Genomic DNA, 72,089 nt, shown 5'->3' with positions numbered 1-72,089 from the left:
GCACTTATTATTTTCCTTAAAGATACAAAGGTCTGTGTGAGTGCTGATGAACTGCATTGGAAAATCGAACCTTCGCAGATCCTTTTAGGATCAGTTCTTAGTACTTTTATTGCTAGCGGATCATATGCTGTGGCGGAGAGAAAGGCAGATGCCATTTTAAGATCTAAAGCAAATCCATCTGGCTCATATGAGGCACTGTGCCCACACCCAAACCAAGGACATGCAAGTTAGGTTACACTTTGGTGAGAACCTGCATTGTTTCCTGTCAGGTGATCAGTGAGAGATACGCACTCAGAACATCACAAAATGGTGGCCCAAAGGATAAAATGTAAAAGGGCAATATTTACTAATATGTATATGCCAATTTGAGCTCACATTCTGGTGGGGACCCTGTTACAAAGTCACCTATACAAAACATGCTTTATGTAGCAGGAGAGAGAAACAAGGAGCCGACAGTTTCCCTTTATCAAACAGCAATCATTATAATCCCGCAGTAATCATTATTTCTTCATGAGAAATTCTCTCTCATGGTGCGTGCCCTTCTCCAGCCTAACAGGGACTAGGACAGGAGGAGAATGTCAGATACAAAAAAAAAAAATATCCAGCAAAATGTTCTAAAATCTCTTCTTATTTTTAATGACTTGTTTTGCTGCACTCTGCCAGCTGTCACTTGTAGGCACGGGGCGCCACACGGATGTCTTATACAATGCCAATCACACACACAACTGATTCTATGCACTCAGCACTTTATCTGCTCTGCTGCCTCTTTTCTTTTCTGATTTTAAAGGCGACCAGTAGTCACTTTTGCACCAAATACTTCAAAAGAAAAGCTGGGATTTAAAGGGGACCTTCTCCAAAAACTCCTTTTTTGAATATAACAACATTAAACAAGTCATTTAAACCTGTTATACATATTTTCAGTGGTTGTTTTTTGGAAAGGTAACAGTCATTTAAAGCCATATCTGTGAATCCCCTTCTGTTCTCTGGTCCTGACTTCTGAAACAATGAAGCAGAAGTCATTTCTCCTTCAGGTCTGCCTCAGAAGTTGGGACCAAGAGCGCAGAGAACATAAAACCAACCAGTGCTTTCAGTAGCAATGACATTTATAAATAACTTTAGTATAGTTTTGTATAGTAGACAGTGGCTGGACAGGGACCTGAGAGTTAGATGAGGGCTAGAGAGAAGTCCCCTCATTGGTCCAAGGGATTCCCTGGATTGACATTACAGGGTCTTGTAGTTGTGCAATAAAGCAGAGTAGTGGCTGTGCATCTAGGGGTAATTTATGAAGACCCGGCCTAGACAAAAGTGATAGAGCATTAATTCATGCACATTTGTCCCCGTCAGTGCTCATTCAATAAACTGGCCAGGGTTGCCAGGTTGGCAATTTTCCAGCCAAATTGGGCTACTAATTTAAAGCCTAGACAGGTAGAGAAAGTACAAACTAGCCAAGGTATGGATTTGGGATACTTTCTGGGCGTTTGGCTGGTTTGTACTTTGGAAACCAGCCAAAGTATTTTCTTGCCCTAACTTTTGGCTCCCAATGCATGTTTGGTAATGTAGTAGTTTGTTTAACAATTTGCCAACTGCCATGTTTAATGTGGTTGACTGTTGACCTGTTTTACCAATAGTTATGAAAATTGTATATGTATTAGCATACCTCCCAACATTTTGGAAGTAAAAAGAGGGACAAAAATTTTTTTTCCGCATGTAGCGCAGCAATTTTTGACCACACCCCTTTCTGTGGCCACACCCCCTAATTACCATGTTTGTTTTACAAAATTTGGCAGGTTATGAAAGTTTGAAAATATTTCTCCTTATCTAAACTGTGTTTTTGTGTCTCTAAATTGTTACAAAGTATCTTATTTGCACCTGTTAGCTGTTCTGGGATCTCTGCTAAAAGCCAATTAAGTGAGAAACTTTGTTTCTTTTTCTGGCTGTTCAGTGCGGAGAAAAGAGGGACTTTCCAGTACAAATGAGGGACTGCGGGTTGAGCTGTCAAAAGAGGGACTGTACCTCTGAAAAAGGGACAGTTGGGAGGTATGTATTAGGGCCTTGTGAGACCCCTATACCTCTTGGGTTACCCTCTGTAGTGACACCCTGGTGACGGGTGAATCTGTTCCATTTTGCTTCATGGAAAAATTTGCAAAATAGTGAAAATTTAAAAAAGATATATTTTCACATATGTTCATTGATTTTTTTAGACTTTTTTCACTGCATATATTGTGCCATTTTTGGGCTACTTTTGAAGTGCCTCTTGGCTAGATTTGGGCTAGATTTGTAGATGACTTTGGCTGGTTTTGAAAATTAGACCTGGCAGCCCTGAAACTGACTTGCTTTCTTCTTTATACCCCTTTAGGTCTATGAATAGCTGTAACTGTACCATCATTGACTGTGTATGTAGATGGGTTTAAGCTAAAGGCAGTGTGAAAACATTTATCCTGGTAGATATACTTTACACTGCAAATAAAGGTATAAAATAAATAGCTCCACTATGGTCTTGTAAACAAATGTACTTACTGATTATGGGTTGTGCCCGAGTCACAATATATAAAGTAACTTTCACAGAACCATGACTGAGAATTAAAGCAAGCAAACTGAAGCCCAATATCCCCATCTAGTGCTGGACTGAAATATTACATTCCTGTTAAGTAAAGTACACTCATTTAGAATGTTCTATCAATGCTCACGTATTAGAATTAGCTTACTGGTGTCTATAAAACCATGTTCCCAGGGCAAGGGAATCTTAAGAGTCTCTTCTATCTAGAGAAGCCCCTAGCTCAGTGTTACCTCTCACAGAAATGAGACACACGGAGAGTGGACTGTTTGCTGGTCAGGGAAATATAAAGAGATGTAAAGAGAAGCAGTCTCCCGAACAAAGAATTTCTCCCAGAGGCTCCTATGCAATGCTGAGTGGACATTCCTTAAAGGGATCCTGTCATTGGAAAACAGTTAATAGTGTTGCTCCAGCAGAATTCTGCACTGAAATCCATTTCTCAAAAGAGCAAACAGATTTTTTTTATATTCAATTTTGAATTGGGGCTAGACATTTTGTCAATTTCCCAGCTGCCCCTGGTCATGTGACTTGTGCCTGCACTTTAGGAGAGAAATGCTTTCTGGCAGGCTGCTGTTTTTCCTTCTCAATGTAACTGAATGTGTCTCAGTGAGACATGGGTTTTTACTATTGAGTGTTGTTCTTAGATCTACCAGGGAGCTGTTATCTTGTGTTAGGGAGCTGCTATCTGGTTACCTTCCGATTGTTCTTTTGTTTGGCTGCTGGGGGGGGGAAAGGGAGGGGGGTGATATCACTCCAACTTGCAGTACAGCAGTAAAGAGTGATTGAAGTTTATCAGAGCACAAGTCACATGACTTAGGGCAGCTGGGAAATTGACAATATGTCTAGCCCCATGTCAGATTTCAAAATTGAATATAAAAAAAATCTGTTTGCTCTTTTGAGAAATGGATTTCAGCGCAGAATTCTGCTGGAGCAGCACTATTAACTGATTCATTTTGAAAAAAAAATTTTTCCCATGACAGTATCCCTTTAATATTCTTATAAAGAAAAAAGCAAGCCATGCCATCAATAATAAAGAAAATGTTTGTTTTTTTAGGAATAACCTGTAGCAACCGCTGAGATCATTTTACTAGACCAGAAAAAGGAAGTAATTTTTAATTTAATTTTTAAAAAATGTGACTTTGATTACAATGGAGTCTATGGGAGACAAATCTGTTATTCTGGATAAATGGTTTCCGGATAATGGATCCCATACAGATCCGGACTGAGAATTTAAATAGGCCCTGGCATTTCAGGTACACAGAGGCCCAATCAGCCCACATAGAGGCCCAAACAGCTCCCACCAGCCCACTAAATACTGATTTTCTATGGGACCTTGTAACAGCCCCTCTGGCATTCGCCAGAACCCGCAGATTGCCAGTCTGGGCCTGATCCCATACCTGTATTATTATTATACTACTGTAGCTCTGGTGACAGACAAGAGGTCAGTATATGAGATGACCCATGACATATATTCAGAAAATGTTTAGAAACCAACAGGACTATTGATCACTGTCCAGCCATGTAACAACACTCCGACCCTCACCCTTTAGATTGTAAGCTTTTTGTGAGTAGGGCCTTCTGATCCCATTTTATTCCCCATTTACTCTGTAACAAGACCAATGTTGCTGGGAAGTAACTGTTTATAAGCCATGGGCTCGACTGAGACAAATATACCACACAAAGAAAAATCTAATTCGGGAAATATTCAGATTATCAGTGGTAAAACAGCATGCTGCTCAGTACAGAAGAAAAAATACTTTTAGGGAACCCTGAACCTTCATGATCCATTTTTTACATACATATACTGTGCATCAGACAGGAACACCACTGATCCCCCAAAGCCTTCAGCAGCCACTGGGTCTGTATGATTAACTAACCTAACAGAGGCCGTGCCAGAATGTGGTATATTTCTACATGGCTGAGCTACCTTTGCTAAAGTGTCTATTTGTCCCATATTTGCATCTAAACTCTGGTTGCTATAGAATCCCCCTATAGCAGTCAACTCGTATAATGTGTAGCACCATTGTGGACTGAAAGACTCGAGATGCTCTGTAGAGTAGACTTGTGGCATTGGCAACACATCAAGATGATGGTTATTTGTAAATGGTGAACAAAGTGCTATTTCCTCTGGAGTAGGGTTGCCACCTCGCCCCAATAAAACTGAACACATATGGAGGACACAGCCTGTATGGCTAATTTAACAATTCATTGAGATGCTTGATGCATGGCTGTACATAAATCAGTTCAGTCTGCAGCATGCATCTAAATGACTTGCTAATCAGCCATACAGGCTGTGGATTCCATATTTGTTTGGTTTTAAAGGGGAGAGTTGGCAGCCCTACTACTACCCTACTACTGGAGATTCTGTTCTGTCTATTGCCTGAACATCAGTATAACTGAAAGCGCTTCAAAGCACTTCATATGCATAAAATCAGCTGTGCTACCTATGTATATATGTACTGTATGTATGGCATGTATATCTATATATTACACTACTTGCACAGAACAGAACATTTTTACAATTGGCCACAAGCAGAACCACAACTAAAACCACACAGAAAGCCATGTGACCAACATGAAGATCATAACCTGATAAACTTCTCAACCTAAAGGAATTGTTCAGCCAGATATTGGGTTGGAGGGGCTGAGTTAGCAGCTTTTATTGGGCTAGTCAGGTCCAGATTCAGGTGCCCGTAAGTCAGAGAGTCCGTCGCACCCAACCCTTCACTTGCGAACAGGGGCATGCTCAGGTTTCGATGGAGCACTGGGAATTAGGCTTCCAGGGGCTTTAATGAGCAATAGAATCTCCCGCAGGTCCCCAGTGCTTCCAAAAAAAATTAGAATACGGCTGGGCTGCATGCCATGCCTAAAATCTTGCCACCCTAGTCCTGAGCCTTTGTGGCCTTTCTACAAGTCCAGGACTGGGGCTAATGAACGGCCAGCTTTAGCTTTGTTCAATAACCCCTTAAAGGAACAGTAACACCAAAAAATATCATGTAGTGTTGCTCTGCACTGTTAAAACTGATCTGTTTGCTTCAGAAACACTACTATAATTCATATAAACAAGCTGCTGTGGAGCAATGGTGGAAATTGAAAAACGGCTATATGGCACAGGTTAACTAATGGATAACAGATAACACCATTAGACAGACAGAGCTTATTTGCTATCTGCTGTGTAAATTGAGCCTTTTCTCCTTTGAATGGCTGCCCCCATTGCTACACAACAGCTGATTTATATAAACAATAGTAGTGTTTCTTAAGCAAACACATCAGTTTTACCAGGGCAACACTGCATTATATTTTCTTTACTTTTACATTTTATTTTTTGACGTTACTGTTCCTTTAAGCACCAATACTGCTCTGACTATGCATTTAACCTCCCTGATTTATGCACATATTACATTGCACCAATCTAAGCGAATTTAGTGATTTCTGGAAGCATGAGGGATTTATATTTGGCACCCATAACAATAATAATTATCTTTATATATATAATTCTACCCATACTGATCATTCGCCTATATAAACCAACACCACTACTCTGCAGAAAATATATTTCTTGCTTCTGTTTTTTTTACCACAAGAGGGTGCTTGAGACTACTCGGTTCCTATTCTATTCCTGTTCTGTACTGATTCCCATTAATTGTAGAATAGAAACAATATGTGTGTCTCTCGGAGTCTCGTAGCAAGGAAAACTGAGGATGTCTGTGTACAGTATGTAGTGCAAGGCCGTGTCACTATAAATAAAATGATTCTAAATAGTATTCATTTCCCTGTCTGCCTTTCTTTATTCCATCAGCTGGATATAAATCAAGTCTCTCTTATTAAATAGTAATGATAAATATTATAATGGGGACATAAGAGGATATATTGGGGTTCTGCCAGAAGTATAGGTACAAATATAATTTATAGTTGCTGTAAATAACTATGCTGAAGGATTCTGGGAGTTGTAGTTCAGCAACAAATGGAGAGGGTTTCCTTTCCTATCAATGCCTGACATGCTTTGTTACATAGCTATAAATACAGACAAATAGTATGGATTTGTTCATACCCTATTGAGCTCTGTGCTGTAGGCTGGCAGGTTCTTTAGTTTGCTGTATAGAGATGGATGCCATGCTGGCTGGCCTTTGTCAAAGCTTTGGGTTTCTCCTGGGTCTTTCACATGACAACACAAGAGTTTGCTATTTTGGTCGCTTGGCGTGATACAGCAGTGCACTAGTCTGGGGTTTCTAAAATGCAGGATGAATATTCAGTAGTTCTGGGTGGAGGCATGAAGCATAAACAATGCAATGCACTAGAACGAACTAAATGCAAGTAAAACTCCAGCGCTGCATAGAAGAAATGCTAACTGCTGTGCCACCCAGCCTTTTCAAGGTACAATCAGGTGCCAACACTTACACTGCACCTCCTTGTTCCATACCCTCACTATGCAGTGCCCACCTACAAGCTAGTTGGTTGTGTTTACTTTAAACCCCTAGCATGCACACTAGTGTTTTGTTTCAATTAAAGGCTGAATAAAACTAATTTCTGTAAAGGCTCCCGCACCCAGTGTCAGTGTTTCCTCCTCTTATCCAAGTTTCTGTTCCTATGTTTTACCCACACAAATCAATGAAAGATCTGAGGCTTGATGCTGCTTGGCATTCCTTCACAAGGCAAAACGCGTTCAGAAAGTGGGCTAGTAGGCACGCCAAACCAATGGTTCCCCTATAGCAGAACCGCATATGCACTGTGTATATTGCCTAATTGATCTTTAATTGGAATTTGTATGCACAAAAATATAATCTTCCATTGATTCTGAAAGAAGCAGATTAACTGTGACATTGGAGGAAAAGAATGACAGTCGTTAGTAGTAATAGCTTCTTAATTATCTCTGATTTGAAATCACATGATCATAACCAGAGTAGGGCTTGTATTTTCTCTGGCTACTCCTGAGTCCACCGGCAGCTGCTGGCTTTTTTGTCCTTATTGTCCCCGAGCTGCCAGCTTGAAACGGGGCTGTAAACTGTTATATATAAGGTTTCTGATGTGTATGATGTAAAGAAAGCACTTTTTGTCTGTCCCTTTTTTATCTCTGCTCCGCTGCTTCTGACTCTTGAAACAAGGAAGCAGAATTCAGAGGATTAATAGACAATATTAAGAAGCATGCAAGATGTTGCAGGAACTGGAGTCTTGACTGGAGGAGCTTGTCACAATGACTTATACAATGTCATCATTTTCTTCAAAATACAAACCCCGAAATGATCAGCTATAATATTTTGTCCTTATATGGCTAGCCTCCTAGCTGTCATCTAAAGACTGGCCAGATTCATCTCATAGGGCTCCATGCATGGATCATTGTGACTGCTGCTAAGTTTATTATTAGTTGAAGATGCACCATAGGCTTTTGGTTACCCATCACCCTTCCCTTTTTTGTACTCAATATAGTACAATAAAGTATATATATTTCCTGCCAACATGCGCTTATTCTGCAGGTTTCAGGTATGGAATTGTTCATTCAGGTATGGGTGGGTTTTAGTCTGGGCAACTACAAGAGGTCCTCTGCACTCAACCCATTATCAATATATTTAAGACAGAGACATTTTGTGCATACTGCTACTGAAAAATGCCTTACCCTTTAAACAAAACAGGGATTGTTTGTCCATATATTGCAATATATTTAAGCTGGCCAACTACGTCAAAGTCATCCCATATCTGGCCAGTCCTACGCTTAATTTTCATCTGATTCATTAAGAATTCAATTGCTTAATTATACATTTTACAAAGGGACTAAGTTTTACCTGCAACTTACTAGCTGCTTTCAAAGTAAACCCCCATACTTGGCTGCCCTTTTATTAGACACCAGTGGGATCACCTGACTATAGTTGGGAAGGGTGGGAGCTACAACATGGAGCTGGTCACTGCTCCTGTATAACTATAACAAACAAGGGAAAGTTGTGCTCACCACTATTTTTTAAAACCATTAGGCGGGGGTGCAATGAGGGTGTGACCACAAAATACATATAGTCAACTACAAGAGTCCTCTGCACTCAACCCATTATCAATATATTTAAGACAGAGACATTTTGTGCATACTGCTACTAAAAAATGCCTTACCCTTTAAACAACACAGGGATTGTTTGTCCATATATTGCAATATATTTAAGCTGGCCAACTACGTCAAAGTCATCCCACATCTGGCCAGTCCTACACTTAATTTTCATCTGATTCATTAAGAATTCAATTTCTTAATTATACATTTTACAAAGGGACTAAGTTTTACCTGCAACTTACTAGCTGCTTTCAAAGTAAAACTCCCAAACTTGGCTGCCCTTTTATTAGACACCAGTGGGATCACCTGACTATAGCTGGGAAGGGTGGGAGCTACAACATGGAGCTGGTCACTGCTCCTGTATAACTATAACAAACAAGGGAAAGTTGTGCTCACCACTATTTTTTAAAACCATTGCCATCACAGGTCAATGGCACTGATGTCATTGGGCAGTGCCAAGTAGGTGCCATATGGTGCTACCTTACAGCTTGACAGCCTCACTGTTAAAGTCATCCACACTCAATGATGTTACTTCTGGGTTTATGATGATACCACTTTTTTTTGGTGGCCATTGAGTGGCATGTTGAATCATTTCACTAGTCCTAGTGGGTAAAAATGCCTGATGCAGGTCTGGATGCAGGGTTTTTTTCTTTGAAAACGGTTGAATTCTCCTTTAAGGACCAGAGGCTGCACTGCATACTCAATGTGTGACCTTATCAGGTCCTACCTTTCTTCCCTTGAGTTAATGTCCTTTTTCTTGCAAGACAGAACTTTATGTGCTTTAGTGGCCACAGAATGAGACAACGTATCGACAAAAACATCTTGTTCAAAAATTATCCAGAAATAAGGATGAGCTAAGCCACCAAGACAGAGTAATATAATAAAACAACAGCAGTATAAATAGTGGTTATCGGGACCCAAAAATTCCAAAATTTGAGCTGCTTTCCAAACATATATTAAAGGGATACTGACAGGCACCAACACTGTTTCTTTTCTAATCACCATATTTTCTTGTAGGGCGACAGTCTCCTAAAAAAACGTTACATGGTCATTGGGTTGTTCGGCTCCTGTAGGAACCCCAGTCCATAAGCTCCTTATTGATATGTAGTCATTGTGGCCTCAAATTTCAGGACGGGACTATATTTCCGTATATATAGATATTAAACAAATAGTCCCACTACCTAAAATTGTTTTAAATGAGGCATTTAGGTGATTGCTTTCTTGAAATGCGACCAATTATACATGCATCATTCAAGACCTGCCATATGATAAAAGTGCCAAATATGCAGGCAATGAGTTGCTGAACAGTTCATCTTATCCCCAACAACACTGCATGGGCAGCCACAACATAACAGAGCAAAAAAGACTTGTCTAATGGCCTCTATCGTGTCTTTCATTTAATGGGGCATTGTATTACTACTGGTATTAAATGCTGTGATAAGTGATTGTCATGGGTAATTTTACACAGTAAATAGCAATGCAGAAAATATTCAGAACCCAAAAACTGCAAAAATGTAATGCATCATAATGTGTGAGTCCAGCAGAGGGCACTAGCTTGTAGAACATGTTCTGGAAATACTTACTGGCTCTAAGGTCTCTTTCCACAATTCCCAAACCTTATTCACATCCGGCATATTATTTACTCCCTCTGTCCAATTATGTTAGCTGTACCTGGGACGTGGGAAACCATGACTGGGCCAACGAAATACTGCTAAAATAGATGAGTATTTTAAACAAATATTTAGCTGCATATTTAATGCTTTATACCAGGGGTCCCCAACCTTTTTTTACCCGTGAGCCACATTCAAATGTAAAAAGAGTTGGAGAGCAACACAAGCATAAAATAATCCCTTGGGATGCCAAATAAGGGCTGTGATTGGCTATTTGGTTGCCCCTATATGGACTGGCAGCCTACAAGAGGCTCTACTTGGTACTATACTTAGTTTTTATGCAATTAAAACTTGCTTCCAAGCCTGGAATTCAAAAATAAGCATCTGCTTTGAGGACACAGAGAGCAACATTCAAGGGGTTGGAGAGCAACATGTTGCTCGCGAGCTACTGGTTGGGGATCACTGCTTTATACTAATCCTCGTTCTGTTGTCTTACAGTTAAATTATAGTACAGGAATCCATTACCCAAACACCTGTTATCCAGAAAGCTCTGAATTACTGGAAGGCCGTTTCCCATAGACTCCATTTTATCCAAATAATCTATAATTTTTAAAAACAAATTCCTGTTTCTCTGTTATAATAGAACAGTACCGCGTACTAGAGCCAAACTAAGATATAATTAATCCTTATTTGGAGGCAAAACAATCCTTTTCGGTTATTTAATGTTTTAATGATTTTTAGTAGACTTAAAGGGGAAGGAAACCTAGTCGGCGCAAACCCCCCACCCCCCCTCCCGTTTGTTGCCCACCCTCCCTCCTCCCCCCTGGCCTACCCGTCCCGCTGGGCAAATGCCCCTAACTTGTTACTTACCCTTCTGCGCAGGTCCAGTCCAGGGAGTTCACAGACGACATCTTCTTCCACGCGATCTTCTTCCTGCTGTGAACGGCGTTTTGGCGCATGCGCAGTAGGATCATGTCGCCGGTACGGATCTACTGCGCATGCGCCAATAGTCACGCGCATGCGCAGTAGATCGTACCGGCGAAATGATCCTACTGCGCATGCGCCGTTCAAAGCAGGAAGAAGATTGCGTGGGAGAAGATGTCGTCTGTGAACTCCCTGGACTGGACCTGCGCAGAAGGGTAAGTAACAAGTTAGGGGCATTTGCCCAGCGGGACGGGTAGGCCAGGGGGGAGGAGGGAGGGTGGGCAACAAACGGGAGGGGGGGTGGGGGGTTTGCGCCGACTAGGTTTCCTTCCCCTTTAAGGTATGAAGATCCGGCTGAAACTCAAAGATGTGTGAAAGTGTGATTAGTCCCAATCGTGCCGTGATTTTCATTTGGGCAGATGTTTATCTTTCAATGTACATGACTGGAAGTGTGAATTGTTGTGAAGCAGCCAACTAAAATATAATTAATCCTTATTGGAAGCAAAACCAGCCTAATGAGTTTATTTAATGTTTACATGATTTTTAGTAAAAGATCCAAATTTCATAAAGATCTGTTATCTGAAAACCCCCAGGTCACGAGCATTCTGGATAACAAGTCTCATATCTGTATTGAGAAAAAGATGTCCCTGGCTTTATTGAGAAGAACAGCCTTGGGTTTGCTGGCTGTAACCACCCAATTTCTGCCCCCACCCCTTAGCACCCTACACAGCCATGTCTGTTGTCTACTCCTAATTCCAGCACGGTTTAACCATGTATGTATCTGTGTGTAACCAGTTACTGCCAGGGCAGTTGTGTGTTCTGCATGGAAAGTGGTGGGAGATGTGTATAAAGAACCCTGGCAAGAACAGACTAGTACAGAAGTCAAGCTGGCAGGGTGACATCAAGGAAAGAATAATGAGGACGATATAATGAGCAGGATATTAGCTAACACTATATAGATTTTCATATACAATTATTTGAATATATTTATAAAAATAAATAAAAGTGCATGTTGCTCAGCCAGTAACATTCAGGATAGTGTAAGGGACCGAAGGCTCAGACAGGAATAGTGGACCAAGGAGGAAACACAGTCCAACAGAGTTCGAGGTATCCAAGGGGTGAAGAGAAAAGTGAAGTCAAGTCCAGGCAATTAGGTTGGTTCAGGCAGCAAGGGTTCAATACACGGTAAACAGGCAAGTGTCAATATCAGGATCAATAGAATATTCACAAAAGCGCACCCAGGAACTCATGAAGTGGAACCAATAATTGGGCAAAGTTTGCAGTCTGCAGGCTCCTTAAATAGGCCTCCTTTGGCGCCAAAATGGGCGTGATGGCGTCCTGACTGAATTTGTGAAAAGCATTCAAGTCAATCTGGGTTACTTTTTTTTAGTGGCAACAATTTTTTCTCACTCCAAATACATGAAAGCCAATGGGCATTTTTTCTTGTGGCGACTTTTTTGTCTCTGTGAAATATTTTGCTGAGAATTTTTACAGCAGTTTTGCAGAAAAAAAAAATCCCAAATTTGGGCAAAGTGTGTAATTTCGCCACGAATCCATGAAAAAATTCACTCATTATTAATAATGAGTACCTCTGAGTAGTGATGGGTGAATCTGACCCATTTTACTTGGCCAAAAATTCACCGAAACAAAACGGGAGAAATTCGCCCAATAACTGATAGAAATATTTCGAAATTAATAATCACGTTATATCAAAGGGGAACCTTAATAATAAGCTATTCTCCCAGATGGTACTTTACTTACTATTTTAAGGAAAATATGGAAGAAATCTGCTGCTTACACTATAAATAAATGACATTTCAACTTCCTGATTCTTTCCATAGGGAGATATTTATAATGTTGTGTGAGTCAGATCTGCTGTACCCTGGCCTATTTCCCGATGCCTCCTCTTTAATCACTACTTGTTTCTTTATACGATATAGAATGATTTTTTCATTGGTATTATTATTTACTATGACAAATGTTGCAGTCTCTGTTTAGTTCTTCTTCCATGTTCTCATTTCACAGTTATATCAAGGTACAATTCTACTTACAGGCATCACTACAGGTACACGACCTATTATACAGAATGCTCTGGACCTGGGGTATTCAGGATAAGGGGTCTTTCTGTAATTTGGATCTCCATACTTGTAGGGGCACATTTACTATGGGTCGAATAACAAGGGTTAATTAACCCTCGATATTCGATCATCGAAGTAAAATCCTTCGACTTCGAATATCGAAGTCGAAGGATTTACCGCATTTACTTCGATTTACTCGGTAGGTTTTAGGTGGCGAAGAAGGGGGTCGAAGTTTTTTTTAAAGAGACAGTACTTCGACTATCGAATGGTCGAATAGTCGAACGTTTTTTAGTTCGAATCGTTCGATTCGAGGTCAAAGTCGTAGTTGAAGGTCGAAGCAGCCAATTCGATGGTCGAAGTGGCTAAAAAAACTTCGAAATTCGAAGTATTTTTCATTCTAATCCTTCACTCGGACTAAGTAAATGTCTACATCTGCTAAAATAACATTGAAACATGAATTACACCCAACGGGACTGTTTTACCTTCAATAAGGATTAATTATATCTTAGCTAAAGGGGTGGTTCACCGTGAATATAACTTTTAATATGTTGTAGAATGGACAATTTTAAGCAATTAAGCAATTGATTTTCATTATTTATTTTTTATAATTTTTGAATTATTGGCCTTCTTCTTCTTGCCAGCTTTCAAATGGGGGTCACTGACCCCATCTAAAAAACAAATGCTCTGTAAGGCTACAAACGTATTGTTATTTCTACTTTTTATTACTCATCTTACTATTCGGCTCCTCTCCTGTTCATATTCCAGTCTCTTATTCAAATCAATGCATGGTTGCTAGGGTAACTTTAATCCTAGCAACCAGAGCGCTGAAACTGCAAAATGCAGAGCTGCTGGATAAAATAAATAATTAAAAATTCTGCAAGCGTTAATCTGACACGACACGACTGTCGGATGCAGACACTGCACGCTTCGTCTGCATCCGACAGTCGTGTTCCAGACGTGTTCCTGTTGGATCAATGCTGTGACTTAATCCGACTAGTGATGGGAGAATTTGCGGCGTTTCGCTTCGCTGAAAGATTTGCGAAATTCGCAAAACGGCGAAAAATTCGCAAAACGGCGCCGACGTCTCGTTTTTGACGCCGGCATCGGTTTTTTTCGGAAATTTTTTTTTGACGCCGGCGAATTCGCGCCTGGCGAATAAATTCGCCCATCACTAAATCCGACATTTCTATCTATCACAAGCGATTTGTCGCAGTGCGTTGAATCGCGCTGAAAACGTCCATGTAGTCCTATCCATATCCTATCCATTCTCAGCAACTTTTCAGTTGGTCTTCATTATTTATTTTTTTAATAGTATTTTTTAATTATTTGGCTTCTTCATCGTCTGACTCTTTCCAGCTTTCTAATAGGCGTCACTTACCCCTTCTAAAAACAAATAATCTGTAAGGCTGCAAATGTATGGTTATTGTTACTTTTTATTTCTCTTCATGCTCTCTCCTATTCATATTCAAGTCTTTTATGGTTCAAAAGATTGCTGAAATTGCAAACTGGAGAGCTGTTGAATAAAAAGCTAAATAACTCAAAAACCAAAAATAAGACATAATGAAAACCAATTGCAAATGGTCTCAGAATATCAATCTCTACATCATACTATTTATATACTAAAAAATTTAGTGGTGAGAACAACTTAACTTAATAACATTAAGGGGGTTATTTTTAAAATCCGAATGTTAAAATCAAAGAAAATTGAGGTTTTTTCACTAGAAAACTCAAAATTTCGAGTAAGTAAAACTCGAGTTTTTTGAGATTTATTATACCCGAGGCTGCAAAAAGCCTGAATCTGAAAATCCGCCATGTCAGACCTGTCGAGGTCCTGTATAAGTAAATGGGAGAAGCAACTATCTCAATTTAAAGTTTTCGTGGCTGTGTTTAGCCCAAAAATCCGACTTTTTGGGGTTTGGACAAAAACTCAAAAAATTCAAGCGATTCTGGAAAACAGCCCGAAAAATTAGAGCAATTCAGGAAAAAGCCCAAAAATTACAGCATTTCAGGTTTTCACTCGGTTTTATCGAGTTTTTCCACGATCCGATTAAATTGAGGTTTTTTTATTACGGTAATAAGCTGAAATCAGGCATGGGAGTTTGGTCATGGGTTTTTTTTATAAAATATCACAACAATTTGAATTTTAGTAAATAACCCCCAATGTATGTTATACAGTTGCATATTATTAGCATATTTTCCATTATTAATTTCAAAAATTTAATTATTAACTTATTTACCTTTCTGCTGTCCAGATTTCAAATGGGGGTCACTGAACCCTGCAATCAAAACTCTAAAGGTCTGGCCACACGGGCAGATTTGGGGAGATTAGTCACCAGCCGACAAATCTCCTCTTCTTCACGGCGACTAATCTCCCGATCTGCCTTCCCCTGCCTTAAAATGAAAATCACCTGGGGGCAGGCACTCGGAGCGTTTCTTTTTCCAAAGGCGCCCATAATTGCCTCACAAGGAAACTTCGGACGACTTTGGAAAACGGAGCGCTCCTAGTGTCTTCCCCCAGGCGATTTTCATTTTAGCCGGTGGAAGGCAGGGGAAGGCAGATCAGGGAGATTAGTCGCCGTGAAGAAGAGGAGATTTGTCACCTAGCGATTATTCTCCCCGAATCTGCCCGAGTGGCCAGACCCTTATACTCTGTGAGGCTACAATTAATTGTTATTGTTTCTTATCTTTCTATTCAGGCCCTCTCTTAAGATGGCCATACACTATAAGATTTGTTCGTTTGGCAAGGTCGACAAACGAGCGGATCTGGACCCGATATGCCCACTAACGACTGGGCGATATCGGATGAATCCAAATGTTCGGCCCTGGGGCCAAACAATCAGATTAAGATATTACGAATGGTCTCCGATGGGTCGCAGGACGCATCATCTAGCAGATGCAGTCCTGGATCATACGAAAAATCAAACTTAACCAATCGATATCTGGCCGATTTTTGGCCTGATATCGATCGGTTGGACCCGTCGGGAGCCCCCACACATGGGCAGATAAACTGCAGAATTGGTCTAAAGGACCGATATCAGCAGCTTTAATCTGCCTGTGTATGGCCACCTTTATTCATCTGTTGGTCTCTTGTTCCAACCACTGGCTGGTTGTTAAGGTCAATTGGACCCTAGCAACCAGATAAAATGTTTACATGATTTTCTAGTAGATTTAAGGTGTGAAGATCCAAATTACGGAAAGATCCCTTATCCCATGGCTGTGTTTTACAACTTGTGAATCTCGCCATTTGTTTGCATGTAAAGCATGAAGAGATGAAGAGCAATTGAATATGAATGTCTACTACATTATACCAAAAGTTAATATAAAGGCGAACTTCCCTTTAGGAGGAACAATGGAGCAATTATTTGTGAGTAAAAACAATGACTTTGCAAACCGCATCTTGGAAAGATATGATTCACATTGTTTGGAGCTTACTGACAGTGGAAGAGAAACTGACTCAGAAGTATAACTTCTAGTCTGCGGATTATTAATCACACACAAACAACTCTTTGCATGGATGAGATATCATTGCTATAGGCTCTGTAACTTCCTTAAACCCTGTCTTGCCTGCTCACCCCTTTAAAGGGGACCTGTCACACAAAAAAATTATTCCGAATCCTATTTTATCACGTTAGTCAAGCCAAATAAACTTTAATTACATTATATAAATGATGTGAATCTTGTTTCCTTCTGTATGAGAATTCATAATTATAGCAAGCAGGCAGGAGCCATTTTTGTGCACATTGTTATTAAAGGAGAACTAAACCTCCTTTCTAATAAAAACCCCTACCCTCCATCGTCCCACCTCCCTGTTAACACAAGTAAATACCCCTAAGCCGGTAATTACCCCTTGTTGCAGAGTCAGCGCAACGGAGCTCACGGGGGACATCTTAGAATCATCGGTAATCTCAGTAAAGAAGCTCCATATCGGCACATGCACAGTTGGAACATTTTCCCTGTCCGCTACAATTGCGAAAGTGATGAAAGTGACGAAAATTACTGAAGCGCAGGAAGAAGACCCGAAGATTACCGAAGCAGCTAAAGAGGGCCCCCGTGAGCTGCAACAAGGGGTAATAACTGTCTTAGGGGTATTTACTTGTGTTAACAGGGAGGGGGGACGATGGAGGGTAGGGGTTTTTATTAGAAAGGGGGTTTAGTTCTCCTTTAAGGCAAGCCTTGCATCATGTCAGAATCTTGTTTGTGCACCAGAATGGGGGACCTGATGTCCATCCCCATGCACTGGCTACACAATTAAATGGTGAAGAGAACTGGGCGAATGTGCAGAGAGCAGTGACATCTAGGAAGTGCTGAATGGAAAGTGAAAGTAATTGCTTGCCCCGCCTCTATGTCTAAGGCATAGAGGAGATGCAGGCAATATTTGATTGACAGCTATGAACGCTTAAAAAAAAAAGAATTTGAATTTCATGTTTAATTTGAAAAGGACTTTTATTATTCGGCTTTTTATGTCTGGGTGACAGGTCCCCTTTAATAAGTTTTCCTGGAATCATTCATTAGCACTTAAAGGGGTGGTTTACCTTTAAGTTAACTTTTAGTATGTAATAAAATGGACAAATCTAAGCAGATCAGCAACTGGTCTTCATTGTTTATTTTTTATTATATTTAAATTGTTTGCCTTCTTCTTTTAATTTGATTTGTTTAAATAAATCTTGCAAATTCCATAGTGTCCGTGTCTTTGGCGCTTCTAGTCTTTTCTTAAAGGGACAGTATTGTCAACATATTGTTTAAACAGATATTACTGGTGTCATAGGGGCAAATTCACTAAGTGCGAAGCGCCTTACGATACTGCAAATTCGCCAGCGTGACGTCATTTCGTTGCTTCGCGGATTTACTAACAGGTGCTGGCGTAAATTTGCTAGCAAAGTGGACCTACTCTAGCGCTACTTTGCACCCTTACGCCAGGCGAAGTTGCGCTATGTCGAAGGGACATAACTACGCTAATTCACTAACTTGCGCATTTTACTGAACGTTACCTCTTGCGCCAGACTTGCCTTCGCCACCTCAGACCAGGCGAAGTGCAATAGAGTAGATAAGGATTGCTTCAAAAAAAGTTGAAATTTTTTCAAAGTCCCAAAAAACGCTGGCGTCTTTTCCTTTTTTAAGAGTGATAGGCTGAAAAAGATCATATGGCACCTAAACTATACAGTGGCCACATGTGTAGGGCAATATAACAACTCTATTTTATTTTATGAAGCTTTCGCAACTTGTGTAGTGTAATGTATTTGCTTCTACATATACGTCCATTGTACTTTAACTTGGTGCTGTATGCAAATTAGGCATCGCTAGCGTAACTGCGCTTTCCTTGACGAATTAACGCTAGCGCAACTTCGCTACCTTTCGCCACCCTGAGCGCAACTTCGGATTTTAGTGAATTAGCGGCGCCCTGGCGAAGTGTGGCGAAGTGTGGCGAAGCCTGCGCTAGCGCAAGTCCGTAGGTTAGTGAATTTGCCCCATAGTCTTTTAAACAGGTAATGGCATGTATTGTTCTCTCGAATCAGCGCAGGCTTAGCACTCATCAGCGGTTTGCCATGGCCTAACCATGAAAGGGGTGGTTCACCTTTAAGGTAACTTTTAGTATGTTATAGAATGGCTCACTCTAAGAAACGTTTCATTTGGTCTAAATTATTTATTTTTTATAGTTTTTGAATTATTTGCCTTTTTCTTTCCAGCTTTCAAATGGGGGTCACTGACCCCATCTAAAAAACAAATGCTCTGTAAGGCTACAAATGTATTGTTGTTAGTACTTTTTATTACTCATCTTTCTATTCAGGCCTCTCCTATTCATATTCCAGTCTCTTAATCATATCAATGCATGGCTGCTAGGGGTAATTTGGCCTCTAGCAAACCAGACTGCTGAAATTTCAAACTGGAAAGCAGCTAAATAATTTAAAAATCACACAGCGCTGTATTGTAAATCCACCAGTAGAAATCAGTTCAGTTGTGATGCAGTCACCTCCAGGCATGGTACCAATATGCCCAATGTCCTTGGGGAAGGGAACTATAGCAGAAGGGTTCAGCCCTACAGGGTGACAGTACAGGAATATATATTGTACATGAGTAGTGCCTAGCTCGCTTTACCCTTTGTTTTTGCAAGTATTGCAAGTCTCTTCCCTCTATAACCTGCCATAATCCTATTGTTCTCCCATAGGTTCAGTAACCCATAGCAACTATGCAGTTATATATTCCTCAAGTGTCTGTTCAGGAAGATGAAAATCATTTCTGCACGTAAGTCATCCTCATAATCATTAGGGTAATCATTTCCATCGTAAATTCATGTACACGCTATAGCTAGAAGGATTTGAAGATTTGAAGGATCTGTATAGTTATTCTATCACTACTAAGGTCTATTTGCCAGAAAGAATAAGTCCAGTAATGTTGCCTCTCATCATAACTTAACTGCTCAGTTCCCTTTTTCAATTTTGTTTTTAGTTTGTGTGCTTTTTCAGCATTCTGTTAGTTAGACGTTTTTCATGAAATGCCAGCCCATACAAGACGAAAAGATGTTTCTTTACATAAATAGTACTTTATTCCCTAGTGAGAAATAAATTACACTGAACTGATCGTGGGTCTCTAGAGTTTATTCCTAAAGCTACTTTATTACCTAAACCAACCCCGTTTGAACTCCTTATTGTGATTTTTCTCTGTGCCATGGGCAAAAGAGGTAAAGAAATATGTAAATAAAAATATATGCATATATAAATAAATATACAACCCTACTTAAATACATGTAATTATATGTTGCTACTGCAGTCTTCTTCAGGTAAGGCTACACAGATCTTTATAAAGGGCAGTGGTTGCCTTGGGCCTGTATAAAAGCCCAGAATATAATGTACAACATTTCTGCCCTACTTCTTTAGTTAAGCTTTACTTCTTCTTTAAGATAGGGCTAGATTATATAAAAGTTAATTTATAAAGGAAACCATTTCATTATTGCTTACAGATAAGTGCGGATAATGCTGGTAAAAGGTATGGAAAATCTTAGCTATGAGGAAAGACTGGCCAAATTGGGGATGTTCACGCTGGAGAAGAGGCGCTTAAGGGCTGATATGATAACTATGTATAAATATATAAGGGGATCATATAATAATCTCTCTAATGCTTTATTTACCAGTAGGTCTTTCCAGCTGACACAAGGTCACCCATTCTGATTAGAAGAAAAGAGGTTCCGCCTAAATATTGGGAAGGGGTTTTTTACAGTGAGAGCTGTGAAGATGTGGAATTGTCTCCCTGAATCAGTGGTACAGGCTGACACATTAGATAGCTTTAAGAAGGGGTTGGATGGCTTTTTAGCAAGTAAGGGAATACAGGGTTATGGGAGATAGCTCATAGTACAAGTTGATCCAGGGACCAGTCCGATTGCCATTTTGGAGTCAGGAAGGAATTTTTTGGAGAGACAATTGCAAATTGGAGAGACTTCAGATCGGGTTGTTTGCCTTCCTCTTGATCATGTGCAGTTAGAGCAATTTCCAAGTTTGTGACAACTACGCATGCACCAGAATGGACTGAAATTGCCGAAGCACCGGAAGAGGTCACAAAGACCCGGAAGATGGCTGCCATGAACTCCGATCCCTGAATCTGCACCAAGGGGTAAGTAAAAAGTTAGGGGCATTTGCCCGGGGTAGCAGCTAGGCTGGGGGTGAGGAGGGAGGGGGGTCTATGTGGGGTAGGGTTTTTTTTTTTTAATAATGGGATTTGTTTCTCCTTTACCATGTATTATGCAGAACCATGGCAGCAACAAAAAGAAGCATATCTAGCTCCTTCTACAATATAAACTTTTGCTTTCTAGTGCTCAAAAGGGATATTACTGAAATAGAACGTTCAAACTATGTTGGCTCTTCCAATATGTGCAAAAGGGTTGTTACAGTAAAAGCTGAGCCTGGGAAATGATGGAATTCTCTCCCCGAATCAGCTGTACTGGCAGATACATTATAAAGCTTCAAGAAAGGGTTGGATGTAGGGTCGCCACCTGGCTAGTATTTTACCAGCCTGGCTGGTAAAAATGATGGTTGATCCCAATGTTATTAATAGAGAAAAAAGATAAATATATAGGAAGGTCGGTATTTGTTTTCAGAAAAGGTGGCAACCCTAGTTGGATGTATTTTTAAAAAGGGGCTTAAATACAATAATGATAATCCCGGCACTGGTCATCATGGAGTCAGGAAGGAAATTAGAGACTTCAGATTGAGATTTTTGCCTTCATCTGGAAAAACTAGCAGTGAGGCAGGTTGCACTTAGACAAAAAGTTCTAACTTGATGGACATGCACCTTTTTTTCAACCCGATGTTTGCTACTTTAGGCAACTATGATCTTAGGACAACAGACCCACATTGTGGAACTCCTGTTCTCTCACAAAACATCTTGGTACTGTCAGTAGTAATCAACTGTCTTGGTCGTGGGTTGCCCATATTATTCTAAAAATATAATTTATGTATATTTCGTAATTCTCTATCAAATGGGGCTGTTCACATTTGAGTTAACTTTTAGTATAGAGAGGGATATTCTGAAACAATTTGCATTTGGTTTTCATTTTCTATTATTTGTGATTTTTAAGTTTTACATTTCAGAAATCTGGTTGCTAGGGTCCACATTAACATAGCAACCATGCAATGATATAAATAAAAGACTGGAATATGAATACAAGAGGGCCTGAATAGAAAGATTAATAATTAGTAACAATAACTGTAAGTTTGTAGCCTTACAGAGCATTTGTTATAAGGTGGGGACAATGACCCCCATTTGAAAGTTGGAAAGTCAGAAGAAGAAGGCAATTCATTTAAAAAAGTATAAAAATATATAATAATAATAATAATAAAGACCAATTGAAAAGTTGCTTTGAATTGGCCATTCTATAACACACTAAAGGGTAACTTAAAAGTAAACCACCTTTTTTAAAAGTATTGTTACCATTATCACTGTGGTCTTGATTTAGGATAATTTTATCTAGTTACGATGCATATCTCTGACAAGGCCTCTTATAAGATTTGAATTTGAAGGTGCCCATATCTGCATACATTTTTCCCCATCTTTCCAATCACAAGGTTAGAGTTGCTCAACTATTAGTAGAATTTACTTCCAAAATCCAATCGAGGATTCTTGGTTGAGTGGCCTTCTTCCAGATTCTCAGAATAACTGTTCTGGCCATTATTAATAAAAAAAAAAATTCTTCCTTGCTTTTTCCAGTGATGTGGACCATCTGATGATACTGGCACTCGTCATATTTATAATAAATGTGCTTTTAAATGGAAAGTAGGGCCATACAAGCCATTTACTTATTTAACACAACTACAGTATATTGGACCTTTATTTCTGATCAACTCTTATTGATGCTGCCACAGTGCAGCATAAATCAAATAGAAACATGAATCCGTATGATTTACAATGGTACTTTTATTAAGTAACAAGGGTTAAGCACCAAGATGCTGTGTTACAGTTTTTCTCCCAGATTTCCTATTATTTACAGAGAGAGAGAGAGAGGCCCAGCAACCCACATGCAGCTGCTGTGACAGTAACAAAGGTGGAGGAGGGAGGGGGCAATACTGATGTGATAGTTGAACAACATGTGGCTCCCCGCTGTGTCTCAACTGCTGTCCGGGAAGGCTCTAAAGTTTTTTTAGCCACAGTTAGCGGGTCCATTATGTAAATGATGTTTCTGCAGTAATCTGGTGTAGATGAATACTTTGCTTGATGCAGAGGGAAACCTCTTTATAAATGGGCTCCCCTCTAAACTACTTTTCCTGGCAGCCCTTTGGGGGGGGGGCTCTTGTTGCTGTTGATGCTATCAGCCTTTGATTAAAGATGGCTAGTCAGCTGTTCTCTAGCTCCCACAAGGGCAGTCGCTGTCTGGTCCACTGTAACCCGTGATCCTTGGCCCCCAGATTTGCCTTCACCCATATCCTCCCTACTGGACCAGCTATCATCAATTAGGTCCTTTGTCACTCAGCCCCCCCAGTACTAAAATTAACCCTCCCATAGCCCCTTTCGATCTCTCTGTTGCCTGTTTCCCATAGAGTCATACAGAGCCTTATTGTTTCCATGCACAGTGCATTTTTGTTCCTCATATAGAGCCATTTATTTTGCTCTCATTTGCCTTCTACTGACCACTTGCTTTCCCACTCATGCTCTCCTTTTCCTTACTCATCTCCCTCACCTCAACATTCTGACATCTCATACACAGCGTCATTGTCTGTCTGTATACAACTTCCTTCTTTGTTCCCAAACCCAGAACAAACCCCAAGGTCCCGGTTGCGGCGCAGTCTTCCGTCTTTAACAACCACCTTTCACTTCGGGAGAAGCCCTCTGCTACTCAGGTGCTGCCAGGTTTTAGCATGAGAGGACCAGGGAAAAAGTTCTGGGCAGGCAAATGAACCGCTCATGGTATGGAATAGGAGAACAGGAAGCATAGTTGGAATCACAGGCCAGGTCAACACCAAACAGACAGTGTAGTACAATATCAGGAGACAAAGCGAAGTCGGGCTCGCAGGCAGGGTCCAGGCGGACAAAGCAGTACAGTAAGAGGAGACTAGATCGTAGTCGGAGTCACAAGCCGTGTCAGAATACCAAATATATATCAACTAGACGGAATCCAAAAGAGTGGTCAAGGTACACGCAGAGGTTGGGACAGGCAGCTTACAGGACTTGGTCAAGATCAGGCAGGGTCAGAGAACTCAGAAGTAACTAGAAATTGCACCCAGGAATAGAATAAACCTTTACTTTGGGCAATGAATATTTTCCCATGTTCCCTTTAAATATTTGAATTTCGCACGCCAACGCAATGACGTCACGAGCCACCGAGCGTAAAACCTGGAATTGGCTAGCGTAAGTCTTGCAGTGCAGAACACGAATTGGCGAGCAAGGAAAAGGGCGTCCCCGTTGCACCACCACTAGACCACCAGGTAATTTCTTTACATTACCCCCCCTCCAGAGGGGCCACTGGACCACCAGGCTTATTAGGAAACTTGGTAAAACCTAATTTTTAACCTGAAAGAAGTGGAATTAATAACCCCAGATACAGGAAAGAGGCCGATAAACTTGGGAGTTAACTTGGCGGAAGTAACTTTTAAAGAAATATTCTTAGAGGACAACCAGACCTTATCACCAACCTGATAATTGGGTGGCCCCTTACGTTGTTTATCAGCGGCTCTCTTTTGGGAAGCAAGTGCTGATGATAATAATGAGTCTTGGACCCCTTGCCAGATCCTAGAAAAGTGATCCAACAATGAGTTAACAGCAGGCACATCTGAGGAAAGACCAGAAAAAGAAAAGGCTCTAGGATGACAGCCAAGAACAGTAAAGAATGGAGATTCGTGGGTGAATGAGTGGCATTGCTGAATGCAAATTCAGCCCACGGAAGAAAATCTGCCCAGAGTCTCTGATTATCGGAAACAAAACATCTGAGATATTGTTCCAAAGTATGATTTCTTCTTTCTGTCTAGCCATTCGTCTGTGGATGATATGCTGAAGAGAAAGATAAATCAGTACCCATAAGAGAGCAGAAAGCGCGCCAAAATTTAGATACAAACTGAATCCTTCTATCTGAAATGATGCCCAATGAGGCCCCATGAAACCTCCATATGTTAGATAGAAAGGGTTCTGCAAGAGACTTGGCAGAAGGGAAGATGGGAAGGGAAGTTAAATGGGACATTTTACTAAAACGGTCCACCACCACCCAAATGACATTGTTCCCTCTAGAGGGAGGTAATTCCACAATAAAATCCATGGATATGTGGGTCCATGGCTTTTCAGGAATTGGAGCGTATGTAACAGCCCTTGAGGTAATGGCCTAGAAGGTTTAGAGCATTGACAAACTGGGCATGAATCAATATAACTGGCAACCTCCTGCTTCAAAGTTGGCCACCAAAGTGTGCGAGACAGAAGTGGACAAGTTTTTGTGCGACTGGATGTCCAGCTAAGCTTCAATCAGAACAGCCTCATGAAGGAATTCTGGAACAAAAAGTTTGCCCGGAGGCATATTCGCAGGAGCATTACTCTGGGCCTTAGACAATGAGGAAGACAGATCTGGACTCAGAGCCACCAAAAGCACTTCCTTACCCACAATAGAGTCTGGTTTAGATTCTTCTTTGGACTGGAGCCAAAACTTCTAGACAGGTCATCCACTTTAATGTTCTTTCCCCCAATCCTGTACGTAATAACAAAATTAAAATGGGTAAAAAACAAAGCCTTGTCTGGGGATTAGGCGTTTAGCAGATTCAATATACAACAGGTTTTTATGATCCGTGACTACATGTTTAGCACCCTCTAGAAGATGTCTCCAATCCTTGATGGCCCATTTGATGGCCAGCAACTCCCTGTTGCTAATATTGAAGTTCACCTCAGCAGGTGTGATTTTTTAGAAAAGAACAGACAAAGATGAACCGTATTGGTAATAGGGTGACAAAACTGCCCCTATTTCAGAAGCATCTACCACCACTAGAAAAGGAAGGGCGGAGTCTGGATGCTGAAGTACCGGGTCTGAAATAAATGCCTCTTGTAAAACTTCAAAAGCTTTTATTGCCTCTATAGGCCACATACTGGAATCAGGCCCCTTCCTAGTGAGAGCCGTGATGGGCGCCACTAGTGTAGAAACGTTTTTAATATATTGCCTGTAATAATTAGCAAATCCTAAAAACCTCTGAATCGTCCGCAATGACAGGGGTTGTGCCCAATCTAAAATGACCTGGACCTTAGCTGGCTCCATCTCTAAAGCATTCTGGTAAAAAATGTACCCTAAAAAATTAACAAAAGAAACCTTGAATACACACTTATTGATCTTAGCATACAGGTGATTTTGCCTCAACCTACACAATAACTCCTGGACATGGGTACGGTGATCAGAAAGAAAAGAAGAAAATATCAGGATATGATCCAGGTATACCACCACATACCGACCCAGAAGGTCCAGAAATATATTGTTAACAAGCTCCTTGAAGACGGCAGGGGCATTGCATAAGCCAAAAGACATTACTAAATATTTGTAGTGTCCATCCTGAGTATTAAATACCATCTTCCACTCGTGCCCCTCCCTTATTCGAATTAAATTATAGGCTCCCCTAAGAGCGCTTAGAAAAAACAGTGGCGCCTTTTACTCTGTCAAAGAGTTCAGAAATTAAGGGAAGGGAATAACAATTTTTAAAAAAAATTTTGTTCAATCCCCTATAATCAATACAGGGCCTAAGCCCCCATGTATTTTTTCTTCATAAAGAAGACGCTGGCCCCTGCAGGAGAAGAGTATGGCCTTATGAAGCCTCTCTCCAGGTTCTCCTTAATTTACTCCTCCATCGCCTGGGTTTCAGGAGAAGAAACCGGTACTAAATCTATGGCACAATAATAAGGCCTATGAGGAGGCAGGGTCTCGTCAGCTCTCTTTGAGAAAACGTCAGGTAAACCCTCTAACAAAGTTGCAGCTCCACCGTACTATTTCGCAAGTATGCCAATCAACCTGGGGATTGTGCATTCGCAACCAGGGAAGACCTAAGATGGCTGGCTGGCTTTTGGGGACACTCAATAACATAAAATGAAATCTGTTCGGAATTATTACCCACAGAGTGATAGCTTCGGAATGACACCACCCAAGAGTACTCCCATAGATGGCCACTAACCAGAGAGGTGGGACCAAGGATTTCGTGGGTATACAGTTTCTAACCAGAAAATTCTCATCCAAAAAATTCCCGGCTGCCCCCGAATCTAGAAAGGACTCACAGTGAATACAATCCTTATCCCAATGTAAAAAGCCCTGGACCAAAACTTAAGAGGAATAAATTTGTTGGGGAGTAGAAATGGCATAACCCAAGCAGGACTCCCCAGATCTGCTTAGGTTCTGCCATTTCCCGGACTCTTGGGACAGGCATTGCGAAAATTCGCCCTTTCCCCACAGTATAGGGACAACCCATTAGCCCACCTACTACCCCTCTCCTCGGAAGACAAATGAGTAGAGCCTTATTGGATGGGCTCCTCAGAGGGCCTAGGGGCAGAAAACAAAGGGTTAGGAGCCTGATTGGGGAAAGTAGAAAAGGGGCAAGTGAGGTTAATTCCCCTTGGTGTCTCCCCCCCATGCTTTCTATCAATCTGGATGGCCAGATGCATAAGGGAGTCTAAGGAGGACAGGGTAGGGAAACTGACAAGATTATCCTTGATAGCCAAGGCCAGACCTAGCCTGAACTGACTTCTTAGAGCAGTGTCATTCCAGCCCAACTCTACCGCCCACCGGCGGAACTCCGTACAATACTCTTCAACCTGCCGCTCGCCTTGCTGAAAATTATGTATTGCATCATTGGCAGAATCGGCACGGTCGGCTCATCATAAAGGATGGCCATTGCCTTAAAGAAGGCTTCTAGAGAGATGGGCTGAATCACTGAGGGTTAGGCTGAAAGCCCAAATCTGGGGATCCCCCTGTAATAGATTCACCACAAAATTTACCCTTGACTCCTCTGTCGGGAAGGAGTAGGGTAAAAAACTGAAGTGTAGCGTACAAGCCTCTCGGGAAAGTGAAAAATCTACCTTGGTCTCCACTGAATTTTTCAGGAAATGGGAACTTGGGCTCTACCATAGGATTAACGGATAGTACCGAGGGTAACCTGCCTGATGAGGCTGGGGCAGACAGGGGAGCCACCAGCTGCTGCTGCTAGATAGTGTCCAATCTTGCCAACAGTCAGCATTGAACAATCTGGTCCTACTTGGACTGTTGCTTTCCTAGGCGCTGAAGTAGACTCGCCAGGATCGCCTCCGTGGTGGCAGAGGAAGCGGCAGCACCTTCAGTGTCCATGTTTGGCCCAATGTACCGTTACGATTGGTATCACAAATCCAGAACAAACCCCAAGGTCCCGGTCGCGGCTCATTCTTCTGCCTTTAACAGCCACCTTTCACTTCGGGAGAAGCCCTCCGCTACCAGGGTGCCACCAGGTCTTAGCATGTGAGGACCAGGCAGAAAGTTCTGGGGAGGTAACTTCTAATATCCTCATATTTTACAACTGTGGTTACTTTATTTATTATAATACACAAGTTTCAGTGAGTCATGTGACAGAAATGAATCAGAACTCACTGTTTATAAGGATATAATTTACAGGATATTCATGGCTTTTGTGTTTTTATATGGTCATGAAACTCCTCGGTAACTTATAATATCCTTATGTTTTACAAGAGGGGGTACTTTATTCACTATATAAAACACTACAAATTTGATGTTTTTTCTTGCAATATGTCTGCTTTTGGCATTCTGTCTTTGAAGCTGGCTCTATGTAAACTGTCCACCCTGGTGCTGTGTTTTTTGTTTTTGCTTTGGTAGTTCCCCTTCGTTGCCCACTACCATGGGGAAGGAACAGGAAACCAGAAAATCTTTTTATACTTACGAGATGTTCTTTTCCTGGACTGGAACACAGCAGTGGGCAAGGTTCCCACACTCATTTCTGTGGTAGGGGGAGAGCTAAACATTAGCAAATTGGAGGTAGGGGGCTAGGGATTTTTTCTGTTATAGTTTTCCTATTTCTTGTTCCTCCTACACAGCAGATGATTAATCCTTGTGGTGCCCATTGTCATGTTCCATGCAGAGTAAAAATATCCAACGAGGTTGTGAGAAACAACTAGAGTCGTATCAGTCCTATTCACATTCAGAACCTACTTTCAGAATAGAGCTGAAGCTCTACAGAGGATCCAAAGAGTACTGCAGGCAACATTTCTCCTCTACAGAGGATCTTGGAAGAAATGTCAGCCCTTTATTATCACTAAATTGTGAAAAATCTGGCCAGTGTTTGCAAAAAAAACATTATCCTCGCTGGTTGAATTTGGAAATCAGGTTGAATTGAGACTCCGGTGGCTGGTGTTTTTATCTGTATATTGTGAAAAAGCTGGTCCTTTTTGCACAAAAACAATGGGACCCTCTGAACAAGAAAACCTTAACTCAAAGAAAAGGTATATTTTGCCCATTGTCTTCTCCAAAAATAGCCTTTTTTGTCCCTAAATTTTGAAAAATGTGACTATAGTTTTCACATGAAACACTGGGATCAGATCAGTGTTTTAAGAAAAGAAAAGGCCTTAAGAACAGCCTAAAAAAACAGGAAATCTAAACAGTAGTGTTGGTATATTTCATCCAATGTCTTCGAAATTTGTTTTATTTGTCCTAAATTGGGAAAAATCTGGCAAATTCTCACATGAAAAAACAGGGATCCTCTTAGGTCACGGTTAAAAAATACCTAAAAACTAAAACTCATAATAACCTTTGGTCAATTTCAGTCATTGTAGCCTCCATATCAGTATATCAGTACTTTTGTTGCTAAATTGTGACTAATTGGGTCCTTGTTGGTACAAGAACAAGAGGCCCTCCAACACCTAAACAAAGAACCTAAAAACTAAAGGTATCACTAAAGGTTCACCTTTAAGTTAACTTTTAGGGGCAGATTTATCAAAACGTGACTTTTAGGGATGTACTGAATCCACTATTTTGGATTTGGCCGAACATAATCCTAATTTGCATATGCAAATTAGGGGATGGGAAGTGGAAAGAGCACTGGCGGCACACATGGCCCAAGCCTTGTCGGATTTCCCAAGGACACACATAAGGCAAACCCAGGGACATCAGAAGGGGGAGAGGTACCCAATATGGAACTAGTGGGGGTAGGCCACAGGAGAATAAAAGATGGCGGCCAGGGGGTGGAAGTTGTCTTTTATTTGGTATTTCCTGTCCCATTGCATGGCCGAGGGGATTAACCTGTTGTTGCCCACTGCTAACACTTAGGGGCAGATTTATCAAGGGTCGAATTTAGAAGTGTAAAATACTTCGAAATTCGACCAACGAATTAAAATAATATAAGTATCAAAGTCAAAGTATTTTTCACCGAATTTGGCCATCGAACGATCTAAGTAAAATCATTTGATCGAACGATTTTAGCATACGATCGATCGATTTTACTTTGATGTGTGAAAATGGTTGTAGAAGGTCCCCATAGGCTAATCTAGCACTTCAGCAGGTTTAAGTTGGCGAAGTATTGAAGTTGAAGAGACAATACTATGATTATCGAATGGTCGAATATTCAAAAAAAATTTTTACTTCGAAACGAAGTCGAAGTAAATTTGAAGTCGTAGTATCCTATTCGATGGTCAAAGTATCCAAAAAATTACTTCGAATTTTTTTACTTTGAAAATTCTCTCGAATTCACTTTGACCCTTGATAAATCTGCCCCTTAGGGGCAGGGTCGAATTGAAAAAACTTCGAAATTCGAATTCAAAAAGACCAACCGAAATTAAGTTGAAGGTTTTTTTTTGGTCGAATAGGTCAGTTTTCGATCGAATCGGTCCGTATTCGGCCGAATTCAAATCGTTTGAAGGAATAGCGCATTTGATCGAATTCCATTCAAAGTTTCCCCCCCAATAAAAACTTTCACATTTTTCAAAGTCCATCAATCGACTCCAAGTAGGTTCTAGGAGGTCCCCCATAGGCTAAAACAGCAATTTGGCAGGTTTTAGATGGTGAATGGTCGAAGTAAAATTTTTAAAGAGACAGTACATGATAAATTTCTATATTTTTTTTTTTCAAATTCGAATCGAATTTGGACTATTCCCTAGTTGAAATACACAAAAAAAATAGCTTGAAATTCGATTTTTATTTCATTCGAAAATTCGGCCGACGTTTGAAATATCGGCCCCTTAGGATGGGGGAGGAGGGGAGGGTTTTTTTTAAGTTTAGGGTTGAATTCTCCTTTAAAGGGATACTGTAATGGGGAAAAAAAAATTTCAAAATGAATCAGTTAATAGTGCTGCTCCAGCAGAATTCTGCACTGAAATCCATTTCTCAAAAGAGCAAACAGATTTTTTTATATTCAATTTTGAAATCTGACATGGGGTTAGACATATTGTCAATTTCCCAGCTGCCCCTGGTCATGTGACTTGTGCCTGCACTTTAGGAGAGAAATGCTTTCTGGCGCTGTTTTTCCTTCTCAATGTAACTGAATGTGTCTCAGTGAGACATGGGTTTTTACTATTGAGTGTTGTTCTTAGATCTACCAGGCAGCTGTTATCTTGTGTAAGGGAGCTGTTATCTGGTTACCTTCCCATTGTTCTTTTGTTTGGCTGCTGGGGGGGAAAGGGAGGGGGTGATATCACTCCAACTTGCAGTACAGCAGTAAAGAGTGATTGAAGTTTATCAGAGCACAAGTCACATGACTTGGGGCAGCTGGGAAATTGACAATATGTCTAGCCCCATGTCAGATTTCAAAATTGAATATAAAAAAATCTGTTTGCTCATTTGAGAAATGTATTTCAGTGCAGAATTCTGCTGGAGCAGCACTATTAACTGATGCGTTTTGAAAAAAACATGTTTTCCGGTGACAGGATCCCTTTAAGGAACAGGAAACGTGAATTCCAGTCATCATCATCATCATCTTCTACGTAAGTGACCGTGAGAAAGACGTGGCTCATATTTACAAATCAGCCCCCTCAGAGCAGAACATCCAGAAGATTGATCCAATCAAGTTTAAACAAAAACCGCTGTCCTTTGTGTCCAACTTGAGAAGCGGCAAAAATCTGAGCTCTGAGCAGAAACTCTAAATAAATACTTTTTGTTTTTATCCTTTCCTTACAAAAAGAAAAAAAAGAATTGCCTTCACAATCTCCACAAACCATCTGTTCTGACTAGTGAGTGGCTGACAAAAGCCCTTCAACCCACGGAGGTGACTGCGTACCGCGTCACTGCGTTTATATACGTATTGCCGTGACGACGGAACTCTCGCGAGATGAGGCTTTGGTCGTCGCGCTTTGCTGTCCGCCAGAAGGCAGGAGCTGGATGTAGGAGGCGGTGAGGGATGCTTGTAGGCAGCGCTCCGGGACTACGGGCTGTTAATGAAATCGAGATCCCGGGCGGTGTCCATATAACTCAGCCTTGGCTCAGCTTCCATGGAATATTTGTAATACGTTTCCTTGTCGCCGACCCCTCATTGTGAACAGCAGTTCCATTATTCCTCCTCTGCGTCTCAATTGAATTCCAAATGAGGTGCCACCTTTCCTATCTCTAAGCAAAGCCTTTGTGTCCCCATTGGGGAGGGTTTTCGCTGGCCCAGGTTCTTGTCATTCCAGTCTGTCATGGGACTGCCCATAAAGGCTCTACATGGCTGCACTTCCCTGCTGCTGCGACTGCTGCTTCTCGTCGTCTGTGGTAAGTGCGACAGAGATGCATTAACTCTCATTGTTGGGACAGGGGGATAGTAAAGTCATTGCTAGTGACTGGGGGCATGTCATATTATTTAAATAATAGAAAGAGCCCACTGAGTCCTCTAGAAACCCTGGATGTGTAATAGATTTATTATGTGGGGGTTATGACAGCTTCTGCCATAATGTGGCTATTGGAGAATGCTGGGAATTGTAGTTACACATCTCTATATAAATCTATATGTGTACCAGCTATTGATTCACTGAGACTTCCCCCACCAAATCCAATGACTCCAAAATGACTGAGTTAAAGGGAGACTGTCATGGAAAAACATGTATTTTTCAGAACACATCAGTTAATAGTGCTGCTCCAGCAGAATTCTGCACTGAAATCCATTTTTCAAAAGAGCAAACAGATTTTGTTATATTCAATATTGAAATCTGACGTGGGGCTAGACATATTGTCAGTTTCCCAACTGCCCCCATTCATGTGACTTGTCCCCTGATAAACTTCAGTCAGTCTTTACTGCTGTACTGCAAGTTGGAGTGATATCAGCCCTCCGTGGCCCCCCCCTCAGCATCTTAACAATAGAACAATGGGAAGGTAACCAGATAACAGCTCCCTAACACAAGATAACAGCTCCCTGGAAGATCTAAGAACAGCACTCAATAGTAAAAGCCAAGTCTCACTGAGAAAAAGCCTGCCAGAAAGTAATTCCATCCTAAAGTGCAGGCACAAGTCACATGACTGGGGCAGCTGGGAAACTGACAATATGTCTAGGCCCATGTCAGATTTCAAAATTGAATATAAAAAAATCGGTTTGCTCTTTTGAGAAATGGATTTCATTGCAGAATTCTGCTAGAGCAGCACTATTAACTGATGTTAAAGAGGTGGGCCACTTGTAAGCAACTTTTCAATTGGTCTATATTATGTATTTTTATAGTTTGCATTTTTCGTCTGACTCTTTCCTTCTTTCCAATGGAGACTGCCATCTAAAAAACAAATGTTCTGTAAGGCTGCTAATGTATTGTGGTTGCCTTTTTAATTGCTCCTCTTTCTATTCAAATCCTCTCCTATTCATTTTCCAGTCTCTTATTCAAATCAATGCATGGTTGCTAGGGTAATTTGGATCCTACCAACCAGATGGCTGTAATTGCAAACTGGAGAACTGCTGAATAAAAAGCTAAATGGCTAACAAAAAAAAAAAAAAAACACAGATAATAAATAATGAAAACCAATTGCAAATTGCCTCAGAATTTCTATCTCTACATCATACTAAAAGTTAACTCAAAGGTAGGGATTCACCAAATCCAGGATTCAGTTTGGGATTCAGACAGGATTTGGCCTTTTTCAGCAGGATGCATATGCTAATTAGGTTCTGGATTCAGTTCAATATTCGGCCGAATCTTTCACCAAGGATTCGGCTGAATCTCAAATAGTGGATTCAGTGTATCCACCTTCGGATTATCCACCTGCAGATTAACTTTTAGTATGATAGAGAGTGATTCTCTGAGACAACTTGCAATTGGTTTTCATTTTTTATTATTTGTGGATTTTGAGTTATTTCACTCTTTATACAGTAGCTTTGCAGTTTCAGCAGTCTGGTTGCTAGGATTCAAGTTACCCTAGCAACCATGCGTTGATTTGAATAAGAGACTGGAATATGAACAGGAGAGGAGCCGAATGGTAAGATGTGTAATAAAATGTAGCAATAACCATACATTTGTAGCCTTACAGAGCATTTGTTTTTTTTTTTTAGATGGGGTCAGTGACCCCCCCATTTGAAAGATGGTAAAAGTCAAAAGAAGAAGGCAAATAGTTCAAAAACTATGAAAAATAAACAACGAAGACCAATTGAAAAGTTTTTTAAAATTGTCCATTCTACAACATATTAAAAGTTATCTTAAGGTGGACCATCCCTTTAAGTAACTAGTTTTGTTGCACAGCCCTGCAGCATATGTTGGTGCTCTATTCATAAAATACAGTAGTTTTGCTTCAGTGGATCCTTTGGGTGCTGTTGTCTAACTGCCGAGTCTGAGCTCTCCTTTTACTGTGGAATCTTATAGGTGAAATACAGGTATTGTATCTATTATCCGGAATGTTTGGGTCCAGGAGTTTTCTGGATAATTTGTAATTATGTAATTTCCAGCACAAAGCCATAAATCTGTTAAAAATCACTTAGAAAATAAATAAACCCAATAGGATTGTTTTGCCACCTATATGGATTTATGCAGTTTATTTAACATAAAGTACAAGGTACAGGTACTGTTTTATTATTACAGAGAAAATAAAATTGTTAATAAATCTGAATTATTTGCTTGAAATTGAATCTATGGGAAATAGGTTTCCTGTAAATCGGAGCTTTCTGTATAATGGGTTTCCAGTAGTAGTTACACAACTATCAATATTACTTGCTGCATGAAGTCTCACTAACGTAGAATATTTGTCCATTAACGCAATTAATCCGCTGGGGTCTGTAAAATATAAATTTCAGGACCCAAAGGCCTCCAGGTTGTACAGCTGCAAAGTACTGCGTAATAAAACTCCACATTACACGCTATGTGCTACAGAATGATTCATTTATAAACTATGTTCTGCGTGGAGATGTGAGCTGCTCAGACTTGAGAGCCCTCACACACTGGCGTTTGATTGTACATGTATTGAGATAACACACTGAAACGCCTACATTGTGTTTATATGCCTTTTAAAATAAGCATGTGGTCTTTGTGACTTCAACATGCCTTTCTGTATTCATCATTCTCCATAAAAAAGTACACAAAGCAGAATCTGTGTAGATCTATTGACCCACACTATTTTTTTGTTCCCCTTTTTAATTCTTGAATATAGACATGTCCATCATAGATCTCTGTAGCTTTCATTATACAACAAACCCCAGAATCCCTTGCCAGCTTTTAGGGTAAGGACACACTGGACGATTTGTCGCCAACGTTTTAAAAAAGTAAATCGCGGCGACAAGACGATCGCCTTTTTTGAACAGACGATTCACAGCGACTATTGGCACAGAGCGATTTGTATCCCATAACTCAGTGCGGTACGTGCTCCACCCAAACCGGAAACGGTTTGTGCTTCCCGCTGTAACCTGGCGTCTTTACGTGCTTGCGTTCTTGCGTCATTGCGTTCGCATTGTAATTTGAATACAATTGCTGCTACTTATCTGTATGTGTGTTCGTGTCTAGGAGATTTCAGTGCTTTTCTAAGTACATACTATTTCTGATAAATCGCTCGGAAAAGGGTCTCAGTGCGTTTTGGAGCTACAGGCGCTTCACAAACGCGCTGTGGGCACAGGAGCTGGCGTCTTTCATTTGGTTTTGTTCAGAGACAAAACGAGCGATATGTCGCCGCAATTTGCTTTTTAAAAACGTTGGCAACAAATCATCCAGTGTGTCCTTACCCTTAAGAGTAGAGCAAGATCATGATCTTTTTGGGACAGGGCCCTTTGTACCTCTTGTATAGGTTATTGGTTGTTTTTGCACAGAAATCTGTCCCGTGTATACACTGTTTATTGTACATCACTGCGGAATATGTTGGCACTTAAAGGGATTCTGTCATGATTTTTATGAAGTCGTTTTTATTTCTAAATTGCATTGTTTACACTGCAAATAATTCACTCTACAATATAAAATTTAATTCCTGAACCAGCAAGTGTATTTTTTTTTAGTTTTAATATTGGTGTGTAGACGGCCATTTCAGGTCATTTTGGCTGGTCATGTGCTATCAGAAAGAGCCAGCACTTTAGGATGGAACTGCTTCCATGGCTGTTGTTTCTCCTACTCAATGTAACTGAATGTGTCTCAGTGGGACCTGGATTTTATTATTGAGTGCTGTTCTTAGATCTACCAGGCAGCTGTTATCTTTTGTTAGGGAGCTGCTTTCTGGTTACCTTCCCATTGTTCTGTTAGGCTGGGGGAAAGGGAGGGGTGATATCACTACATTTTGCAGTACAGCAGTGAAGAGTGACTGAAGTTTATCAGAGCACAAGTCACATGACTGGGCAGCTGGGAAACTGACAATATGTCTAGCCCCATGTCAGATTTCAAAATTAAATGTAAAAAAAAAAATCTGTTTGCTCTTTTGAAAAATGGATTTCAGTGCAGAATTCTGCTGGAGCAGCACTATTAACTGATGTGTTTTGAAAAAAAACATGTTTTCCCATGACAGGATCCTTTTAAATACGTAATAATAACTTCAACTGGAGGTCTGTAGGTTGGATGCTTGCCTCACTGCTACATTGACTTCTTTGCCAAGCACAAAGAATAATGCTCTTTCCTCTTAAAAAATCCTGGGATGTGTGCACTGGAGCTGAATATTAGGTGCAGATGCAATTTTTATGTGACCTTGTTGGGTCTGAATTTTCAATGTTGTGTTGGATCCTTTCCATGGAAGTGTCACATATGCATGCACACGATTCTGTCCGCTTTATCAAAATCCATTATTATTATCCTTTCTTTTTATACAGCCAACATATTGTTATACAGAGGTTATACATCATTCACATCCAGGGCCACCATTTCTTGGAAATGTCTGGTTTATTTACCGTGCACCTGAGTGAAAGTTTACAGGTTATATATAACCTGCCTAACTGATCCAGAGGAAGGCAAAAAAAAAAAAAAAAAACATTTGAAGCCTCTCCAATTTGTCTCAGAGGGGGAAAACATTACTTCCTGACTCCAAAATGGCACTTGTACTATGAGCTATCTTCCATGACTCTGTATTCTCTCACTTGCTCATAACCCATCCATCCTGTAGTGAAACATACATGTGTTGTGAATATATTCTTAGTGGAAAACCCCCTAACTGTTCCTGGAATGAAAAAAAAAATCATGGGGAAATCCAATCATAGGTAATAGTTGAAAATCCAACTTTTTATTTTCCTGAACGAGTAGAAACCTGTTCTTTTCTGCCAGTATACTTCTATACTTTCATTTTTTTTTTAACATGTAGCTAAGGAATCTCAATTGATTCTTGCAACGAAATGCGCTGGGCCCTCTTGCGTCTCCTTGTTTATCACAGAAAAAAATAGGAAGTGAAAGCAGTCCCTTCTTTTGAAACAATGTAGAAAAAAAATCAGCCTTGCATTGTAATCATCTGGCTATTGCTACATTGTTTCAAGAAACGGGCAGAAATCTATTTCAGTAGCAATTACATTTACAAATAACTGGAAAAAGACAGAAAATGACAAATGTTTTTTGAAAAGTTGCTTAAAATTGTATTCTTTCTTTAGGGAAAATGTTATTTGGGCATTTAGAAGGCCTTTCGTGACCTCAGCTTTTTAAAGTGGCAGTCACAGGGAGAGGGTTACTGTCCTTGGCATATAGTAGGAAGTCATTGCAGTGACTGTGCTTGCCCATACTGGCTAGTGGACAAAGCTAAATGTATAGAGGCTTTCTGGTGTATTTAGCAGCTGTATAATAAGTGCAATTTTTTTCCTGTTTATCGTGTCATGTAAGATAGAGAAAATGTTCGAGATATATATATATATATATGTGTCTATATTGACAGTGAGTGGGCCGGCAGTTTCCTCCCCGGCTCTCAAGTCAATGGCTTCAATACATAATGTCATTTCCAGATGGATTAGAGGGAGAAAAGACTCTTTCCTCTGTTGAAACATCTAATTAGGGCATCACTTTTGTTATTGTTTGTGACTATATGCAGACTTGTAGCTTGTGGTAGCAAAAGCCATCTGTTGGGCTCCCAACCCCATTCTGTTTGTTCTCCTCTGTGACCTTGCCACTCGCATTGTTCATAGTCTGTATTGGCTGTTAAGAATTCAACATAAAGCCCGCAGGAGAAGAGCAAGGTTTACTTCTGTTGGGTTATTAACCTAGCTTTCTCGTTACAGTATCAACAGAGCAATTGGCACACTTGCTTTGCAATATCTTAAAGGGGAAATTGGAGGCGGGCAGGATTCCATAATGAATTGTCAGTGATTTAAAAGTTGTTTGTAAATGTAATTACTATAAAATGCAATTTCTCTCTGTCCCTTGCCATTCCCTGCACTGCTGTTCCTGCCTAGGTATAATATTGAAAAAATGTAGTAATCAACTCTGAGTCTCTCAATCACAGAACATGCTTGGCATTGTGGAAATTGGTGTAATAGCTGCAGGAGGACTGACTTGCAACATATAGTCAGGACCAGCAGTGCAGGTTATAGCAAGGGACAGTACATCTTTTTTTTTTCCTTTTTTTATTCTGTACACAAATGTTGCATGCACCCAATGACAGGGGTGGGAATTGCTTTGGTGGGTGTTAAATTGTTTCCACATTCACATTGTTTTATTACAACGGTGTATAACACCGAAAAGTTGCACATTTGCAAATAAACATGCATGGGTCTATCCCTGCTTGAATCAGCCTTGAGTGCCAGTGTATCTTTGGAACCTGGAAATTGCTTTGCCATTTATTTTATCACATAGACCCGCAGGTGCTCTCACTGGTCAGACAAACATTGCTTAAATACATCCCTTCAGCCAAGCTGGAAATTGGGCAAAGTAATGTCATGAATGAGAATGAGATTTGGAGCAGTTTCTTCCCTTTCTTCAAAGTGATAGGGTAACGTCACATTCACCTTTTTTCCCATCTAATGACAGGTATTTATGGGTCACATACAGGTGCCCCTGCTTTTTGGATGAATACACAATCACAGCATTACCCGGATGTTTGTAGTATTTTATCCTCCCTCTCTTGGAGATGAAAAATGGAGACATCAAAATGCTGCAAATATAACCATGTGCTATAACTGTGTGCCGAAAATCACACTGGTGTCTGTCCTGAGGTCCATAGTGTATATTAAAAAAAAAAAAAAAAGATATATATATATATATATATATATATATATATATATAGTGAATAAAGTACCCCCTTTTGTAAAATATAGGGATATTATAAGTTACCGAGGAGTTTCATGACTATATAAAAACACGAGGCCGAAGGCCGAGTGTTTTTATACAGGTCATGGAACTCCGAGGTAACTTCTAATATCCTCATATTTTGCAACTGGGGGTACTTTATTTATTATAATAAACAAATTTTAATGAGTCATGTGACAGAAATGACATCAGAACTCACCGTTTATAACTGATGACATCAGAACTCACCGTTTATAAGGATATAATTTACAGGATATTCATGGCTTTTGTGTATTATATATATATAATACACAAGAGCCATGAATATCCTGTTAATTATATCCTTAGAAATGGTGCTTAGTGATGTCATTGGTTATAACCGGAGCTTAGTGATGTCATTTCTGTCAAATGACTCGCTGAAACTTGTGTATTATAATAAATAAATTACCCACCCCCTGTTGCAAAATATGAGGATATTAGAAGCCACCTCGAAGTTCCATGACCTGTATAAAAACACTCCGCATTTGACCGCTTGTTTTTAAACTGTCATGGAACTCCGAGGTGAATTATAATATCCTTATATTTTACATGAGGGGGGTACTTTATTCACTATATAATATGTATCCCTCACTGTGCAATTGTGTTGGGGCTTGAAAATACAGCAGTGAGACATTTCCAGGGCTCCTGTAACCTGCCCTTGAGTGTGATTTCACGCATTCGACAAACTTTTTTTGTGAATAAAAACCTTGCATTTTTGAGATTTATAATAACCCGATGATGCAAAAAGCCAGAATCCAAAAATCTGTCATCTCAGACCTGTTGAGGTCCTGTATAAATCAACAGGAGAGGCACCTATCCCAATTTGAAGTTATCATGGTTTGATCTGGGTTTGCCCAATTATCCAAAAAATTTGGGGGTTTTGGGCAAAACCCCAAAAAATGTTAGCAATTCTGGGGAAAAAAGTTGCAAAAAAATAGTGTTTGCTCGATTCTATAATTAATTATAATTAATAAATAAGGTCAAATCGGGCATGGGAGTCTAGTTGTGTTTTTTTTTTTTTTTAATAAAATGTGCGGGACTCTCCACACAAAAAATTCGTACGATTGGATATATGGCCATCTTAAGGGGCAGATTTATGAAGGGGCAAATTTAAAATTTAAATTTTCGAATTCTTTATGGTCAAAGCTCTCAAATTTGAATTGTGAATTATGCAAACTCTATTAGAGTTTTAATTAAAATTTGAATTTGTCATACTCTGGCCCTTTAAAAATTCGACTATTCGCCTCCTAAAACCAGACGAGTTCATGTTGGTCAGTGGGAGAGGTCCAGGGAGCAATTTTGAAAAGGTACAAGCCATTCTGACATTCAATTCGAATCAAGTTTTGTTGAATTCGATTCAAGTTTTCGAGTCTGTAAAATGAGTGCGAGTTCTAGATATTCGATTTTTTTTTATTAAATAACCCCCCAATCAAATTCAAGTATATTCGAATTTAAAGGAGTTTAAAAAAGCTTCAAAATTCAACCTTTGATAAATGTGCCTGTAAATGTAACACAACTGAGGGAGCATGGAGTCAATGCATTCCTCTAGCTATCACATGAATACAGATGTGCAAGAGGTTTTACATGTAGTACTATTCTCTCTTGCCCATTTGCATGTACCACGTTGCCTCTCTAATTAACCTTACACATATGTCTGCGTGTGGGTGCATCTGTTCCCATCATTAGACAAGGAGGGACGGTAGCAACAGGTGGTGCAAAAATCTGTTTCTGTATTATTTATAACATATTCATTCACCCATTCAGCTGTTTAGCCTGTGACCCATGTAAAGTGTTTTTGGTTGCGTATTTAAATGAAAGTAACTGCAGTCTTACAGTTCATATTATATGACAATGAGACAGCATGTGCACTTGGAAATTGGGGGTTCTTCTGCAATATAACAATTGTTACATAACGATTTACAACTAGCCATTCAGATGAAATAAACTAGTAAAAATAACAAATCAGACCATGTTCCAGCTATTCATTTTCATACAGCAAATCATACGATGTCTGAGAAATAGTAGTGACAGGCACCCATCGATATTGTCAGATAGGCAATATATGCAGAGATATTATCGTTGGCCAACACTAATCTTCTAACCTGTCCGATCAACTGAACGACCGATTGCCATGGTACAAAAGCTCTTGGGACGACAATTCTGATTGGAGTCAGAATATCTTTGCATCTATGGCCAGCTGAAGGCTACAAATGTATTGTTATTCCTACTTTTTATTACTCCACTTTCCATTCAGACCCTCTCCTATTCATATTCCAGTCTATTATTCAAATCAAAGCATGGTTGCTAGGGTAATTTGGACCCTAGCAACTACATTGCTGAAATTTCAAACTGTAGAGCTGCTGAATAAAAAGCTCAATAACGACAAATAATCAAAAACAAATTGCAAATTGTCTCAGAATATCACTCTCTACATCACATTAAAAGTTAACTCAATGGTGAACAACCCCCTTTACATTTTTTAAACTATTAACGAGCAGTTTATATGGGTACTGCTAATGAAAAGAAGAAAAAGGCAATGATTGTTAGTGAATTCCCCCCTCCCTCCCTTTGTAGGGTTTAGCTTGTTTCTACTGCATACAGTAATAAAAAGCAAATATGCAGATAAGACTCTGTGTACTTGATTTACTGAAAACCTTTCTTAGAATGTATTTCCCTGTTCTTTACTTGAACTCTATAAATATATCAGCCATTGAATTGCAGTTTTGTAATGTGGAGATTTCTGAGTTGATAAGGACTACCATGATTGTTCTACATTCAGGCTGCTTACGCATCATGAGTTGTATAATGGCACACTTAAATATGAGTGGCTCATCAGGCCTTTGGGAGGGGGGTCCATACACTTGCCAATAAGCTGGCAGGGCAATCTGGAAGGGCAGAGTCAGCAGGATTTATCTGCCTGTGCATGGCCAGTGTAAGGCAGGGTGTAAGAGTCAGCTCTAACTGATAGCAGTCTTTCTTCAGCAGAACAATTGATATAACCCTGTTAAGCTCTAAACCTCTTATCTCTCTTTTGCACTCTTAGGGACACAAAGGTTGGTGGCACACGTGAATATTGGGGGGAGAATAGTCGCCCATCGACAAATCAAGAATATGAATCACTAGCGGGATGGCATACATTGTCAAAGTTGCCTCACAAGAAAATTTTGGGCAACTTCGGAATACAAAGCACCGCATGTGCCATGCCTTACTCGACTTTTCATTATAGCTGGCGCAAGACAGTGGGAAGGCGTTGGGGGAAATTAGTCGCCTCAAAGAAGAGGCGATTAGTTACCAGGCGACTAAATCTCCCCAAATCGCCAGGTGTGCCCTTACCCTTAGTGTCTCTGGTCTCCAGCTCAGTAATTCAGGTGCAGACTCTAAACTGTTACGATTTTGCAACATTTAGTTGATACATTTCTCAGCAGCATCTCGGGAGTATTTGCAACTATTGTATCCATTCTTACAGCTGCCTGTAATGAAACCCAGAGATTCTGCTCAGCAGGAACAAAGATAAGTAATGTATCAACTAAATGTATCCATTTAGAACAGTTCACAGGGTCGGTGACCCCCTCCCAGAGCTGCTTTAGACGGTGAAAAATGACACTTTACACTTCAATATTAGTAAAACGGTGACACAGGAAATCATTGGAAAAAGTTATTTATGGCGTTCGATCTGAAAACAACTAGTTGTTTGAAGTGAACCACCCCTTTAAGGTGGCCATCCGCTCGTTTGGCGATGTTGTCAAACGAGTGGATCTCTCCCGATATGCCCACCTTGTGGTGGGCGATATCAAACTGATGCGATCGTGGGCCCTAGGACGCAACTATCTGATCATAATGCAAGGAGTAGGGGCGGTCGGATCGTGGGACTGCATCAACGAACAGATGCGGTCCAAGATCCGATGGGATTTTAATCCCTGCCCGATCGACTTCTGTCCAGATATCGATCGGGGGAGTCTTCGGAGGGCCTCGTACACAGGGCCATTAAGCTGCGACTTGCTTTATCTGCAGCTTTTATCGGCCTGTGGATGGCCACCTTCACAGGCTTATTATGTTGGTTACTACAACCACTCATATCCCACTGGGCAGTGGCCGACGGGTAGATCTGTACGATGGTAGACGTCAAATGTCCTGAAAATGCATCTCCTTTGGAAATAACTGCCTTCCCAAAGTTTCCTCCAGACGCAGCTTTGGGCGACTTCGTGATATGTTGGTTTTACCGCCGACGAAAATGCCCGAAGTTGCCTCTGTTGGCTTTACTTCCAGAGATTTCAGTTATTTCCAATGGAGACCTATTTTCGAGAGGTTTGTCACCCACAGTCGCTCATAAATCACAGGAACAAATCTCCCCTCAGCCACTGCCCTTAGGCTAAGGCCACACGGGGGCCGAAAACCACAAGCCGAAATCCACTGCCTGATTTCTGCCCTACTGCAGGCAGTAGCATTCTCTCTGTACCACATTCAGAAGTATTGAATCGGAACAGATTTCGGAGAAGAACTGTGAGTCTCTGCATTTTGAGTTAAAGTCTATTCGGGACGCTTCCAGTTCAATATTTCTGAATGCAGAAAGTTGAGGATGTTACTGGCCCATAGTGTGGCAGCCAGTGGTATTTGGCTTGCAGTTTTCTGCACCTGCGTGGCCCTAGCCTAATGCTAGTGCGACACAGGGGGCTGAAATACTAAAGCAAAAAAATCAGCCCCTCCACATTGTGCTCTCTGGTGACATGGCACACAAGCTACTTCTACACATTGCATCACTAGTGGGGGCTACCCTGAACTATATTAGAGGGAAATTGTGGAAGCACTCAAGGCTAAATCAAAATATATTTAAATATAATGGAAGTGCTACTTACAATGCACTTCCCTGGGCCCCTGTCTCATAAGTAATTCAGTATAAATGCAAGTGCATGTTTACAAAACAGGGGTTTTTAGTTACCAAAGTTATGATCATAAAATTGAAAAGCCACCATACCACGTCAAGGTAAACCCCATATGGCGGTCCCTAACTTACTTATTAAAAAGAAATGTTTCTCTGCATAATAGCATTACCTGTGTTCAGTGTATGTTGAGCATTGGTTTCAATTTGAAGGCTGAATCCTCCCCCGCCAGTAAAGGCTTTTAAGAGAGAGTGATTGCCCAAACCAACGCCCACATTTAAAAGCGTAGGACCACCATTAGTTTTAAGGGGTGGGTATGGGGTGCTATTGAAAAACCACATGAAGCTAGGCCACAGCTTCAGGCCAATATACTATATTAGAGGGAAATAGTGGAAGCACTCAAGGCTAAATCAAAATATATTTAAATATAATGGAAGTGCTACTTACAATGCACTTCCCTGGGCCCCTGTCTCATAAGTAATTCAGTATAAATGCAAGTGCATGTTTACAAAACAGGGGTTTTTAGTTACCAAAGTTATGATCATAAAATTGAAAAGCCACCATACCACGTCAAGGTAAACCCCATATGGCGGTCCCTAACTTACTTATTAAAAAGAAATGTTTCTCTGCATAATAGCATTACCTGTGTTCAGTGTATGTTGAGCATTGGTTTCAATTTGAAGGCTGAATCCTCCCCCGCCAGTAAAGGCTTTTAAGAGAGAGTGATTGCCCAAACCAACGCCCACATTTAAAAGCGTAGGACCACCATTAGTTTTAAGGGGTGGGTATGGGGTGCTATTGAAAAACCACATGAAGCTAGGCCACAGCTTCAGGCCAATATACTATATTAGAGGGAAATAGTGGAAGCACTCAAGGCTAAATCAAAATATATTTAAATATAATGGAAGTGCTACTTACAATGCACTTCCCTGGGCCCCTGTCTCATAAGTAATTCAGTATAAATGCAAGTGCATGTTTACAAAACAGGGGTTTTTAGTTACCAAAGTTATGATCATAACTTTGGTAACTAAAAACCCCTGTTTTGTAAACATGCACTTGCATTTATACTGAATTACTTATGAGACAGGGGCCCAGGGAAGTGCATTGTAAGTAGCACTTCCATTATATTTAAATATATTTTGATTTAGCCTTGAGTGCTTCCACAATTTCCCTCTAATATAGTATATTGGCCTGAAGCTGTGGCCTAGCTTCATGTGGTTTTTCAATAGCACCCCATACCCACCCCTTAAAACTAATGGTGGTCCTATGCTTTTAAATGTGGGCGTTGGTTTGGGCAATCACTCTCTCTTAAAAGCCTTTACTGGCGGGGGAGGATTCAGCCTTCAAATTGAAACCAATGCTCAACATACACTGAACACAGGTAATGCTATTATGCAGAGAAACATTTCTTTTTAATAAGTAAGTTAGGGACCGCCATATGGGGTTTACCTTGACGTGGTATGGTGGCTTTTCAATTTTATGATCATAACTTTGGTAACTAAAAACCCCTGTTTTGTAAACATGCACTTGCATTTATACTGAATTACTTATGAGACAGGGGCCCAGGGAAGTGCATTGTAAGTAGCACTTCCATTATATTTAAATATATTTTGATTTAGCCTTGAGTGCTTCCACTATTTCCCTCTAATATACCCTGAACTATCCCACAAATTCTGCACCCATCCAGCATTTAGGCCATTTTGCTATGGGTATCCAGCTTTTTTTAAAATGGGAAAACAATGTTGTGTGTTTTACAGATGGTTAAAGGGAGAGGCATCTGGGTTTTTTATAACTTTTATCTTTGAAAAGTGGGCTTTAAATAAAGGCATTTATATAATGTGCTCAAATCAACCGACGTATGAGTGCATCACCGACATCAATCTGTTTATACCATTGCTGTAAACAACCCCGCAGAGCGACCTCCCTCTCTTTTATAGCCTGAAAGCCACATGGAAATTCCCACATATTTCGAGTATGACTTGTGCGCCAATATTTCCATTACAATAAATGCTGACCAACTGCTGAATATCAGGTGTACTTCAGTAAGTAGACACAACACAACAGCTAGACCCCCAGTATGTATACATAGGTGTGTACAGATATGGGACCTGTTATCCAGAATGCTCGGGACCTGGGGTATTCCGGATAACTGATCTTTCCGTAATTTTTATCTTCACGCCTTAAGTCTACTAGAAAATCATGTAAACATTAAATAAACCCAGAAGCCTGGTTCTGCTTCCAATAAGGATTAATTATATCTTAGTTGGAATCAAGTACAAGCTACTGTTTTATTATTACAGAGAGAAAGGAAATCATTTTAAAATATTTGGATTTGATTATAATGGAGTCTATGGGAGACGGCCTTTCCGTAATTCTGAGCTTTCTGGATAACTGGTTTCCGGATAACGGATTCCATACCTGTATTAAGAATGCAACATTGACTTTGATATTTTCTCTCATCGTAAGCGTTTGGCTACATCGGAGTGTGCCAATAGCCAACATTAGTTGCTCAGAATAGAGTCCTGCACGGAACCAATTTGTTAAACCCGACCTGCACCCAGACCCCCAACCCGCATACTTACCCGCTTGGACCCGCAAGTACCTTATCCGCAACCCGATCCGTGACCCGGGATCAGCAAGGTTTTTGCGGGTACCCGACCCGCTGCAGGACTCTAGCTCAGAAGGTCACTGGCACAGATACATAAGACATGCCGAGAAGAAAAATTTGCAATCCCGTTGGCATAGTAGTAGAACATAGTATTTATACACTCATTTATTTACTTCTATACGAAAGCATATCCATAGTAAACCGTGTGTGGAAGTGAAATCTATATGCAGCCATGTTTTGTTCTGCAGAGCATGAAATAAGAAATACAAAGTAAACTTTTGCTTCTTTATAAAAATACAAAGTATTACGACATACAGGAACAGCTAGAGTTTCTTTTTGAAGTGTCCTAACCAAGGATGCATCTGTTGGTCACTCCCTATAATAAAACTACCCACTGTTCTAAGGTTTTTTTTTTTTTTGGTGGTGGGTGGGGGAGCAGCACACAAGTTTGAGGCTGCAGAATGGAGTCTGTGTTTGAGTTGTAGTTTTGTGGCTGCTCCATCTGGAAGCTGTTAGTGAAATAGACAGCGATCCGTCTGACCTTCCCATGGCCCCTGTCTGAGACCCTCTGTTTCCAGTTGGTAAGTGGGACTGAGACCCTTCTTAGGCAGTGATTTATACTCAGCCCCCTCTGTACTGTCTGTTTTAAAGAGGCCACTAATGCAAACAAGCTGCTAGTCATGGGTAGGTCATATGGAATTAGTCACAGAAATATAAAGTTTCTTTCAGCATTGCAAGATAGGAGTTGAAAATATATCATCATAATTTATTTATTTAGCCCTAAAAACCATTCACAGTTCTTTACAAAAACTACAAGTTCCCACTGAGTTCGTTTCTACCTAAATTTAAAGACAAATGTCTTTTCTTCTATCCCACCGGCTGCCTTTATTAGCATGACAAAGTAGATCTTGAATTCTAAATCCTGTATATTCTTGAAATCTTTTGATCTGCCTAAAGGTATAACATAACCTGCCAGTAGATGTTGGGCTGGTGACCAGTAGATCACAATATCCCAGATAAGTAACTTGGCAGAGGCAAAAATTGCACCACTATTACGCTGAATAATAATCACCCAGTGCGGGACTATCAATTATCTCTCTGAAATCCTTTTCCATTTCCAGGCAATAAATGTCTGACCAGTGAGTACACCAGCAGGGTTAAGGCAGGGTATTTTTGACCATTCTGCCATCCAAAAATGATAAAACTTTTACAATTGCCTTGTGCACCATTGCACCAATGCTTTTTTTTATGTTTTTAGACATGACTTTTTGGTGGGATACTGTCATGTGAAAACATGTTTTTTCAAACACATCAGTTAAAAGTGCTGCTCCAGCAGAATTCTGCACTGAAATCCATTTTTCTAAAGAGCAAACAGATTTTTTTATATTTAATTTTGAAATCTGACATGGGGCTAGACTTATTGTCAGTTTCCCAGCTGCCCCCAGTCATGTGACTTGTGCCTGCACTTTAGGATGGAACTCTTTCTGGCAGGCTGTTATCTCTCCTACTTAATGTAGCTGAATCAGTCTCTGTGGGACTTTGCTTTTACTATTGAGTGTTGTTCTTAGATCTACCAGGCAGCTGTTGTCTTGTGTTAAGGTGGCCATAGAGGCAAAGATCCGCTCGTTTGGCGATGTTGCCAAACGAGCGGATCTTTCCCCGATATGCCATTAACAGGCATGGCTATATCGGGGGTAATCTGATTGTTCGGCCGTATGGCCGAACAATCAGATTACGATGTGCCATGAGCTCCGGCGGGATCGGTCGGGTCAAAATCAAACCTGACCGATCGACCAAACGACCGATCTCCGCCGGGCGAAAGATGTCGGCACACGCCACACACGATCCGAAAATCGTACGAATCCTCGATTCGTACGGTCCGATCTGTGTGTCTATGGCCACCTTTAGGGAGCTGCTATCTGGTTACCTTCCCATTGTTCTTTTGTTAGGCTGCTGGGGGGGGGGGAAGGGAACTTGCAGTAAAGACTGACTGAAGTTTATCAGAGCACAAGTCACATGAATGGGGGCAGTTGGAAACAATATGTCTAGCCCCATGTCAGTTTTTAAAATTGAATATAAAAAAATCTGTTTGCTCTTTTGAAAAGTGGATTTCAGTGCAGAATTCTGCTAGAGCAGCACTATTAACTAATGCGTTTTGAAAATAAATTTTTTCCCATGACAGTATCCCTTTAAGTTTCGTTGCAGACCCTACATGGGAATACTAAAAACTTTTTACCATGGACAAACTTTCCCTTTAAGATGTGAGATTTATGTGGTCCTTACACAACTTGGAATTCAGGCAGGAGCAGCAGAAATATGTAGAAACTGCTTCACCCTCTCATTCCTTCTCTGCGTGGGAAAATCCCAATTTGTTCCAGATGACCCGCTATCCTTTATAAACCTGGATAGTTTTTAGCAGGATTACCCCCTTTGATGCTATAAGAAGAGCGAGTTTCCCGTTTCTGTCGTTGATGTAATGGCTGCAAGGTGACATCATAATATCAGTTAAGTCAAATTTGCTTCATAAATATAGCAGAGGCACAACTGTCCCAAGTTTGTGCTTGAATAGAGAATGGCTATACAGAAAGCTTACTGTGTGCCCAGGATTCATTTTCTGCCTGCAATTGGGCATACTAGTTGGGAGATGCCATAGGTATTGCATGAGCAGGGCAAAGCTTGAAGATAAAGCACAGACAATAATCACGCCATCCATTTATAAGCACAAGGACCATTGTATGTTGTAGGATGCACCGAATCCAGGATTTGGTTTGGGATTCGGGCTTTTTCAGCAGGATTCGGCCGAATCCTTTTGACTGGCCGAACCGAATCCAAATCCTAATTTGCATATGTAAATTAGTATTCAATTCAGTATTCGTTGATTTTTTCGCAGACGATTTGGGGGTTCAGATAAAATCCAAAATAGTGGATTTGGTGCATCCCTAGTAGGGAGACCTCCAGTCTCTTCTCTGCAAATGTATGTCCCTATACTTTTTATATACACAAATACAGTGTATACAGCAAGTATGGTTGGCCGTCTACTGGCTGCCCTTGCTGCTGGGGGTCTATGTGCCTCAGATAATACACGAGTATAGAATATGTTTGGGCTTGTGTCAGGTGTTTGATCTCTTTAAACAATACTTAGAACCTTATTCCATATATTCTATTTATTCTTTCTCTTTGATAGACCGTAAATGGGATTATTTGATGACTATGGAGAACATTCATTTATTGCATAGTTGCCTTTATTAACCATATTCTGGGTCCAGTAATTGAAATCTGTCTCGATTTTCAAGATGGATTTAAAATGAATTGTTCTATATATAGGGATCCTACCCCCCCCCCCCCTTAATTGGCTTTCCCATGCACACTTCATTCCCTGTTTAGGGAAGCCGTGCCTTACTAATCTGGGTCAGCTAGAACATTTCCCATCATCCTTTTTGATGAATTAAATAAATTCCCCACCCCTCTATAACAGTTGGTTAACCATTTCTAGTCTCTGTAATATGATTTTAATGGGATCATGATTTATGTGATGTAGATTTCTAAATTATACTGTTTACAGTGCAACTAATTCACTCTACCATGTAAAATTTCATTCCTGAACCAGCAAGTGTATTTTTTGTAATTGATAATATTGCTGTGTAGGTGCATCTCAGGTAATTTTGCCTGGTCATGTGCTTTCAGAAAAAGCCAGCACTTTAGGATGGAACTGCTTTCTGACAGGCTGTTGTTTCTCCTAATCAATGTAACTGAATGTGTTGCAGTGGGACTTGGATTTTAGCATTGAGTGTTGTTCTTATGGCATGGACACACACACAGATTTTCAGCGCGGTCCACACTGTGGTTTTTAAAAAAGCTAACCATTGCATATTTTGTGTTGGGGTCAGGGCACACTGGCAGATTCGGGGAGATTAGTCGCCCACCGACAAATCTCCTCTTCTTCGGGGCGACTAATCTCCCCGAACTGCCTTCCGCCGGCTAGAATGAAAATCGCTGCTGGGAAGGCCCTCTGAGTGCTTCGTTTACTGAAGTTGCCTCACGAGGGAAACTTTGGGCAGCTTTGGAAAACAAATCGCTCTGATTGCCTTCCCGCCGGCGTTTTTCATTCTAGCCGGCGGAAGGCAGTTCGGGTAGATTAGTCACCCCGAAGAAGAGGTGATTTGTCGCCGGGCGACTAATCTCCCCGAATCTGCCAGTGTGTCTCTGCCCTTAGGGAGCTGCTATCTGGTTACCTTCCCATTGTTCTGCTAATGGGCTGCTGGGGGGGGGGGTGATGTCACAACTTGCAGTAAAGAATGACTGAAGTTTATCATATCACAAGTCACATGACTGGGGGCAGCTGGGAAACTGACAATATGTCTAACTTCATGTCAGATTTCAAAATTAAATATAAAAGAAATCTGTTTGCTCTTTTGAGAAACAGATTTCCGTGCACTGATTTTCAAAACTGATGCATTTCGAAAAAAGAAAAACATTTTTCCCATGACAGTGTCCCTTTTAAATTCCATTTTGATATGCCAGTCTCTCATGCCGCTGCACCCCCACTAGCTTGCCTACTGTCCTACCTGAGCCGGAGCACTGGGGTTTTCCATCCTAACTGCCATATTTCCCTGATAAAAGTCCCTTGGATCCAAACCCTGGGTGCCACATAACCAAACATGGAATGTACAGAGAGCTAAATACACTTTACAAATGCTATTTCAAAACAACCAATGCATTTATCTGATTTTCTCTGTTTTTATCCTAGGGAATAATGCCCTTGAGAGTTCAGACAACGTTCCCATGTTGGGACTGCCAGTAGGTAAGGCATTACTGGGTAATGTATAAATTACATGCATAGAGATACTCACTGCAGATATACGTGGGTTTTATTTTTGTGCTACAGCAACTGGAATAGTGTCGGAATTACTAAAGTGCCATGTCCTTCCCATGCATACCTCTGTATTAGCTGGCTCGCAAGAATGCTCTTGCTTCCCACACATTTGCATGGCTCCTCATGCCTTTGCTTCAGTGCAGCACTTTTTATACTCCACTGCAATATGCCACCAGGGGGAATTAAAAAATTAAGACTAGACTGTGCTGCATCTGGCACAGGCGATATGTATTTATCACTGTTGTAAAGCATTTATTAAAAGGGATGGTTTACCTTTAAGTTAACTTTTAGTATGTTATAGAATGGCCAAGCAACTTTTCAATTGGGGTTTATTGTTTATTTTTTATCGTTTTTTTTCTGCCTTTTTCTTCTGAATCTTTCCAGCTTTTACATGGGGGCACTGACCCCGTCTAAAAACCATGCTCTGCTTGGCTACAAATGTATTGGCCTCTCCTATTCATTTTCCAGTCACTTATTTGAACCAATGTATGGTTGCTAAGGTCATTTGGACCTTAGCAACCAGATTGCTGATAATGCAAACCGGAGAGCTGCTGAATAAAAAGCTCAATAACTAAAAGACCACAACTAATAAAAAATTAAAACCAATTGCAAATTGTCTCAGAATATCACTCTCTACGTCATACTAAAAGTTAATTTACAGATGAACAATCCCTTTAAACCCTGCATGTAAAGTGCACCAGGCAGCGCTTAAAAGAAAAGTGAGGGTGCAGCTTCAAATGATTTTTAAAAAAATTTGAGCAAGCTTATTATTTTTATTTATAGGGGAACTGCACCCAAATAAATCTTTTTCCCAATTAAAACATCTTTAATTATTTCCAGTAATGTAATCTTAAAATCATGGGAATTTTTGTAAATGTGATTGATATGGAAAGCAGTATCTCTGTGTCCATATTCTCTGCACAATTGGTTCTCACTTCTGAAACAAATCAGCAGTGCCTGTATATTCAGATATGGTGAAGAACCGACTTCTGCTGCATAGTTTTAAGAGTCAGATCTAGAGACACATTTCCCTTTGACATCATTCAATATGTGTAATAAATGTATATGGGAAAGTTGCTTAGAATTACGTTTTCTTTATTACTTTCTAAATACAATATGCATTTTCAATGATATGATCTTATTGATACATTTATGACCAGAGTTCAGATTTGGTTTGTTAGAGGGAAACTTTCTTGAAAATCAAAAATGTATTTAAGCTTCATCCTACTAAAATAAGAAACTTTCTAAATACAATCAATTAAATATTTTGCATACTTTCTGAAATAATCAAGTTTATCTGCACTATTCCTCTCTCTGCATCTGTTTCTCTTCATTCTGTCTTCATGCAGCAGTTGGGTGCCAAATATTCATTGACAGTTAGATCTAATATATTTTATAGGGGGCTTCCTTCCTAGCAGATGTGTTAGAGCTCACTCAAATAACTGATTCCAGTACAAACAAGAGCTAACAAAATAACTGCCTTTTGCACAAATCCTGCATGTAGAGAGACATGATGTCTGGTGATTTTAATAGAATGAGCTCCAATACATTTTCTAGGCAAAAGGAGCCCCCCTATAAGATATATTGGATCTAACTGTCGGTGATTATCTGACACCCAACTGCTGCATGAAGACAGAATAAAGAGAAACAGATGCTGAAAGTGGAGATACACTTGATTATTTCAGAAACAATACAGAATTTTTAATTGATTGTATTTAGAAAACGTATTATTTCAGTATGCTGAAGCTTATATTTCATTTTCGTGATAGTTCCCCTTTAAGCGCTAAAGATTTTAATAAATCCAGATCCCAACAAACGTTCCAGAATTCTCCGGATTCTGGGTATCCCCTAACCCGTTGCTTCCTGTTCTAGAGGATAGGAACTGGCTCTGTACCCGGAGTGTTTGGCAGTTTTTATAACATTTCTCTAAGACATCCAAAAGATAGAAACGCTAAAGAATACTGCTTCCCCCTATCCATTTGTCGGCAGCATATTTCAGATACCTTGTTTTACATCAGAATTTGTGCTGCTGCTTTAATAAACCTACGGCCTTTTTCTGCAAGGCGAGGATCCTCTGCCCCTTCTGTGATGCGTATTCAAGGTGCATTGTCTCTATTCTCCGCTTGATATTGTACATGACAACCTAAATGGTTACATCCGCAGTCCCAATTTAATGCCAGCTTGCTGAAACCTGGCCCATTAAATCTGCCTGCTGTGTGATGTAGATTGCACAGTGCCATCTACTGAGCGTAAAGCAGTTTGTAACTCTGTTAATGAGACTTTAGAGCTGGGATCGTATGGAGACTTTGCACAGAATTTTATCCGTTAATACTTAGCAAGGAGCTTCCCTTAGTCCAGCCACAATTCTGCCTCTGCAAATGATGTAGTGCAGTTATTAGTATTATATCTGCCATACACAGTTTGGTACAATATTCACAGATATCCTCATCGATGGACTGTTTCATCTTAAAGAGGTTGTTCACCTTTATGTTAACTTTTAGTATGATGTAGAGAGTGATATTCTGAGACAATTTGCAATTTATTTTCATTTTTTATTATTTGTGGGTTTTGAGTTATTTAGCTCTTCAGTTTGTGTCAGCAAAGTGGTTGCTAGGGTCCAAATTAACCTAGCAACCATATCCTGATTTGAGCAAGAGACCCAAATTTAAATAAGGGAGGGCCTGAATAAAAGGGTGAGTAATAGAAAGTAGCAATAACAATACAGTTGTAGCTTTACAGGGCATTTGTTTTTTAGATGGGGGGGCCAGTGACCCTCATTTGAAAGCTGGAAAGAGAAGAAAAAGGCAAATAATTAAAAAACTATTAAAAATAAATAATGAAGTCCAGTTGAAAAGTTGGTTAGAATTAACCATTCTATAACATTCTAAAAGTTAACTAAAAGGTGAACCACCCCTTTAACTTAATTGCTTTTCCTTCTGTGTTTGATGTAACTTTCCCATTTATTTGAATGCAGCGTGTGGGGGAATTCCTGAACAGATTAGGGACAAGAGTGGCATTATCACAAGCCCTGGATGGCCGACAGAATACCCAGCAAGGATCAACTGTAGTTGGTACATCCGAGCCGGCCCTGGGGAAATAATTACAATCAGGTGGGTAATACCATGTCTTCTCTGCTCATAAATACTTGCATATGGATTTAAGTGATACTTCATTGTTACTGGTCCAGTATAATGCAGGTGGTAAAGTCTCAGACCTCCCGGCTAGTTACAGAATATGAACTAACTAACCAACTGTCAGCATGGGCAGGCTGTCTATATTTTTGGGTTCTAGCATCACACTTCATTGGAATTGCTGACTGAGCTTTAGTAGGATTTAATTGTAGCCAGATGCTTGTTAACCCTTGAAAGGGGTTGTTCACCTTCCAAGCACTGTTTTAGACTGTTCTCCAGAAATACTTTCCATTTTTTACTGTTTTTCCAAAATCTAAGTTTAAAGTTTAATGTCCCAGTCTCTGGTATGGCAACTAGAGTCCTGTGCGGAACCAATTTCTAAGACCCAAACCCGCACAGCAACCCAAATATTTACCAACTTTGATCCGGACCCGCAATTGACTTATCCGCACCCGCCAACCACCATCAAACAGGAAGTGATGGTGCTGCAAACCGTCATCAAAAGTGGGCGGGGACAGAAATAAGTTTTGTAAAACTTTAAAAGGAGTAAAATAAAAATAATATTACATAAGATAAGAAATTTAGATGAGACCTGTGGCTATACCCGCACCTGAAAATCCTCCCCTCATTCCGCAGGGTGCCCGTTTGTTTTTTTTTGGGTACCCGACCTGCTGCAGGACTCTAGTGGCAGCTCAGTAATTCAGGTGCAGATTCTGCATGGTTACAAATTTGCAACATTGAGTTGATCCATTTCTCAGCAGCATCTGTGGAGTATTAGTAATTATTGTATCCATTCTAACAGCTGCCTTTAATGAAACCCAGAGATTCTGCTCAGAAAAGAAATGTATCCACTAAATGTATCAATTTAGAACAGTTTAGAGAGTCGACGACCCCCCCCCCCCCCCGTGCAGATTTAGAAGGTGAAAAATTGCTCTTTCAGTTCAATATTTCTGGTGAACAATCTGAAACCAACTGAACTGGAAAAAGTGTTGTAAGGTCAATAACCCCTTAAATCATTCAGGTAGTATAGTTTGTCATAAACCGGTAACTCCTATCAAACACATCAAAGATGAACCTAACTGCTCTATTGCACTTGGAATAATGAAAGCAGACATCTGCAGGATCATTAATAAAAGTTCAAAATGCAATTTTCAGATGTAAATAGCTGATTCTTCCTACAATGCAGCATTTATTTTCCCGTGAGTTTCAGCATGAAAGCAGGAGCTTTGCATCTATTGCACTTGAGTCTGATCCATTAATATGGATGCAAAAGTAGCAACAGTTTAGTAAATCATGTGCACATTGCAATGGATGCTTCTTCGGAGACTAGACGGGTGGAAATAGTTGTTAGTTGAAGAGCCAGTCCTAATGGGTCTGTATACGTGTCTCTGGAAGGATGCTGTAAACAGGCCAAATAACTGTTCGTATGCACCACTCAGCAGTGAAGGGTTTTTCTTAATAATTATGTATGTATTTTGTTTTTATTGTCCATTCAGTTTTCAAGAATTTGATATCCAGGGATCTGCCACATGTAGTTTTGATTGGTTGACTATAGGACCGTCTCAAAACTATGATGGCGCCAAGGCATGTGGCTCTACAATTCCAGCACCTTACACCTCCTTGCAAGACCATGTGTGGGTCAAGTTCCATTCAGACGAGCATGTTTCCAGAAAGGGCTTTCTCTTGTCCTATTTGGCCGGTACGTCTGTTGCATCACATTCATAGAACCCCCCTCCCTTATAACATTTAGGGTATTTAGTCCTTGGCCAATTGCAAAGCATGGTAGCTCCCATCCCTATTTACTAATAGAAATATGAAGGAAAGCCAAAAATATTTAAATTTTGTGAAAGAAATGGAACACAAAGTACAGTACTTGTATACTTACGGTACAGGTATCTGATCCATTATCTGGAAACCCAATATCCATAAAGCTCTGTATTACAGAAAGACCTTCTCCCATATTATATCCAAATAATCTGAATTGTTAAAGGTGTTATTCACCTTTGAGGTAAATTTTAGTATGATGTAGAGAGTGATATTCTGAGACAATTTGCAATTTGTTTTAATTTTTTATTATTGAAGAGTTATTTAACTTTTTATTCAGCAGCTCTTCTATATGCATCTTAACCAATCTGGTAACTAGGGACCAAGTTACCCCAGCAACCATGCATTGATTTGAATGCATAATGGGATATGAATAGCAGACAGACTGAATAGAAGGATCAGTAATAAAAAGTAACAATACATTTATAGCCTTACAGAGCATTTGTTTTTAGAAGGGAGTCAGCAACGCCTGTTTGAAAGCTGCAAAGAGTCGGAAGAAAAAGGCAAATAACTATAAAAAATAAATCATGAAAACCAATTGAAAAGTTGCTTAGAATTGGCAGTTCTATAGTCGCTTAGAGACTTCATCAGATGCTTTCCGTAGGCGAAGATTCTTCTCTAAGCCTCTTAAAAGGATTGGTTGCCTTGGAGACGCGTCCGCCCGCATGAGAAAGGAAGTGGGAAATAGAGAAAGTCGGGAGGACGCGTAACCATGACAACCAATCCTTTAAAGAGGCTTAGAGAAGAATCTTCGCCTACGGAAAGCCTCTGATGAAGTCGCTAAGCGACAAAATGCGTAAGGCATAGTTGGCTGACGTCATACCCGAGCGCCCAGGAAGTAACGAGTGAAGTGGCGTGTAAAGGCAACGCTGGTCGGAACCTGAACTGCAAACCACTAAAGACACTTATAACAACCAGGACTAAACGGAGAGAGATGTTTTGCCTGTTTTAACCACTAAAAAGCTAAACTAAAGCTTTATACTCTACAAATTCTGATATGCACAAATTATTCTGATCTTCTGTAAGTAGTCACCATGACCAACTTCACATGGTGAAGTGTAAAAGGCTAGCTGCACTAAAGGTCAATTGAGACCATATGAGGTTGTGGAACTACAACTCTCTAAGGGTTTATTTAATGTTTACATAATTTTCTAGTCCACTTAAGGTAAGAAGTTCCAAATTACCGAAAGATCCATTCTCCAGAAAACCCTAGGTCCTGAGCATTCTGTATAACTGGTCCCATACCTGTAACAATAGATAACATCATGACTTGCATTATTTTCTGTAACTTTCCTGGCTTCGTGATAATTCTTAACAGGGGGCTGCAAAATATTTCCAGAACAATGGATCAGTCGGTAATTATTTTATGTAACGAGCAACTAGCCAATTTTGAACGCCACTAATAAATAATAAATTGCGATAACTTTCCCTAGGTCATTCCATAACCTGATTGTCCATGCAGTAGAAATACACTCTTCATATGTTGATGTTAAAAAAGAAACGTTCATTAGACAAATATTTTTATGGATCTTTTATTTATACATGATCATCAAGGGCGTAAAGGGTCTTGGTACTATAAAAACGGCTGAACTGAAGAAGCCACTTGGATTAGTGGTGAAATGTTTTCCAGTTGCTGTAGACTTCTTTGTACTAGATGCATATCATAACCTGGATAAATGAAAATCTCCATAGACCTAATGTAAAGTGGCTTCCTTCTAGGGTTAATAGTCATGCCCTTAAAAGAACAGTTCAGTGCAAAAATAAAAACTGGGTAAATAAAAACTGTTTATAATATAGCTAGTTACCCAAAAATGTAATGTATAAAGGCTGGAGTGACTGGATGTGTAACATAACAGCCAGAACACTTCCTGCTATTCAGCTCTCTAACTCTGAGTTAGTCAACAACTTTAAGGGCAGCCACATGGGACATAACTGTTCAGTGAGTTTGCAATTGGTCCTCAGCATTCAGCTCAAATTCAAAAGCAACAGTTATGACCTCCCTCAAGCCTTTGATTGGTTACTGCCTGGTAACCAATGAGTGGAAACCAAGAGAGAGTTAAGTCCCATGTGGGCCCCCTTCAGGTCACTGACTGACTCAGAGTTAGAGAGCTGAAAAGCAGGACGTAGTGTTCTGGCTATTATGTTACACATGCAGTCACTCCAGCCTTTATATATAATATTTCTAACTATATTAGGCTGTGCAAAATAAAAACTGTTTCTAGCTATATACCCACTTTTTATTTATACTGAACAATTCCTTTAAAGGAAAACTATACCCCCCAAACACTGTAGGTCTCTATTAAAATATACTGAGTAAAACAGCTCATGTGTAAAACCCTGCTTCATGTAAATGAACCATTATCATAATAATATACTTTTTTAGTAGTATGTGCCATTGGGTAATCATAAAATTGCCATTTTAAAAAATAAGGGCCGCCCCCTGAGATCGTAAGATTCACTGTGCACACATACAAACCACATGTAAGGTCACATGAGCCAATTAACAGACAGAGTTCTGCCTTTTGCTTCAACACTTCTTCCTGTTACAGTTAGTGTTGTAGTATTTCTGGTCAGGTGATCTCTGAGGCAGCACAGATAGAGTCACGAAATGGTGGTTCAAGGCAAGAGATGTAAAAGGGCAATATTTATGTAAATATATATTCCAGTTTGGTAAGATTCTTTAATATGTCATTCAATTTGATATAAACTAATATATAATCTGTTGCTTAAGTATAAGTATTCTTAAGTATTCATTTTGGGGGTATAATTTTCCTTTAATTTGGTTGCTGTTCTCTGAATCTATTGAAGAGGTTTTTATTATATCCTCATAAGAATTGTTCCCTTCTCTTTTTCTCCTTCACTTTTAAGGAAAGAAGAAATGCGAGAGTGACCAATTCCGTTGCAACAACGGAAAATGCATCCCGGAAATGTTCATGTGTAATCGCATGGATGATTGCGGAGACGGATCTGATGAAAAGATTTGTGCCAAAGCCAAACGGCCCACGTTGTCTTCCTTCCAGCCTTGCACAGTTAGCCAATTTCAGTGTCTTTCACGCTTCACTAAGGCCTACACATGTCTACCGAACTCCTTAAAGTGTGATGGGAACATCGACTGCTTGGATTTGGGGGACGAGTTAGATTGTGACGTCCCTACCTGTGGGCAGTCGTTGAAATATTTCTATGGCGCGTTCAGCTCCCCGAACTATCCGGACTTCTATCCACCTGGCAGTAATTGTACATGGCTCATAGATACCGGTGATCGCCGCAAGGTTATTTTGCGCTTTACCGATTTCAAATTAGATGGTACCGGTTACGGGGATTATGTCAAAATATATGATGGATTGGAAGAAAATCCACGTCATCTTTTGCGAGTCCTGACTGCTTTTGATTCTCACGTGCCACTCACCGTAGTTTCTTCCTCTGGGCAAATCCGAGTCCATTTTTGTGCAGATAAAGTAAATGCAGCCAGAGGGTTTAATGCGACGTACCAGGTGGACGGCTTCTGCTTGCCTTGGGAGATCCCTTGTGGCGGCAACTGGGGCTGTTACACTGAACAGCAGCGATGTGATGGCTACTGGCATTGTCCAAACGGCAGGGATGAGTTGAACTGCACCATGTGCCAAAAAGATGAGTTTCCGTGCTCTAGAAATGGAGTCTGTTACCCACGTTCAGACCGTTGCAACTACCAGAATCATTGCCCGAATGGCTCAGACGAGAAGAACTGCTACTTCTGCCAGCCGGGAAACTTCCACTGTAAAAATAACCGCTGTGTCTTTGAAAGCTGGGTCTGTGATTCTCAGGATGACTGCGGGGATGGCAGCGACGAGGAGAATTGCCCCGTGATCGTCCCTACAAGAGTCATCACTGCTGCTGTCATTGGGAGTCTCATCTGCGGCCTTCTCCTCGTCATTGCATTAGGGTGCACGTGCAAACTGTACTCTCTGCGCATGTTTGAACGCAGGTAATACAACTCGCCAAATTCTTCCAGTAATGAATCCCAGGCCCTAAGATGAGAAAATAACAAGAAAGCAAATAAACCAGAGCAAAGTTGCCACTGCTATAATATAACCCCCTAAGGCTAATGCCAAATGTACGGACCTATTCGACCAAAAAAAACTGCGACTTAAATTTGGTTGGTCTTTTTGAATTCAAATTTCTACGTTTTTTTCAATTCGAGATTCGACCCTTGATAAATATGCCCCTAAGTGTAGTGGTATGAGTCACCGTAGGAAGGGGGCCATGCCCCATAGAGTTTACCATTTAATTAATTTACTGGCATAAATTACAGTAAAATTTTATCTGCCCTGATTTTAAGTTTTCCCTCATTTTACTTTGTTGTTTTGTAGTCCCACCTATATATTATGCATAATACATTTCCCTGATTTGACATTTTCCTGGATTTTACACCACTTTTTTCTGGTCTCCTGAAAAACATAAAATGGGGGTTCTACTGTATAAGGCAAAAGTGCACAAGGTATGCACTGAACAACATTTTTTTCTGCATATTTCTCCTGCAAGTCGGCCTGTCCAGACAAAAGCATGCAAATATTGACGCAATGTACTGTGCATACGGTAAGCTTGTATTCTCCTGTTCTAATGTTTAGGTAACAGGAAATTATTCAATTTACTTCCGTTTTTATTTATGATGCAGTAGAACCCCCATTTTACGTTTTTCAGGGGACCAGGAAAAAATTGTGCAAAATCAGAAAAATTATGGAAATGTTTTAAAGTTAACTTTTTCCTCAAGTGCTGAAAAGGATATAAGCACAGGAGTCCATTTTACTTTGAGATAAATATTAACTGTGTTAATAACAAGGGTTAAGTATTTCAGTGTTAATGTTACACTATGTGGGGCATGTGCAAGACTCTGTGTCAGTCACATACACAACCTAAATCAATAAGTGATTGCTGCAGGACTGTATAAGGGGCAGACTAATTGCAATTGACCATTTACAGGCAGAATCATGGCAAAATATACATCTAGTTAGTATTTTATAACTCTTTATGTCAAAAAAATAACATTTATAAAAAAAAGAAGGCAGTTTTTGGGTACATCAGGACAAAATTTTGATGTAAAATCCAGGAAAACATTACTTCAAATCAAGGAAAAGCACCCATTGACATGCATTATAAATTGGTGGGACCACACATAAAAATGTAAAATGTGAGAAATTAAAATTGAGGAGTCACTGTATTTTATATCCCCCTCCTTGAGATACAGTTGCCTTTTCTTTCCTGCTCTATGACAAGGTAACTGTCGTTCACAAGGAGACCTCTTTTATAACTGCCGTCTTGTGACCCCCTGACATCCCCTGTTCAGTAAAAGAGAGCTCTAGTTTTCCTGATTGCAAATTATATTTTTCTTTTTGCTGATATCTACTAACAGTCTTCTTAATTCCTTCTTTATTTAACCCTTAAAGATCTTTCGAAACACAACTCTCAAGAGTCGAAGCTGATTTACTTAGGAGGGAGGCTCCCCCTTCTTACGGACAGTTGATTGCACAAGGCTTAATTCCGCCAGTTGAAGACTTTCCAGCGTGTTCCACGAACCAGGTACTTTGTTTTGCGTTGATCTTTAAAGCAAAAACATTCCCCTATACTTGGTTCTACTACTACTAATTCTAAATAAAAAAAAAAGTCTTTCCAGGTGCTCCTTAGTAATAGGGCTACTGTACAAGCCTACATTTACTAGGGATGCACCGAATCAAAGATTCAGTTCGGGATTCGGGCAGGATTCACTGTTTTCAGTAGGATTTGGATTCGGCCGAATCCTTCTGCCCGGCCAAACCGAATCCAAATCCTAATTTGCATATGGCAAATTAGGGGCGGGAGGGAAATCGTGTGACTTTTTGTCACAAAACAAAAAATGCATATGCAAATTAGGATTTGGTTAGGTATTCATACTAATCTTCACAAAGAATTCGGGGGTTTGGCCGAATCCAAAATAGCGGATTCGGTGCATCCCTAATATTTACAGCAGCCCTGCATGAGTGAACTATATGCTCCTTATGGAACTGTGAAGTGTTTAAAGGAGAACTAAATCATAAAAATGAATATGGCTAAAAATGAAATCCTTTATATTATGACCTTATTGCACCAGTCTTAAAGTTTCAGCTTGTCAATAGCAGCAATGATCCAGGACTTCAAACTTGTCACAGGGGGTCACCAACTTGGAAAGTGTCTGTGACACTCACATGCTCAGTGGGCTCTGAGCAGCTATTGAGAAGCTAAACTTAGGGGTCGTCACTAATCATCCAGCAGAAAATGAGGTTGGCCTGTAATATAAGCTGATGCTACAGGGCTGATTCTAATGCTAATTGCATTGGTTTCTCTGCTGTCATGTAGTAATTATCTGTATTAATTACTAATCAGCCTTATATTGTGACATTTCTATTCTATGTGTATTGTATATTGTGAGTGGGTCCCTAAGCTCAGTAAGTGACAGCATCACAGAGCATGTGCAGTGAATCAGCAGAAAAGAAGATTCTGAGCTACTGGGGCATCTTTGGAGACACAGATCTTTACTGCTAAAGGACTGTGGTTGCCTTGGGCTGGTACAGAAGCCCAAAACGTAATGTACAATTTCTGGCTACTTCTTTAGTTAAGCTTTAGTTTAGGGGAACTATTAAAAAAATCAAAAGGATAACATATTCTTGAGTATGGCTGTGCATGGTGCTGATCTGTTTACTCGTTCCTTCTGTATTTAGGATAGGGAAATCATGTCATGCAGGCTGTGGAAGGCGGCTATTTTTTGGCATAAATCTTTTCATTTGAAAGCTGCCCTCCATTCCTGGGTTCTCTGTAATAGAGGATGTTTATGTGAGAGACCAGAGTGCTAAGATAATTTCTAGTCTCCTGTCTAGCAGGATTTACACCCTTACCCGCATAGCTAGTACAAGAGGTATCCAGGGGATTAGAGAGACATATATCCTTACTTTTTGGCTGTTTTCACACAGAAAAAAATAAGCAGCAGACCAGGAAGGGAAGCTCTTGACAAATAATACTGGAAATATTTAAATATAAAGCAGTTGCAAAAAAAGTTATTTGTCAAATACAAGAGTCTTCTGCACTTGACCCATTATCAATATATTTAAGACAGAGACATTTTGTGCATACAGCTACTGAAAAATGCCTTACCCTTTAAACAAAACAGGGATTGTTTGTCCATATATTGCAATATATTTAAGCTGCCAACTACGTCAAAGTCATCCCATATCTGGCCAGTCCTACTCTCAATTTTATCTGATTCATTAAGAATTCTATTGCTTCATTATACATTTTACAAGTTTTACCTGCAACTTACTAGCTGCTTTCAAAGTAAAACTCCCAAACTTAGTTGCCCTTTTATTACACACCAGTGGGAAGGGTGGGAGCTACAACATGGAGCTGGTCACTGCTCCTGTATAAACTATAACAAACTGCTTTCCCCTGCCTTCCACCTGCTAGAATGAAAAATCGCCAGCGGCATGTCACTCGCGGCGCTTCGTTTTCCGAAGTTGCCTCATGAGAAAGGATGATACATAATATTCTTTACAGTGTTCTTCCTTCATGTTCACCCATATGTCTGGGAGTGCTGAATCTTCTCCCTCTCTCCTTCAGTCCGGATTTTATGGTAGAATAAGCGAACATTGTATACAGGAGCATAAATACATTTCCTGGACTCTTAAGAGGAACTTTAGCGAAAATGAAAATTTAATATAAGCTTCCTCATACTGAAGTAAGAAACTTTCTAAATACAATCAATTACAAATGTTGCATTATTTCTGAAATAATCAAGTTTATATTCACTATTCCTCTCTCAGCATCTGTTTCTCTTCATTCTGTCTTCATGCGTCAGATGAATGATCCAATATATCTTATAGGGGTGCTTCGTTTCCTAGCAGATATATTAGAGCTCACTCAAATAACTGATTCCAGTACAAACAAAATAACTGCCCTTTGCACAAATTCTGCATGTAGAGAGACAGAATTTCTGGTGATTTTAATCGAGTGAGCTCTTATACATATTCTAGGCAAAATAAGCCCCCCTATAAGATATATTGGATCATTCATGTGACACCCAACACCTCCATGAAGACAGAATGAGGAGAAACAGATGCTGAGAGAGGAATAGTGAATATAAACTTGATTATTTCTGAAACGGTACAGAATTTTTAATTGATTGTATTTCGAAAACTTTCTTATTTCAGTATGCTGAAGCTAATATAAAATTTTTATTTTCACGATAGCTCCCCTTTAATGTTTGGCTGAAATACTGTCCATTTCTTATAGGCCCTTGCAGATGATGATGTTCCCTTCACTGAAACTGTTTTAATCTTTCCTAGGCCTCGGTGTTGGAAAATCTGAGACTTGCCGTCCGATCCCAGCTTGGATTCACATCTATTAGACTGCCAATAGCCGGCAGGTCCAGCAACATTTGGAACAGAATTTTCAATTTTGTGCGCTCTCGCAATTCCAGCTCCTTAGCATTGGTCTCCACCGACGTAGACAGCGCTGCGAGCCAGAGCACGGGCAGAGAAGGGGAACGCAGTAACTCCCATCGAGGACTCTTCTCAGTAGAGGCTGGTACCGATGCAGAAAATGAAAGGAGAGATACACAAGGAGCAGTCGGGGGAGTTGTTGCCCCTTTACCCCGAAAAACTCCTCCTGCTGCTGCTGTAGAAGCCATGGTAAATACGAATGGAGGGAGTTCTACTCAGACTTCCAACAACACAATAGATAATGCGAGAGACGCTCCTTCCTCAGAACCTTCTGTTGTCAGTCCGGCACGTCAGCAGCTTAGTAGCGCCCTCAGCAGAATGACTCAAGGATTGCGCTGGGTACGAATTACTCTTGGGAGGTCGAGCGCTGCGAGCCAGAACCAAAGTCCTCTAAGGCAGCTCGACGGCAGTGGAAATGGGAGAGACGAGGATGATGATGTAGAAATGCTGATCCCAGCGGTAGACATTGATCTCAATGACTGTAGCAGACCTCTACTTGATATTGCATGTGAGCAGGGGCCAGGGAATTGCCAGGCACACAGTGCAACGCATCAAGGAATTAGGCCATGCGACGGGCCCTGCGAGTGCTGCGGAATAGTACACACAGCTCAGATCCCCGACACCTGTATGGAAGCGGTGCTAAAAAACGAGACTAGCGACGACGAGGCGATGTTACTCTGTTAGAGACAAATAGACTGTTTGGAGCAATATCTAGTCACTGTTTTATATTTCACAGACTCACAATCATTCCCTGGAAATGTTCAAGGGATCGACGTCACTGAAGGCTTAAAGCCACATGGGGTACCTTGGGTTTATTACAGTGTCTGCTATAAACCCAAAATGTGATGTGGTTTATATACCTAATGGCGGTATGGAATTCATTGTATAGTTTACACTATAGACCGGTAGCTTTCGAATGGCTCTGTGAGCACTTAATTCCCTTACTGATACAAGGTCATGATGATAAAGGTCCTGCAGAATCCGCTCTCTGGTTGTAACGTTGGCATATCCAATCTGAGTTCACCTGCAACTCTCTGCATCCTCTTTTTGGCTGTGAAGTAGGCATGTTTATGCTACTCTGCTGTTGTACTGCTGCTTCCAGCCTTACTGGAAATTGTTGTACGTTGTCAGCTCAAATTTTCTTTATTTTTCATGTTCCTAGAGAGAGAGAGATTTTACACCCCACTCAAGTCAAATCAACTCCAGTAAAATCAAACCCAATTACCAATTATTATTAAGTTGCTGCCTAGTGTCATGAGCTGGTGAGCCCATGTATTGGCGGATCGTAATGCTTAATATCACGGTCTGTACATCTGTATTAAAGGGGTTAACTTTTAGTATATTATAGAATGGCCAACTCTAAGCAACCTTTCAATTGGTCTTCATTATTTATTTCTTATAGTTTTTTAATTATTTGCCTTTTTATTCTGACTGTTTCCAGCTTTTAAATGGGGGGTCACTGACCCCATCTAAAAAAAACAAGTGCTCTGTTAGGCTGCAAGTTTATTTTTATTGCTCATCTTTCTATTCAGGCCTCTCCTATTCATAGTCTAGTCTTTTATTCAAATCGGTGCATAGTTGCTAGCAACCAAATTGGTGATATAGCAAACTGGAGAGAGGCTGAATAAAAAGCTAAATAACTCAAAATCTACAAAAATCAAAACCAATTGCAATTTGTCTCAGAATATCACTCTCTACATCATGCTAAATGTTCATTTAAAGGAGAAACAAACCCGCAACATAAAAAAGCCCCTACCCACCTATCCTTTGTAGACCCCCTCCCTTCTCCCCCCCCCCCCCAGCTTAGGTGGTACCCGGGGCAAATGTCCCTAACTTTTTACTTACCCCTCGGTGCAGATTCTGTCCCCCACAGTTCACGGCAGCCATCTTCATTTCTTCGTTAAACTTCGGAAGCAGACCTTCGTTTTCGCGCAGTTAGAGTAATTTTCTGGTCACAAACAACTGCGCATGCGACGAAAGTCACGAAAATGTTAGTGACTTTCGGCGCATGCCAGTTGTTTGGGACTGGAAAATTACTCCAACTGCGCATGCGCCGAAAACGAAGGTCTGCTTCCGAAGTTTAACGAAGAAAAGGCAAACTGCGGGGGACAGAATCTGCACCGAGGGGTAAGTAAAAAGTTAGAGGCATTTGTCCCGGGTACCACCTAAGCTGGGGGGGAGAAGGGAGGAGGGTCTATAAAGGGTAGGGGGTAGGGTTTTTTTATGTTACGGGTTTGTTTCTCCTTTAAAGGTAAACAACCCCTTTAACTGAGCTCTTGTTTGTTTTATCGCCAATTGACTTCTACCAGCGTCTCACCCTGTGGATTGTTAAAGTTGCACACAGGATATGTCCATTTGTAATCCATTGTTTTTGTGTCTAAGGCTAAACTACAGGTTGGAGCAGGAGCTGTAGAGACTGATGGAGCATATGATGAAGCACATGGATGTAGAGGAGTAGGACCTGTGACTGCCCAGGGGGCAAGTGCAACAATTACTGATAAGTAGCTTAAGTAATTGCTCTGAAAAATTTCTTATTCCCAAAGTTTAATGGGGGCCAGTAACTCTTTAGTTATGCCACATTTATGTACTCCTCTCATGGTTTGGGCAATACTGAGATATTACTCTCTATCGCCTGATACAAAGCTGCATGGAAATGGTTCCCAGAGGCAATACAAGCCAACTGTGTAACCTATCCCAGCATGCTTTTCTGTGCAATCCTTATAAGCACAATAATGCAGTATATCATTTCCCTTATTCGTTAAAGGGGCAGCATCCTCCCTTTTTCAACACAAGCTCCATGAATAGGGCTCAACACACATTTCATAGATTCTTTTCATTTAGAAATATCTGTTATTTCTTGCACTAATCAAGAACATGAAACCACTTCCCGGCTCTTCCAAGCAGAGGCGAAACCGCCTGAATCATGAACTACTGCTTATTTCAAAACCTAATAAAGGCTGCAGCATAGGGTTTGTTTATACAGAGCTCATTCTATAAATCACAATGTTTATAGAAGGAGAGTGTAAATGCTGCCTTTTTGTTTTGTTTTTTTTATGTTCCCCTTTTTATATTGTTATTACAAAGCCACAGGATGACTTTGTAAGAACAAGACTGGGCAATTTCCAGCCCTGGAAGACCATAATTTGCCTATCACTGAATTAGGATTATATTTATATACAGTATTTTAAGTATTTTTTTGCCCGACACCATTTCATTCAGTTTATAGGAATATATCTGCTGAAAGCACTTTGCCCTTGTCAGTTCAGGATGGCATTGATCGTGTTTGATCCTGTTTCCATTCAATACAGTCCAATGTATCACTTTTTTATGGTACAAAAAGGAGGATTGATGGAAAAAAATGGTTACAAACTATCCTGCATTAAGGAAATTAGTGAATATATATGTTGTCTATTTATATAGTCCCCTGTTGTAAAGTTTAAGTTCCATGACTGTAGCAATGGTCTTGACTTCTAAAATCCCTATATTTTACAACAGAGGGTACATTATTCCTTATAACACATAAGTTTTGGTGAGTCAGATTACATCAATAAGCACCAGTTAAAGGAACAGTAACACCAAAAAATGAAAGCTTTTTATAGTAATGACAATATAATGCAGTGTTGCCCTGCACTGGTAAAACTGTTGTGTTTGCTTCAGAAACACGACTATTGTTTATATAAACAAGCTGCTGTGTAGTCCTGGGGGCAGCCATTCAAGCACAGGATACACAATAGATCAAAAATAAGTTCTGAAGAATCCCATTGTAAACTACAGAGTTTATCTCTGATCTACTGTCTATCCTTTGCCTTTTCTCCTTTTTCAACTTCGAACGGCTGACTTTTTTTTTTTTTGGTGTTACTGTTCCTTTAAATCTGATGATATCAATAAAGCACCATTGGGGGCAGATTTATCAAAATTAGAATTTTAAAACCTGGAATGTGCACTTATTTATAAAAAAAAAAAAACATGGGGGGGGGAAAAAAACCTCAAATAGACTTTTTATTGAGCCCGCCAAATTTCAACTTGATCTTGAAAAACTCGAATTGGAAATAATTATTTATAACTGACTTCGGCATGAACTGCCAGCTTTTTTTTTTCTAACAAATCTTTGGTTTCAAGTTTTGGAAACTTGGACTTTTTGATAAATCTGCCCCATAGGTATGGCACCTGGGTTTTTCTGGATACAGGACCTTTCTGTAATTTGGATCACCGTGCCTTAAGGCTACTAAAAAAAAAAAAAATTTAAACAATAAACCCAATTGGATTGTTTTGCCACCAATATGGAGTCATGCAGCTTAGCTAGGATCAAGTACAAGCTACTGTTTTATTAAAGAAATAAAGGGAATTTAAATTGGAATTTCCGACAGGATTAATTTCCACTAACTCCTGGGGGGGGGGGTTAAAGCCAGTGATAAGGAGTTGTGCACATTTATATTATTCCCGGTATAAAGCAGATTAAGGGTTTGGGGAGGGGGGTGCAGCCGCTCAGGACCTACAGTTCATTGGAATCCATAATAATAAACTGCTGTTTATTTATTCTTTGCCATTTTCTTTTAAGGGCATATTCTGATGATATGAGAAGTGTGTTTTTTTTTTTGTGTGTCCGTATGCTATTTATTACATTTTTAAATACTTTCTCAAAAAAAAAAAAAAAAGAAGCATGTTTCAAGTCTTGTGTGTATGTCCCGTGTAGTCAGTCAAACTGACAATCCTTTTTATTATGTAAAACATTCACTTTTTTTTTTATTGGCTTTTTTTTGGGGTTTCTTTGTTAGCAGTTTATTTTGAATGAGTGATGTTTTTTTTCATCATAATAAAAGTGTTTACTTCGGCCTGAAACCATAGATACTATTGTGTGAAGTGATTCTAGCTAAAAACTTATTTTCCTGAAGTCATGGGGAGGCCCATTTATCATTTATTTATTAAAGTCCGAATTTATCTCAAAATTTTCTGAAAACAACTCTGACCAAATCCGCACAGGGTTTTTTCTCCTTATTTATTAATACACTTTCCCAAAAATTTTGAAAAAAAACATGGATTTTCCACCCGAAAACTCCGATATTTTTGCCCGAAAAGCACAAAATATTCTGATTGTTGCACGCAACCCAGCACAGATGAAAATATTTTTTGGATTTCACCCATTGACTTATATGTAATCTCTGCAGCTTTGAGACTCTGGGTTTTCGGATTCTGATTTTTTCCATCTTTGGGGTATAATAAATCCAAAAAAATTAATGGGGTTTTTTCCAATAAAAATTCAGATTTTTTTTTGGATTTTTGGGATTCAGGGGTTACTGAATAACCCCCTAAAACAAGGATTAATTTATGAACATCACGGTTAAAGAAGTGGGCTAAAAAAGTGCTGTTTTGTACCACATGGTCCCCAGCAAAACCAAAACGATGTACTTAAAGGGAATGTATACCCTACAATATAACAATGTATATCTTCAACAATTTCCCCATATTAGCAGTTTTATGCTGCTAGTATCATAAATGTGTAACCTCATCACCCTTTGGGCACCCCCTCAGGTGACAGCTGGGCAAAACCTTCTTTTGCTGAAGTAGGGGTTCACTTTTTGATGCTTATTAGCCCAGTTCTAAAGTTGTGTGATTGGAGCAACAGTACTGAGCAGGGCAATGTCAGAAGCCACTTCTTGCTTATAGTAGATATATATATATATATATATATATATATATATATATATATATATATATATATAATACAAAAGAGTAAATTATATCCTTATAAACGGTGAGTTCTGATGTCATCAGTTATAAACGGTGAGTTCTGATGTCATTTCTGTCACATGACTCACTGAAACTTGTGTATTATAATAAATAAAGTATCCCCTGTTGCAAAATATGAGGATATTAGAAGTAACCTTGGAGTTCCATGACCTGTATAAAAACACTCGGCCTTCAGCCTTGTGTTTTTATATGGTCATGAAACTCCTCTATAACTTATAATATCCTTATAATTAACTTTATTCACTATATAATAAAGTACAGGGTTCCAAATGTGCTCTGCAGTAGCTTCAATGCACTCTCCTTCAATGAGCGACACAAGTTGCAAGTAATTCCATGCTAGAGTTGCAACTGTCAGCACTAGGCACTGTATAGGGTTGGGGGCACATTGACTGGCAAATCTCCTGAGGGTCAATTCTACAATATTGGTAAGAAATGTCGATTTCTGCCTCTCTAGGCCCTGGCCTTTTTGGCCTTTCCACAAATCTGGACCTGTGCATTGAGGATTGGTGCTTTTCTGCTTCAGTTCCCGTTAAGCAGCAGTCTGGTTTTGCTTTATGGCAGGGGTCCTAGATCTATTTTCAGGATCAGAACCAGTGTCCCAAAAGACAAAGCTGAAGCAAATGGTGTGCCTTTGACATAGAGACACTGGGAGGATTTGCAATGTAAGTTCCATATATTTAACATCTTAAGTAATGAGGAGATTCAGTTAGAGGAGAAAAAAAGTTTTCTCCAAATTCAGTTCCAGTTTTTCCCCCATAGATGTCAATAGAGATAAGTTTTCTTGAATTCAATTGCATCCCAAATTACTTTTCACGTGATAAATCCTCTTCTCATTCAATGGAATCTGGCCATTTATCTTATCAACTATTTGCCCTTTGGTTCTGCCCCATATCTTCCTGTCCATTAAAATGCAGGCCAACTACTGAGTTCACTGAGGGTTTAGTTAAATATTTTATTGAACACAAGGTGGCATCAGGGCCTGTAAGGGGGAGAACTGATGGCAGCAATGGGCAATAGACTTAGGGGGTTATTTATCAAAGGTCCAATTGTTTAAAGGGATACTGTCATGGGAAAAAACATTTTTTCAAAATGAATCAGTTAATAGTGCTGTTCCAGCAGAATTATGCACTGAAATCCATTCTCAAAAGAGCAAACCGATTTTTTTATATTCAATTTTGAAATCTGACATGGGGCTAGACTAATATTGTCAATTTCCCAGCTGCCCAAGTCATGTGACTTGTGCTCTGATAAACTTCAATCACTCTTTACTGCTGTACTGCAAGTTGGAGTGATATCACCCCCTCC

At 40.1% G+C, this 72,089-nt stretch overlaps 1 protein-coding gene across 1 annotated transcript; it reads left to right on the top strand.

Moving 5' to 3' along the window:
• Nucleotides 1-31,898: 31,898 nt before the first annotated feature.
• On the top strand, nucleotides 31,899-65,877 carry lrp12.L (LDL receptor related protein 12 L homeolog). The gene is made up of 7 exons (XM_018268204.2): nucleotides 31,899-32,344; nucleotides 51,476-51,529; nucleotides 54,576-54,711; nucleotides 56,229-56,431; nucleotides 59,425-60,517; nucleotides 61,977-62,109; nucleotides 64,881-65,877. Exons 1-7 carry the CDS (start codon nucleotides 32,272-32,274, stop codon nucleotides 65,718-65,720), a joined length of 2,532 nt encoding a protein of 843 aa, XP_018123693.1. The 5' UTR covers nucleotides 31,899-32,271; the 3' UTR covers nucleotides 65,721-65,877.
• The last annotated feature ends 6,212 nt before the right edge of the window (nucleotides 65,878-72,089 follow it).

The sequence above is a fragment of the Xenopus laevis genome, chromosome 6L (genome assembly GCF_017654675.1).
Source record: "Xenopus laevis strain J_2021 chromosome 6L, Xenopus_laevis_v10.1, whole genome shotgun sequence".
NCBI lineage: Eukaryota > Metazoa > Chordata > Amphibia > Anura > Pipidae > Xenopus > Xenopus laevis.
Note: the sequence above shows the minus strand (reverse complement) of the source record. Positions and strands in the feature narration are given on the sequence as shown.

Bases quoted from the DNA above. Each gene is read 5' to 3' on its own strand.
- lrp12.L (XM_018268204.2), top strand. From the start codon at position 32,272: ATGGGACTGCCCATAAAGGCTCTACATGGCTGCACTTCCCTGCTGCTG. The intron at 56,432-59,424 runs GTACGTCTGTTG...TTCACTTTTAAG, and splicing joins TCTCTTGTCCTATTTGGCCG to GAAAGAAGAAATGCGAGAGT. The intron at 60,518-61,976 runs GTAATACAACTC...TAACCCTTAAAG, and splicing joins CTGCGCATGTTTGAACGCAG to ATCTTTCGAAACACAACTCT.